The sequence below is a fragment of the Artibeus jamaicensis genome, unplaced genomic scaffold (genome assembly GCF_021234435.1).
Source record: "Artibeus jamaicensis isolate MK-2021 breed Jamaican fruit bat unplaced genomic scaffold, CSHL_Jam_final scaffold_1964, whole genome shotgun sequence".
Taxonomy (NCBI): domain Eukaryota; kingdom Metazoa; phylum Chordata; class Mammalia; order Chiroptera; family Phyllostomidae; genus Artibeus; species Artibeus jamaicensis.
The window spans coordinates 81,391-143,804 of record NW_026522030.1 but is presented as its reverse complement, the minus strand read 5'-3'; the positions used below and the strand labels follow the sequence as shown (position 1 = coordinate 143,804).

At 40.4% G+C, this 62,414-nt stretch overlaps 4 protein-coding genes and 3 pseudogenes across 5 annotated transcripts; all 7 read left to right on the top strand.

Moving 5' to 3' along the window:
* The first annotated feature begins 4,368 nt into the window (after positions 1-4,368).
* On the top strand, positions 4,369-16,295 carry LOC119037801 (olfactory receptor 1J4-like). Of its 2 annotated transcripts, XM_053656265.1 has the most exons (2): positions 4,378-4,874; positions 15,356-16,295. In XM_053656265.1, the coding sequence occupies exons 1-2, from the start codon at positions 4,378-4,380 to the stop codon at positions 16,293-16,295; spliced, it is 1,437 nt and encodes a 478-aa protein (XP_053512240.1). The 2 variants fall into 2 exon arrangements, with proteins under 2 accessions (XP_037012473.2, XP_053512240.1); XM_037156578.2 differs by lacking the exon at positions 15,356-16,295 and having other exon boundaries at positions 4,369-5,316.
* A 1,466-nt stretch (positions 16,296-17,761) lies between these two features.
* LOC128626015 (olfactory receptor 1J1-like) lies at positions 17,762-18,734 on the top strand (annotated as a pseudogene).
* Positions 18,735-35,583: 16,849 nt separating this feature from the next.
* Positions 35,584-36,533, top strand: LOC119052957 (olfactory receptor 1J4-like). The gene is given in 2 exon segments (XM_037150371.2): positions 35,584-35,935; positions 35,938-36,533. Coding segments are annotated over 2 exon segments (945 nt in total). The 5' UTR covers positions 35,584-35,586.
* A 7,614-nt stretch (positions 36,534-44,147) lies between these two features.
* LOC128626028 (olfactory receptor 1J4-like) lies at positions 44,148-45,098 on the top strand. The gene has a single exon (XM_053656267.1). The coding sequence runs from the start codon at positions 44,151-44,153 to the stop codon at positions 45,096-45,098; it is 948 nt and encodes a 315-aa protein (XP_053512242.1). The 5' UTR covers positions 44,148-44,150.
* A 1,463-nt stretch (positions 45,099-46,561) lies between these two features.
* LOC119051763 (olfactory receptor 1J4-like) lies at positions 46,562-47,538 on the top strand (annotated as a pseudogene).
* A 7,781-nt stretch (positions 47,539-55,319) lies between these two features.
* On the top strand, positions 55,320-56,270 carry LOC119034518 (olfactory receptor 1J4-like). Its single transcript, XM_037125604.2, has one exon. It carries the CDS (start codon positions 55,323-55,325, stop codon positions 56,268-56,270), a length of 948 nt encoding a protein of 315 aa, XP_036981499.2. The 5' UTR covers positions 55,320-55,322.
* Positions 56,271-57,728: 1,458 nt separating this feature from the next.
* On the top strand, positions 57,729-58,511 carry LOC119035012 (olfactory receptor 1J4-like; annotated as a pseudogene).
* Positions 58,512-62,414: the final 3,903 nt, after the last annotated feature.

The following is a 62,414-nucleotide window of genomic DNA, read 5'->3' as shown; positions in this document are numbered from 1 at the left end:
TCTGTATATTGGCCTATTGTATGACTATGTACATGGCATTGTGGTTTACCATGTGCACACCATGCTGTGGTGGTTTAATGAGTGCACCTGTGACTGAATAGGCTAACCTGCCCCAGGCTGAAGGCCTTCCTCCAGGAAGAGAATGGGTCAGAAGGGCAGAAGTATGCCCTCATTTTTTAAAATTTTATTTAGTTATTTTTCAAGTACAGTTTTTTGTATATTTCTCCCATCCCAGCCCCCCCGCCCTGTCTCCCCACCTCCCTCCCACCCCCCCACCCCCGTCCTCATCCCTGTGTCTTTCATACTTGTTCCTCAAAATACCTCCCCATTTTTCCCCTTAAATTCCCTTCCCTCTCCCCTCTGGTCGCTGCCCACTTGTTCTCTATTTCAGCGTCTTTGTTTTTATTCTGTTTGCTTGTTTGTTTTGTTGTTTAGCTTCCTGTTAAAGGTGAGATCATATGATATTTGTCTTTCAACCCCTGGCCTATTTCACTCAGCATAATGCTTTCCAGTTCCATCCATGTTGTTGCAAAGGGTAGGAGCTCCTTCTTTCTCTCTGCTGCACAGAATTCCATTGTGTATATGTACCACAATTTTTGGATCCATTCATTTACTGACGGGCACCTAGGTTGCTTCCAACTCTTGGCTATTGTAAATTGTGCTGCTATGAACATTGTGGTGCATAGGTACTTTGAAATTGATGTTTTAGGATTCTTGGGATATAATCCTAGCAGTGGAATTGCTGGGTCAAAAGGCAGGTCGATTTTTATTTTTCTGAGGAAATTCCATACTGTTTTCTATAATGGTTGTACCAGTCTGCAATCCTACCAACAGTGAACTAAGGACCCCTTTTCCCCACAACCTCTCCAACATTTGTTGCTTTGTTTATGACAGCCATCCTGACTGGTGTAAAGTGGTATCTCATTGTGGTTTTAATTTGCATCTCTCTGATAGCTAACGATATTGAGCATCTCTTCATGTGTCTCTGGATGCTCTGTATGTCCTCCTTGGAGAAGTGTCTGTTCAAGTCCTTTTCCCATTTTTTAATTGGGTTAGATGTCTTCCTAGAGTGGAGTCGTGTAAGTTCTTTGTATATTTTGGGGATTAAACCTTTGTCTGAGGTATCATTGGCAAATATGTTTTCCCATACAGTTGGTTGTCTTTTTAATTTAATACTGTTTTCTTTAGCCACTCAAAAGCTTTTAATTTTGATGAGATCCCATTTGTTTATTCTTTATATTCCTTGCTCTAGGGGACATATCGGTAAAAATATTGCTGCGTGGAATATCTGAGATTTTCTTGCCAATGTTCTCCTCTAGGACTTTAATGGTGTCATGGCTTATATTTGTCTTTTATCCGCCTTGAATTTATTTTGGTGTATGGTGTAAGTTGGTGCTCGAGTTTCATTCTTTATTTATTTATTTATTTATTTTTTTGCACATAGCTGTCCAGTTCTCCCAACACCATTTGTTGAAGAGGCTATCTTTACTCCATTTTAAGTTACTGCCCCCTTTGTTGAATATTAATTGACTGTAGAGAGTTGGGTTGATTTCTGGGCTCTCTGTTCTGTTCCATTGGTCTATGTGCCTGTTTTTATGCCAGTACCAGGCTGTTTTGATTACAGTGGCCTTGTAATACAGTTTGATATCAGGTATTGTGATCCCTCCTACTTTGTTCTTCTTTCTCAAACTAGCAGCTGCTATTCGGGCTCATTTATGATTCCATATAAATTTTTGAAGTGTCTGTTCTATGTCTTTGAAATATGCCATTGGTACTTTAATAGGTATTGCATTGAATCTGTATATTGCTTTGGGTAGTATGGACATTTGATGATGTTAATTCTTCCAATCCATGAACAAGGTATATGTTTCCATTTGTTTGTGTCTTCCCTGATTTCTTCCTTCAGTGCTGTGTAGTTTTCTGCACACAGGTCTTTTACCTCCTTGGTTAAGTTTATTCCCAGATATTTTATTTTTCTTTTTGCTATATCAAATGGGATTTTCTCCTTGATTTCTGCTTCTGCTGATTCATTGTTAGTATACAAAAATGCTTTTCATTTCTGGATATTGACTTTGTATCCTGCTGTTTTGCCAAATTCATTAATTAGTTTGAGCAGTTTTTTGTAGAGTCTATAGGATTTTCCATGTACACTATCATGTCATCTGCAAACAGCGACAGTTTTGTTTCCTCCTTTCCTATTTGGATGCCTTTTATTTCCTTTTCCTGCCTGTTCGCTGTGCATGCCCTCATTTTTAATAGGAGGGTGCCTGCTGCTTGTGTGGTGAGTGTGTTCCTAGGTGTGCATGTGAGCTGTTTGTGTGTGTTTCTTGTTAGATTTTTTCCTGTGGCCTTCTGTGTTTTATGTGATGTATGTGTAGTGTTAGTGTATATGTGGTGAGCTGTTTACTAGGTGTGTCATGAGTCAGGTGTGTTTATGTGCATTGTGAGTGTGTTTGCAGGTGATTTGTCCATCAGTGTGTTTTGTGTATGTCTCATTTGTGGGTTTTTGATGACCTCTATGTATATGCATGTATGTTTATGAGATCTTCTTCCCTTAGGGTGGCAACTTGGTAACAGGTAAGTAATATTCACAAATCAGCACTGTGTGTGTGTGATGTGCATCGACAACCTCAATTTTTCTTAAGTGTCCTAATTCTGGGGCACCATTAGCAGAGAGAACCCAACTCCAAACGTCCTGTGTCTGGAAACGGACCTGCTGTCATATTCATGTACCTGAGTATGACTGAATTGCAAATCAGAATTTGCAACTCTTTATTTTTACTAAATATCCCAGGCAAAAGAAAAGCCAGGCATCCAGCTGTGAGGAGTTATTGGGCAGAATGACCTTCAAATAGTGGTGACCATGGAAAGTTATTTAAATCCTTGGCCTCAGTTTACATCTATAAAATGGAAAGAATTACACTTCCTTCTGAATGTTACAGAGGCCTGCAGTAATTGCTTATTGTATAAAAATTTGTATGTACTGGAGAATTTTTCTCACTTGCAATGTATATAAATGTGAAGGAACAAAATTAGTAAGAAGACTGAGAAAATTTTGACCAATGTGAGTCCTTACAGCTCTAAAATAATATATCGTCCTGGGTTCCACAGCCAAAATGTGAAGTTTCCATGTGAAGTGGTTTAGAGCATGGATGCTGATTCCAAGGATGTATTACACTGAGCCCCATGAAGCAGCTAATACATGGTAATTGTCATGTATAGAAAATAATAACAAATATGTCATTTATATATTAAATATCTCATAAAATATAAACACAGATACACACGTCTGTGTACCATTCTGCTCCCCACAGTACTGCTCGGTGCCCAAAGAGTTATTATCACTTATGTTTCTATTTCTTTTATCGATTAATTAATTAATTAATTTTTCTTTAGAGGGGTAGGGAAGGAGAGAGGGAGAAAAATACTAATGCATGGTTGCTTCTCATATGTCCCCTTCTGCTGGGAGCTGGCCTGCAACCAAGGCATGTGCCCTGACTTGGAATTGAACTGAGATCCTCTGGTTCCAGGCCTGTGCTCAATCCACTGAGCTACACCAGCCAGGGCTTGTTTCTATTTCTTAAAAGCTGAAATAGTTGAAAGACCACAAATTCTTACTGCAGCTGTGAAGTTGTTGTATTATCTGGGAATGTAAGGCTGATGAGTAGATATAACTAGAGAACAGGGGTGAAGTCCTCAGTCCAGTACCAAAATATTCACCAAAATATTCAGCACTGTTATAAAAGGCAGTTTGTGGACTTTTCTGGTTTCAGAGCTATTGTGGCATCAAGTGGCTTTTAAAGGCCACCAGTTCCTACAGTGTCCCTGAGATTACAGCTGTAGGTCAATGGGACTTGGCAAGTTCATAGGCAGAGTGTCACATTGTTCCAATATCTCCTCAGCACTGGAGTCTCATATTTACTTAAGGCACACACAATTGATCCCAGTCTTTAGGACTCAGCTTCCAACTCTGCTGCAGTGAATTGTGTATTCACTGGACTGGGGTACAAATTATCCCTCCATGCTCCTTGAGCTATAAACTCCTAGAAAAGGGCACCTTGCTTTTCTTGTTCACTGTAGCATCTGAGTCCTTAGTAGAGGTCCCGACACAGACTCTCTGTTCAATAAGTAATGGCTAAATGAAATGGTAAACACCTCCTGCTTCTGTGCCATGAGATCCTGTTGGCTGCTTTTTGGGTTCAGTATTTTCCTGGAAACAGATGGGTTATAGCCAAGATGCATACATTTACTAGTACAAAAAATTAAAAAGGTTGTAAATAAAACTTCATGATTTTTCCAGAAAATTACAGTATGAGATGTGATGGTCCTGGTTGAGAGTCCCAAACCTTCCTCATGTCCAGCAGAGAGATGAGCAGCATGAGACCTGGGAACCAGAGCAGCATGTCCGAGTTTCTCCTCCTGGGGCTCCCCATCAATCCAGGGCACCAGGGCATGTTCTTTGCCCTGTTCCTGGGCATGTACCTGACCACAGTGCTGGGCAACCTGCTCATCATCCTACTCATAAAGCTGGACTACCGCCTGCACACGCCCATGTACTTCTTCCTCAGCCACTTGGCCTTCTCTGACATTTCTCTGTCATCTGTCACTGTCCCTAAGATGCTACTGAATATGCACACACAGCAACCATCCATTCCCTATGTGGGATGCATTTGCCAGTTGCATTTTTTCACACTTTTCGGTGGCCTTGACAATTTCCTTCTGGCAGTCATGGCATATGACAGGTACGTGGCCATCTGTCACCCTCTACACTACACCACCATCATGAGGGAGGGGCTGTGTGCACTGTTGGTGGCTGGATCCTGGATCATCTCCTCTGGCAGTGCCCTCTTGCACACCATCCTCTTGGTCCGACTGTCCTTCTGTGCCAACAATGTCATCACCCACTTCTTCTGTGACCTCACTGTGCTCCTGAAGCTCAGCTGCTCAGACATCTCCCTCAATGAGCTGGTCCTCTTTGCTGAGGGGGGAGTGTTTTCTGTCCTGCCTTTGGCTATTATTTTTGGGTCATATATTCGTATAGGAACCATCATCCTGAAGGCTCCCTCCACTAAGAAACTCTTGAAAGCCTTTTCTACCTGTGGCTCCCATTTTTTTGTGGTGTCTTTATTCTATGGGACACTTGTAGGTGTTTACTTATTGTCCTCATCATGGGATTCTAAACACATAATTGCTTCAGTCATGTATTCAATAGTTACCCCCATGCTGAACCCCTTCATCTACACCCTGAGAAACAGAGATATAAAGCAGGCCTTAGAATGTTTGTCAATTGGGTTAAAGAAGTTAATATGTCAGTGAGGTCACATTTGCTACTTGGATTGTTTATAGTTCTGTATTCCTAAATAATATTTTTCACTTGTTCTTCATCTTTTATAAGGTATCTAAAAATCTTCTGCAAACTGTTGTACAATTTTAACTTTGAATTTGTCTTTTTCTCCACTGAGATATGTCCGTTTTTCCTTATGTCTTTTTATACTGTTCTATAAAGACATACAGATTTAGCATCATGATCTGCTACTAATGAAGTAACTTTTTTTAAACTGAATTTATGCTGGCTTTTGTCACTTTCAGGTTCATTGTGCACATGTCTTCCCAACTCACATTCAATGACATCATGTTGGCTGAATGCAATACCCATGATCAGAATAATTTTACTATGAAAATTCACATGTGCTACAAAGCAAAACTTTTAGTCAAAGAGAGACAGACTTTTTAAAAATGCACTTAAAGCATACTACTTCATATAAAATTAGAAGATATTTTTAGCAATGCATCCTGTATTAATACCTCATCTATTTCTCTTATTAATATTGATACTTCATATCTGTAGACATAGAGGTATATAATATATAGATATAGATATAGATATAGGTATTATATAGTATATCTTATAAAGATGCACCTTTTCTCACGTGCAGTTGTACATAACATTTTTTCCATTACTTTAGACTTTTCTGTCACCAAATTGTCAGTGACGTGTTCTTTTGTCAATGGTGTAAGTAAACTTAGATTTTGTTCTTTTTATGTACAGCAACAATTGTTATTTCTGGAGCTATTTCTCTATTGACACCTAAAGTAATCATAATGTATTTGAATTTATATTTTCTCTACAACTTTCGCATACACCTGTTTCACATTCTCTCTTGTGTTGCTTCCTTTTGATTAATTACCTGTATTTTGATATTCTGTTACCAATCTACTAACTTATTAATCATACATTGTTATTATTTTATAATTGTTTTCTGTGCTGTATGCAGATATTACTTCTTACATCCCTTTTAATTTTTAAGTAAAGTTTAATACCCAAAACACGACATTGACCACTTTAGCCTTCTATTATACACAATTCAGCGGCATTCAGGAGACTCATCACCAATATCTCATTTTAGGACCCCTGAAGAAACCTCTAAAGAGCATCAATGCAACTGAGTAATTTGCAACTGTGAAAAAATAAAAACACAGATATCTAGGAATCAATATGGAGAAACATCTGGATATATTGTTAAATGGAAACAAGCAATGTGGTAAATGGCACTCAGAACAAAGAAATTTTTGTAAAAATTAATAAGAAATAAAATATACATTTGTCTGTGCACTTGAGCAAAAAAGTAACACAGGAAGTATAAATTAGAAACTAGTGAGGTGTTTCACCCAGAGAAAGTGGACAGAAGTGAATGAAGATGAGTATAATCATTAGCGTAGTTATGACTATGTTGTGTTTTGCCACTAGAAAACATATAGAAGAGGTGGTCCATAAAGCAAAATAGAATCAAGAAGACAAAAGAACCTAACTGTATCTTAAATTAATACCATAATTAGACTAAAGAGGAAAATAATATAAGTACCCTAGTATTTCTGGAATCCAGAATTTTGTCTAGACTCACACATTAAAAGGAAACCCTAGAAACAAGTCTTAAGTTGTAGTTAGTGTGTCATTAACAGTGTCATGTATGAGTTCAAGATTCTCAACTACTTCCCATGTGTCTAAACATTTAGGAAATAAGGGAACATGAGGAGAAGGGAGTGACTCCTCACTCTCATAGAAAAGGTACTTCACACATAGAAAAGGAGAAGCTGCAAAGGACTCTCGGGTGTTAAATTAAATTGAATGTCTGTTCAAGATGATGGGTTTTAACAATTAAAAATAGATGAAAAATCATGTTATATATATATACATATATATATACACATAAACATATACATATACACATACACTGTTCCCATCCCTCATTCTTTCTGCCCCACTCCTGACCCATCCCAATGGGTAAACAATGATTTAGGCTTTGCTTTCTAGTTTTTACTTTCTGTGTTACTTTTATATATATTCTCTCATTGACTTCCCTGATATTATTTAGAATCCTTGGAAACAATAAACACACCTAGAGATTCAAAATGAATAACAATAGTAATGGATTATAACTCAGAGAATAATAAGTTAAAATCCATGGGTCCATAGAGATATAAACAAATAGAAAACAAATGAGTGGGGAATAAGGGTAACTTCCTTCTCATCAGAGACCACAATTAATAAACATACAAGAAAAGATACTATTTGTAAAATTACCATCTGGACATCACATTTGTGATAATCTTGTCATATAATAATCACCAATGAGATCAAGATGGTGGCATAGGTAAACACAGCTCTCCTCCTTTCACAACCACATCAAAATTACAAATGAACTATAGAACAATGATCACTCAGATCTCTCAGAAATTGAGTTGAGTGGAAGTCTGAAAACTACGGAATTAAAGAAACCACATCCATCCAGACCAGTGTAAGGGGAGGAGATGTGGAACAGGCTGGTGCCACATCCACATGTGGTGGGATAAAAATTTGAGAGGAATGTCTCGGGACTGAGGAGTCCCAGACCTCCAACAACCCCCAGCCCAGAGTTCCAGTGCCAGGAAGATACCTCTCCATAAATTCTGTCTGCAAACATCAGTGCAGATTGAGTTGAGGGAAGAAACTTCTAGAATCTCAAAAACTTCTTCTTAAAGAAAACACATACAGATTTAGGCTCACTCCCTCTGGGCTCCAGCACTGGGTCGGCAGTTGGAGAGGCACCAGTGGCATATTGGGAGAAACTGAAGTGTCTGGCATCAAGGTGAGAGCTGGGGAACAGTTTTCTTCCAGACAAAAAGGCAGGCAGAGCCCACTGTCCCTTTTCTGAATCCTCTCTCCACAAAGCCACAGACCTCACACCTGGGTGCCATATCTGAGACTCCATCAACCTGCCTTACACTGTTTGCCTTGCCCTAGAGATTCACTGACATTCTGTCTCACTCAACTTATGGGCCCACCAAGCTGTTAACAGTGGCTTTTCCATATGAATGGCTGGTCTTGCCTCATGCTCCACAACTTTCTAATCATCTCAAACAAGCAACAGCCAGCCGCAGTCAGCCACCATCCCCCGTACCTCTTGCTGAGTGGCACTAGCAGCAGCCAGACTTGATTCAGAGATGAGCTTTGCATCGGAAGCTCCAAGCCCAGCAGAGGTAGTAGTCATCTCACATTGCATTATACGTCCTGCAGGGTTGCTTCAGGCAGAACACAGGAGGTGGCTAAGCTTGTCCTGCACCACATGAGAAACCTCAGAGCCTATGCATCCAGTGGACAGCTACAGACCATGTCAGAGCACCTTCTCCTTGCTCCTGCAAAGCTGATCCTCCACAAAGGGTGGCAGTTGGTGGTACGTGGTCACAGCCAATCTTTGAGGTGACTGGCCTGCATCAATCATTCCCATTAACCTGCCAGCAGCAACCAAGGCTCAACTATAAGAAGAGATTATACTTGGCCCACACGAATTGCACACCTCAAGTACCCAGCTTGAATGACAGGGAAAGCTGTGCTACTGTACCCTACAGGACACCTATAACATTAAGCCACTCTACTAACACAGGGAGTCATAGCAGCTCTATCTAATATGTAGAAACACAGGGAGGCTGCCAAAATGAGTAGACAAGAAACAAGGCCCAAATCAAAGAACAGAATTAAACTCCAGAAATAAAATTACACAAAATGAAGATAAGCACTCTGTCAGATGCAGAGTTCAAAATACTGGTTAAGGCTGCTCAAGGAACCCAGTAAAGACTTCAACAGAATAAAAAAGATCCGTTCAGAAACAAAGAGTACACTAACTGAAATCAAGAACAATTTCCAGGGAAACAAAGCAGAGTGGATGGAGCTGAGAATGAAATCAGTGACTTGAATCTTAAGGAAATAAAAAAAAAAACAAGAAGAAAAAGTAATCAAGAAATAAACAGAATACTTTAAGCAGCCTCTGCATCAACCTCAAATGTTCCACATTCACATGTAGGATGCCAGAAAGAGAAGAGAAAAAAGCAAAAAATTGAAAATTTATTTGGAAAAAATAATGACAAAGAACTTATGTTATTTGGTGAAGGAAATAGACATGCCAGTCCAAGAAGCACAGAGAGTCCCAAACTAGATGGACACAAAGAGGCCTAGTCAAAGACACATCATCATTAAAATGCCATAAGGGTTAAATATAAAGGGAGAATCTTAAAAGTAGCAAGAGAAAAGCAGGCAGTTGCCTCCAAAGGAGTTCCCATAAGACCATCAACTGATTTCTCAAAAAAAAAAAACTTTGCAGGCTTTCAGGGATTGGCAAGAATACTCAAAGTCAATAAAGGAGGGTCCTACAGCCAACATTGCTCTACCCAGCAAGGCTATAATTTAGAATCAAAAGGCCGATAAAGAGCTTCTAGACAGAAAAAACTAAAGGAGTTCTTCATCCCCGAGCCATTATTATATGAAATGTTGACAGGACTTATTTAATAAAAAGAAGAAGAGAAGAACTATGAACAATAAAATGGCAATAAGTACATATCCATCAACAATCAAATTTGAAAAACAAATTAGGCAAAGAAATAAAGGAGAGACAGAATAATGGATATGGAAAATGTGCTGATGATTGCCAGATGGGAGGGGAGTGTGGGGAAATGGGTGAAGAGGTGAGAGAATTGGGTATAAACAGGTAGTTACAGAATAGTCATGGGGATGTAAAGGAAAGGAAATGGAGCAGCCAAAGAATTTATATGCATGACCCATGGATGTGACAATGGAGTGGGGATTGCCTGAGGGAGTGGGAGGTGCTGGGTGGAGGGGGCAAAATAGGGAAAATTGGGACAACTGTAACTGCATAATCAAAGAATATAATAAAAAAAAAGGAAAGTAAGAAGAGAATCACCAATGGATGTTAAATGTAGTGGCTGAAAGGCTAATAAGAAAAAGTTATGGACTTCCGCCAAGATGGAGGTATAGGCAGATGTGCCGTGCCTTCTCACACAACCAAGTTTAGGGACAACTAAATATGAGCATCAGAAAACACAACCAGAACACGGAAAATTGAACTTTTCGGAAGTCCGGTAACAACAAATTCTTCAGCCCGACCGGTAAGGGGCGAAACCGGCGTCTCGTGAGGGGTTGCACAGGACTCCGGTCGGACGGACCCAGGCGCGGAATCCAGAGACACGAACCCAGACGCACGGGTCCCAAACCCAGGATTGGACCTAGTGAGCGACCGAGCAACCCACCGGGTGAGCGACTGCTGAGGAGACAGTGGGGAGGCGGTGCTGCGTGTTGACTGCGGTTGCCTATCTGTGGGCGAGCGGACAGGCGAGGGAGTGGGCGCTTGGACTGGCCCCGGCCGTCCCCGTGGCCTGCGGCATAGAGGGCGCCGCCATATCCCCGCTCTGACCACGCCCCCACATACAGCGTCACAACCCAGCGACCTGGGAGTCCAAGGCGCCGCTTCTCCCGCTTAAAGGGCCAGAACAGACCAAAAATGTCGCAGGAAGACCTCAAAGCCCCAGAGATAAATCTAAGCGACGAAGAAATAGCAAAACTCTCAGACGCACAGTTTAAAACACTGGTCATCAGGTTCCTAACAGATCTGGTTGATTATAGCCACAAATTAGAGAAACATATGAAGGCTAAACTAAGGGAAATGAGTGGAATTCCACAGGAAACCCATAGAGATGAAAAGGAAACTGGGACTCAAATCAAGGAAGTGGACCAGAAGAAACCAAATAATGGCCAAACAGAAAAGAGTCAAGAAGCAAGAATTCAAAGAAATGAGGAGAGTCTTAGGAACCTCCAGGACATCTTTAAACGCTCCAATATCCGAATTATAGGGGTACCAGAAGGGGGAAAGACACAACCACCAGTGGAAAAATTATTTGAACAAATAATAAAAGAAAATTTCCCCAATCTGGCAAAGGAAATAGACTTCCAAGAAATCCAAGAAGCTCAGAGAGTACCAAAAAAGTTGGACTCAAGAAGAAACACACCAAGGCATATCATAATTACATTAGCCAAAATTAAAATGAAGGAGAGAATCCTAGAAGCAGCAAGAGCTAAGGGGACAATCACCTACAAAGGAGTCCCCATCAGGCTGTCAGCAGATTTCTCAAAAGAGACCTTACAGGCAAGAAGGGGCTGGAAAGAAATATTCCAAGTCATGAAATCTAAAGACCTACAACCAAGATTGCTCTATCCAGCAAAACTTTCATTTAGAATGGAAGGACAGATAAGGTGCTTCTCAGATAAGATCAAATTCAAGGAGTTCATCATCACCAAGCCCTTATTATATGAAATGTTAAAGGGACTTATCTAAGAAAAAGAAGTTAAAGAAACATGAACAGTGAAAGGACAACAAGCTCACAGTTATTAACAACCACACCTAAAACGAAAGCAAACTAAAAGAACAGCTAGATCAGGAGTGGAAACATAGAAATGAAGATCTCAAGGAGGGTTAGCAACAGGGGGAGTGGGAGGAGGAGATGGGGGGAGAAGGTACAGAAAATAAGTAGCATAGACAGTAGATAGAAAATAGATGGGGGGCAAGAATAGCATGGGAAATATAGAACCTAAAGGACTTTATGAGACACATGGACGTAAACTAAAGGGGGTAATGGTGGGGGCGGGGGTGCAGGGTGGAGGGGGAAAATGAAGGGGGAATAGAACAACTGTAACAGCATAATCAATTTTAAAAAATAAATTAAAAAAAAAAAGAAAAAGTTATGTTTATGTATCATCAAGAAATCTACTCAAATGATACCTATTAACAACCTGGTTAAAATATTAACTATAAAACACTGATAACTTTATAAAAGAACCTGGTAGATACCACCACAATATATTGATCAAGGATTCAAACACTAGCAAATGGAAAAATTAATATCATATTTCTTCTTATAATATGCAGTGTGGTATACCTGGTGAAAATCTAAGCCTGAAACATACATACATTAATACATACATGCACATGGAAGGTAAATACAGTAAAACATTAAACACTGGGGAATAAGGTTAGGGACCTTTCCAGGAATTCTTGACATCATTTTTATAACATTTTTGTATCTTTAAAATCATTTCCAAATTAAAAGTTGAAAATTTTTTTGTCCCAGCTGGCACATGCCCAAGAAGTAAGGAGTCCAGCCATCACTGGAATCAGGGACACTGTCCCTTAGGACTCTAGTCCCTCTGCTCTTGGACACCCAGCTCCCCAAAGGGCAGGCAGAATTAGCCAGAAGCTTGGGGACTGGGTGTCAGTCTCTAATTAGTAGGGGTTATCTGTTGAGTCTTTTCTCTGGAGCTGCTTAAACAAAATGAAAGTGCTAAGAAGTGCCAAGCCCCAGATATTTCTTCTATCTGTGTCAATGTTAGGACTTCTGAGGAAAACCTGAGGAGCCTGGCAACAGTCTGGAGCAGAAGGTGTCTCAACTCACCAAAGATGAGCACAGGTCAGAGAGGCTGGATGTCTGCACAGATGGACAGATCTGCCTGTGTGATGGTTGATTCATGATGAGAGTCTTAAGTTCATGACTATGAGTCTGTCTCTGCGAGTCTTCAGGTACTGTATATGCTTGTGTACATTCTGATTGATAGTTGCATTTGTGTGCACACGTGTGTGCACAGGTATCTGACTCACAGCCTGATTCTCCCTGAGGCAGACCTAACTTGGCCACATTTTATCCTATGGACACCAAGTTATCAGCCTCTTGCTTGTGATTAGAAACTTGTGATTCATGGAAGTTCTTCCATGACAGCTGAGCATCTGTGGTGAAGTTGTAGGCTCTGGTGCTGGACAAGAAGATGCCTGACCTCAGAGGAGACAACATCGGGTCAGAGAAGGGTCATGTCTCTGCTCAGCAGCATGTGCTGGTGAATGTGTGAGCTGTGTCTGTGGGTGACACACTGGTGTGTGAGAAGAGGAGGGTGTCGTGTTTGGTTTTCTCTGTATATTGGCCTATTGTGTGACCATGTGCATGGCATTGTGGTTTACCATGTGCACACCATGTTGTGGTGGTTTAATGAGTGCACCTGTGACTGAATAGGCTAACCTGCCCCAGGCTGAAGGCCTTCCCCCAGGAAGGGGATGGGTCAGAAGGGCAGAAGCGTGCCCTCATGTTTAATAGGAGGGTGTGTGCTGCTTGTGTGGTGAGTGTGTGCCTGGGTGTGCATATGTGCTGTTCATGTGTGTTTCTTGTGAGATTTTTTCTGTGGCCTTCTGTGTTTTATGTGATGTATGTGTAGTGTTAGTGTGTATGAGCTGTTTACTGGGTGTGTCATGAGTCAGGTATGTTGATGTGCATTGTGAGTGTGTTTGCAGGTGACTGGTCCATCAAAGTGTGTTGTGTATGTCTCATTTGTGTGTTTCTGATGATCTCTCTGTATATCCATGTGTGTTTATAGCTCTCCTTCCCTTAGGGTGGCAACTTGGTAACAGGTAAGTAATATTCACAAATCAGCACTGTGTGTGTGATGTGCATCGACAACCTCAATTTTTCTTAAGTGTCCTAATTCTGGGGCACCATTAGCTGAGAGAACCCAACTCCAAATGTCCTGTGTGTAGAAACAGACCTGCTGTCATATTCATGTACCTGAGTGTGACTGAATTGCAAATCGAAATTTGTAACTCTTTATTTTTACTGAACATCCCAGGCAAAAGAAAAGCCAGACATCCTGCTGTGAGAATTTATTGGGCAGAATGACCTTCAAATCGTGGTGACCATGGAAAGTTATTTAAATCCTTGGCCTCAGTTTACATCTATAAAATGGAAAGAATTACACTTCCTTCTGAATGTTACAGAGGCCTGCAGTAATTGCTTATTGTATAAAAATTTGTATGTACTGGAGAATTTTTCTCACTTGCAATGTATATAAATGTGAAGGAACAAAATTAGTAAGAAGACTGAGAAAATTTTGACCAATGTGAGTCCTTACAGCTCTAAAATAATATATCGTCCTGGGTTCCACAGCCAAAATGCGTAGTTTCCATGTGAAGTGGGTTATAGCATTGGTGCTGATTAGATGGATGTATTATCCTGAACGCCATGAAGCAGCTAATACTTGGTAATTATAATGCATAGAAAATAACACACATATGTCATTTATATATTATATATCACATGTAATATAAACACAGATACACACAACTACGTACCAGTCTGCCCGTCACTGTACTGCTCGGTGCCCCCAGAGTTTGTATCAATATGTTTCTACTTCTTAAAAGCTGAAATAGGTGAAAGACCACAAATTCTTACTGCAGCTGTGAAGTGGTTGTATTATCTGGGAATGTAAGGCTGATGAGTGGATGTAAGTAGGGAACAGCAGTGAAGTCCTCAGTCCAGTACCCAAATATTCACCAAAATGTTCAGCACTTTTATGAAAGGCAGTTTGTGGACTTTTCTGGTTTCAGAGCTATTGTGGCATCAAGTGGCTTTAAAAGGTCACCAGTTCCTAGACTGTCGCTGAGGTTACAGCTGTAGGTGCACGGGACTTGGCCAGTTTACAGGCATTGTTCCAATATCTCTTCAGCACTGGAGTCTCATATTTACTTAAGGCAGACAGACTTGATCCCAGTTTTCAGGGCTTATCTTCCATCTCTGCTGCAGTGAATTCTGTATTCACTGGACTGGGGTACAAATTATCCCTCCATGTTCCCTGAGCTGTAAACTCTAAGAAATGAGTACCTTGCTTTTCTTGATGACTGTAGCATCTGAGTCCTGTTTAGAGGTACCAACACAGACTCTGTGTTCAGTAAGTAATGGCTAAATGAAATGGTAAACACTTCCTGCTTTTGTGCAATGTGGTCTTGTTGGCTTCTTTTGGGGTTCAGTGTTTTCATGGAACCAGATGGGTTATAGCAGAGATGCATACATTTACTAGTACAAAAATTAATAAGGTTATAGAGAAAATTTCATAATTTTTCCAGAAAATTACAGTATGAGATGTGATGGTCCCGGTTTTATTTCCAGGATTCTGAGAGTCCCAAACCTTCCTCATGTCCAGCAGAGAGATGAGCAGCATGAGGCCTGGGAACCAGAGCAGCCTGTCCGAGTTCCTCCTCCTGGGGATCCCCATCAGGCCAGAGTACCAGGGAGTGTTCTTTGCCCTGTTCCTGGGCATGTACCTGACCACAGTGCTGGGCAACCTGCTCATCATCCTGCTCATCAGGCTGGACTCCCGCCTGCACACACCCATGTACTTCTTCCTCAGGCACTTGGCCTTCTCTGACATTTCTCTGTCATCTGTCACTGTTCCTAAGATGCTAATGAATATGTACACACAGCAACTATCCATTCCCTATGTGGGATGCATTTTCCAGTTGTATTTTTTCATACTTTTTGGTGGTCTTGACAATTTACTTCTGGCAGTCATGGCATATGACAGGTACGTGGCCATCTGTCACCCTCTATACTATACCACCATCATGAGGGAGGGGCTGTGTGCACTGTTGGTGGCTGGATCCTGGATCATCTCCTCTGGCAGTGCCCTCCTGCACACCATACTCTTGGTCCGACTGTCCTTCTGTGCCAACAATGTCATCACCCACTTCTTCTGTGAACTCACTGTGCTCCTGAAGCTCAGCTGCTCAGACATTTCCCTCAATGAGCTGGTCCTCCTTCTCCAGGGGGGAGTGTTTTCTGTCCTGGCTTTAGCTATTATTTTAGGGTCATATATTCATATAGGAACCATCATCCTGAAGGCTCCCTCCACTAAGAAACTCTTGAAAGCCTTTTCTACCTGTGGCTCCCATTTTTTTGTGGTGTCTTTATTCTATGGGACACTTGTAGGTGTTTACTTATTGTCCTCATCATGGGATTCTAAACACATAATTGCTTCAGTCATGTATTCAATAGTTACCCCCATGCTGAACCCCTTCATCTATAGCCTGAGGAACAGAGATATAAAGCAGGCCTTAGAATGTTTGTCAATTGGGTTAAAGAAGATAATATGTCAGTGAGGTCACATTTGCTACTTGGATTGTTTATAGTTCTGTATTCCTAAATAATGTTTTTCACTTGTTCATCATCTTTTATAAGGTATCTAAAAATCTTCTGCAAACTGTTGTACAATTTTAACTTTGAATTTGTCTTTTTCTCCACTGAGATATGTCAGTTTTTGCTTATATCTTTTTACACTGTTCTATAAAGACATACAGATTTAGCATCATGATCTGCTACTAATGAAGTAACTTTTTTTTTAACTGAATTTATGCTGGCTTTTGTCACTTTCAGGTTCATTGTGCACATGTCTTCCCAACTCACATTCAATGACATCATGTTGGCTGAATGCAATACCCATGATCAGAATAATTTTACTATGAAAATTCACATGTGTTACAAAGCAAAACTTTTAGTCAAAGAGAGACAGACTTTTTAAAATACACTTAAAGCATACTACTTCATATAAAATTAGAAGATATTTTTAGCAATGCATCCTGTGTTAATACCTCATCTATTTCTCTTATTAATATTGATACTTTATATCTGTAGACATAGAGGTATATAATATGTAGATATAGATATAGGTATTATATAGTATATCTTATAAAGATGCACCTTTTCTCATGTGCAGTTGTACATAACATTTTTTCCATTACTTTAGACTTTTCTGTCACCAAATTGTCAGTGACGTGTTCTTTTGTCAATGGTGTAAGTAAACTTAGATTTTGTCCTTTTTATGTACAGCAACAATTGTTATTTCTGGAGCTATTTCTCTATTGACACCTAAAGTAATCATAATGTATTTGAATTTATATTTTCTCTACAACTTTCGGATACACCTGTTTCACATTTATTCTCTCTTGTGTTGCTCCCTTTTGATTAATTACCTGTATTTTGATATTCTGTTACCCATCTACTAACTTATTAATCATACATTGTTATTATCTTATAATTGTTTTCTGTGCTGTATGCAGAGATTACTTCTTACTTCCCTTTTAGTTTTTAGGTAAAGTTTAATGTACAAAACATGACATTGGCCACTTTAGCCTTCTATTATAAACAATTCAGTAGCATTTAGGAGACTCATCACCAATATCTCATTTTAGGACCCCTGAATAAACCTCTACAGAGCATCAATGAAACTGAGTAATTTGCAACTATAAAAAAATAAAAACACAGATCTCTATTAATCAGTATGGAAAAACATCTGGACATATTGTTACATGGAATCAAGCAATGTGGCAAATGGCACTCAGAACAAAGAAATTTTTGTAAAAATTAATAAGAAATAAAATATACATTTGTCTGTGCTCTTGGCAAAAAGTAACACAGGAAGTATAAATCAGAAACTAATGAGGTGGATTACCTGGAGAAAGTGGACAGAAGTGATGAGAAATTAGTATAATCATTAGTGTGGTTATGAGCATATTGTGTTTTGCAAGTAGAAAATAAATAGAAGAGGTGGTTCATGAAGCAAAATAGAATGAAGAAGACAAATGAACCTAACTGTATGTTAAATTATTACTATAATAGAGTACGATGAAAATAGTGTAATTACCTTAGTAATTTCTGAATCCAGAAATTTGTCTATATACTTTCACAATAAAACAAAAAACAAGAAAATGGAAATTAAATTTTAAGCTGTAGTGTGTCATTAATAGTTTCATGTATGAGTTCAAGATTCTGAACTACTTCCCATCTATCCAAACATTCAGCAAATAAGTCAATACTGAGGATACCTCTGACATCTGTTTCTCACCTGTGACTGTCCCTAAAATGCTCATGACCATGCAGACTAATCACTTCTTCATTTCCTACCCATGGTGTATTTCTCAGTTGTATTTTTATTTATTTTTTGGTTGCATTAATAATTCTCTTCTGGCAGTGATGGCATATGACAGGTATGTGGCCATCTGTCACCCTCTACACTACACCAGTATCATGAGCAAGAGGCTGTGTGCGCTGCTGGTGGCTGGTTCCTCAATTATTTCCTGTGGCAGTGCTGTGATGCACACCCCTCCTTGCCCAGGTGTCCTTCTGTGCTGACAACATTATTCCCCACTTTTTCTGTCGTCTCTCTATTCCACTCAAGCTGTCCTGTGAGCTGGTCATATTCACCCCAGGGGTTGTGATTGTCATTTTTCCATTGAGTGGCAACCTGGTTTGTTATGGCCACATTGGAGCCTTTATCTTCAGGGTACTTCTACCAAAGAGACTGCAAAGTCTTGTCCACATGTGGCTCCCACCTGGCTGTGGTGTCTCTCTTCTATGGGACAATTTTGGTTCTGTACTTTTCCTCCTCATGAAGCAACTCCACTGACTAGAACATGGTTGTACCTCTGATGTACACAGTAGTCACCCCCATGTTAAACCCCTTCATCTATAGCCTGAGAAACAGAGACATGAAGTTGGCTCTGCGACTATTTTCAGAAAAAGGATCCTTTTTGCCAAGTTAGAATCACATAATTGTGTTCTTATTTCATATAGTGAACCTTGTCAGTCATCCTGAAAAATGGCCTGTTGACCACCCGTGTCTCTAACATCCTCCCAACTGTCCTTACTGGATCTACGCCCTTTTACTTTACTCATATTTGTTGTCCTTTTATTCTTCCATGATCCAAAATATGGCATTTCCCACAACACACATGCAACTTGTAGTCTTCAAACTCTTTATTAGTCAGGCATGGCCTGATCACCCTAAATAGCTCACACTGTTGTGTTCTGTTGCTGAGAAGAGGAAGGACAGGCTGAGATCACAAAGCACAACAATCACCTTTCTCCAAAAGCAAATGGCACCTGCATCTTATGCTTCCTTTGAGAAGATATAACCACTCTAGCTTTAGGCTAAGATTACAAGTATGAAATGTGGCTGAGTTTCTGGCTGCTAGATGGCAGAGGGCAGCATTCCCAAGTGTGTCACAGTACCTCACTTTATAGTGAAGTGAACAATGGCCCTTCAAGCAAAGCCAGTTAAAATTTTGTTCAATATTGTTTTGATAGGTAAGAAAAAACCCTCCTCAGGAAAAGGTAATATAACTTTAATCATAACTCACTTTCCGTGTGTTGAAGAAAATGAGATATAAATCACTTATTTCCCCTTTCTTTTTTTATAAATATTTTAAATTATTTATTTATTTTTATTTATTTTTAATTTTATTTAGTTATTTTTTCAAGTACAGTTTTTTTGTCTATTTCTTCCATCCCAGCCTCCCCCACCCCTTGCTCCCCACCTCCCTCCCATTTCCACCCCCTTAGTCCTCGTCCCTCTGTCCTTCATATTTGTTCCTCAAAATCCCTCCCCCTTTTTCCCCTTAACTTCCCTTCCCTCTCCCCTCTGGTCGCTGCCCCCTTGTTCTCTATTTCAGCGTCTTTGTTTTTCTTTTTGTTCTGCTTGCTTGTTTTATTGTTTAGCTTCCTGTTAAAGGTGAGATCATATGGTATTTGTCTTTCAATGCCTGGCCTATTTCACTCAGCATAATGCTTTCCAGTTCCATCCATGTTGTTGCAAAGGGTAGTAGCTCCTTCTTTCTCTCTGCTGCATAGAATTCCATGGTGTATATGTACCACAATTTTTTGATCCATTCATTTACTGATGGGCACCTAGGTTGCTTCCAACTCTTGGCTATTGTAAATTGTGCTGCTATGAACATTGTGGTGCATAGGTTCTTTGATATTGATGCTTTAGGATTCTTAGGATATAATCCTAGCAGTGGAATTGTTGGATCAAAAGGCAGGTCGATTTTTATTTTTCTGAGAAAATTCCATACTGTTTTCCATAATGGTTGTACCAGTCTGCAATCCCACCAACGGTGAACTAGGGACCCCTTTTCCCCACAACCTCTCCAACATTCGTTGTTTGTTGCTTTGTTATGGTAGCCATCCTGACTGGTGTAAAGTGGTATCTCATTGTGGTTTTAATCTGCATCTCTCTGATAGCTAATGATTCCCCTTTCTTATCTATTGTTTTCCAAACTGCAAATATCCATCCAAGTTTCTAATGTTTAGTTTAATAAAGTTTAGTACATTTACCATTTTAATATAGTAGATAGTTAATAAAATGCTGGTTTTTGATGGTTTCCTAAAATCTAAAAAAATTTAATGTGATTGTGTTTACGACAAAAGCATAACAGGGGAGCACTCTGTAGGAAACTGCAATTTTTGCCTTTAAGTTGGATTTTTGTGGTGAGATCAGGCTATGTCTCTCTGATTAATGTTAGTCTGGGTTTTCCCAGACTAACATTCCCAGTTCCCAGTTCCCAGTGGGAACTGTGTTGTTCCCAAACTGGGAGGTCCCATTTCTGATTCCTTTTATAAGAAGAAATTTTATTTATTTATTTTTAGATAGAGGGGAAGCAAGGGGGAAAGAGAGAGGGAGAAACATTATTGTGAGAAATATCGACTAGTTGCCTCTCGTATGCATCCCGACCAGTGACCAAACCTGAAACCCAGGCATGTGCCCTGACCAGGAATTGAACTGGCAACCCCTCGTTTTTCAGGACAATGCCCAACCCCTGGACCCACACTGGCCATGGTGAGAGCTCCCACATCTAATAGGGAAAAGCTAAATGCATGAGCTCCTAATTCATGCATATAAAAATATTTGTTGCATAGCTACTCTTGTGCCAGAAGGTCTTAGTTCTGTGAATAAAGATTTTTAAAAAGACCCCAAAACTCATCCTCATGTAAGGACTTACACTCCGGCCCTCCTGCCTCCACTCATCAGGCTCCTTTGGCTTCATAGCAGCTTCTAATCTTCTACGACACCATGGAGTTTACTAATTTCCTTTATTTTCATTGTTTCTTCAGTGGAATGTAAGCACTACACAAGATGGTTTGATGTCAGAAATAAAGAAATAAACTGTAAGTTTCGTTTGTAGGTAAAAACTGCTATGAATAAAGGCAGTGTGAAAAGGGGTAGCAAGATGGCCATCAGAAAGGACAACATCTTACCCTTTTTGACATCATGGATGGACCCAGAGGGTATTAGGCTAAGTGAAACAAAACAGTCAGACAAGGAACATATAATTTCACTTACATGTGGAATCTACAAACCAAAATGAACTAACATCAAAGAAACAGAAGCATGCTCACAGATACAGAGAACAAAATGCCACATGGGAGGGGTGTTAGGACAATGGGTGGAAAACGGGAAGGGTTTAAAAAGTACTAACTGGCAATTACAAAATAGTCACAAGGATGTATAGTACAGCATAGGAAGTACAGTCAATAATACTGTAATGACTTTGATTGGTGTCAGTAGGTACCAGACTTATGAGGGGGATCACTTTGTAAGTTATATAATTGCCTAACCACTAAGCTGTATATATGAAACTACTATAACATCGAATGTCAAGTTTAATTGAAAAAAAGGAGGGAAGCAAGAGTGCTGGGGCTGTTGAACATTTACATGTGTGGCCCAGGTAGATCTCACTGGAAAGTCAACATCCAAACAAAGACGTTAGTGAGGACAGGGAAGCAAGCCTTAGAGATGTCTGGGGATGAGCATCCCAAACATGAAAATCAGCAACTAGATGCTCTGAGGTGAGATGGTGCCTGGTCCATTGTGGGAACACTGAGGGGGCCTCTGGAGCTGGACAGGGCAGGCTCAGGGAGGGACGGGAGGTGCTAAGTTTAGAGATATCAGCAGACCAGTTCTGTAGGGCACTTAATAGTCACAGTATCAACAGGTGTATTAGTTCAGGGTCTCCAGATAAATAGAACTGATAGTGTGTGTGTGTGTGTGTGTGTGTGTGTGTGTGTGTAGGAAGAGAGATTTAAGGAATTGGTTCATGCAGTTGTAGAGGCCTTTAGTCCAAACTCCACAGGGTAGAATGAATGGGAGACTGCAAAGGTGGGGAGAAGTTGCAATTTGAGACTAAAGGCATCTGCTGACAACTTTGTCTCTTCTTTGGGGGGAGTCAGTCTCTTTCCTATTGCCCCCAACTGACTGGATGAGGTCCTCCTACATTATGGAGGGATGTCTGCTTTACTCAGAGTCTGCTAATTGCAATGCTAATCCCATTCTAAATTGAAAAAACCTTCGTAGAAACATCCGGAATAATGTTTGACCCAATTAACCAAGTACCATAGTTGAGCCAAGTTAACACATAAAATTGAGGCATCATAATAGAGTTTTTGGTATTCAGTGTAAGTAATTTGGGAACCCACTGGAAAGTATTCAACAGAGGAATAACAAGAACACACTTAATTTTGTTACTGTTTCTTTAACAAACACCCAACTTTTGGGGCGTATACATGAATACAATAGATTTCATATACTTAAAGTATGCAGGTTGATCAGTTTGGGCGTAGGTACAGACCCATGAAACCATCACTACAAGCTGTCAGGATCATGTAGTCTCCTCATGCCTAGGCCTGTTCCCTCTTTGCTGCTCCCAGCTGCCACCCAGGGGAGTTAATGATCTGCTTTGTTCACATCAACTAGTTTGCATCTTCTAGAAGTTTCTCTAATTGGAAACATACAGAATATATTCTCTTACTGTTGTCTTCTTTCACTGGGCATAAGCATTTGAGATTCACCTATGTTGTAATATGTATCAACATACATTACATTCTGATGCTCATTAGTTCCTTCTTTTTATTGTCAAGTACCACTCCACTGCATAGATATACCACCGCTATGGTGCACATTCACCTGTTGATGGACATTTGGGATTCTCCCTAGCTGAAAACCTGATTTTTATTATATCCCAGCAACTTTGGCCATTTACCCACCATTTATTTTGCCAAATTTTTTGTGACTCCCCTATACATTCACATACGTTCTTCAAGAGGAATTTCTATGTTATTCACTGCTATGTGTCCAGAGTATATATCTGTTGTGGACTACCCTGCCTGGTTTCAGGAATTTTAACTCTACCTCCTGTGACTAAGGATGAGCGGTGAGCTACAACTTCTGAAATGCAAGCCCCAGGAGGCATAGCTTGTCTCTGGTAGTAAATGCTCCCTCAGTTTCCTCCCTGCCCCCAGCATAGCCAGAAGTCTTTGATGGGTAAGACCCTTTAGAGGAGGGGCAACCTAGGCCAGACACAATCACTTGGGAGGCCATCACTGGGGGGGCTGCAACAAAGAGCAATGGACTCTAGCCCCCTGGCTTTGACAAAGCCTGAGTCCCCATGTCCTCTGGGAGAAGCACTTTCTGGTTCTAATCCCCTTAAGCCTGAATACCTGATGGGGAGGGGTGCAGCTCCTTGCCTTGCTAGAGAGTGTTCTGGGGAAAAATCTGGCCTCACAAAGACTTCCTGAAAAACCTGTGAAATCTGCTCTGCTAAGAGTGCTTTCATTCTATGTTAAGGGTTCGAACAGGAAACCCTAAAGCTCTCTTTTTCATAGACTCTGACTCAGACTAAGCCCTCAGATTTCTATGAAGTATTATCTATTGTTTGACCCTTTCAGCCCTGTATTTCTGTGTGTTACAACCCAATAAAAGCCCCTGGACAAGGGGGGGGGTCAACGCCTTTTTCCACTGTGAAACTGGCCACTGCTCATGGCCTTTTTCCTCTGGGAAACTGGCCACCTCTCCTCCCCAAACAGATCACGTCATATCTCTGTCATGTTTACTTTCATCCATGGCACATGGGGGGACTTGCAAGGTAAGTCACCCCCACATATATCACTCTCTTACTTTTGTGAGAACTTTACTAATTATTTAAGGGAATGAGTGAATGAATGAACAAATAAATTCATTCTACATTACGAATGCCTATTCAAGCTATAGCTGATCCCTAGGGATACACAGACATTGACTATGACCCTCAGCATTTAGTAGTCTTTCATTACATGTTCATTTATCACCCCTCAAACTCACATGGAGACCACTATTATTATTTCCACTTAGAAGAACCTGAGTCTCAGAGACCTCTGAGCAATTACTCGGGTATTCACTCTTGGTAAATGGTGGGGGCATCCCTGTGTCTTTTCTCCAGAGTGCATAGACTCAATCACCTTACCCCAAGACACGGGACATACCCTACACTCCAGGACCCTATAGAGGAATTGGAAGAGCAGCCCCTTTGAGGGCACTTCGTGTTCTAGGAAAGATCTAGGTCATGTTGTGGGAGTCTGTGGTAGCCCATACACCACCTGGGCCATGTGCTGCTGTGCAGAGAAGCTCAATCAGGATGAGATGCCACAGGCACCTGGGCCCCTCCTGTTTCCCATCTGGAGACCTGACCAGAAGTCTGAGGCATCATTGACATTAAGGACACTCTCTCCTGTGACTCCAGTTGCAGCTCAGCCCCTGTGGACCCCAAACAGTCTCCTTTCCAAGAGCCCAGGAGTAGTTGGGCAATTATCCCAAGTGGACTGCTGCTCTAGTCAGGGACCTGGGGATGTTTCCCTCTGGGGTCTCTTTGAGTAAAAGGAGATCTTCTGCCTGATGTTTTGAAGCTGACAAACAGACATGAAAGTCAGCAGCAGTCCTTGGGCCACTGTGGTCTGCTCTCTCTCCTTTAATCCCAAGTCTGCTGCACAGAAAGTGAGGATCCAGGTAACAATACGAAGCACAAGGTATCAGAATCATAGCACTGGTATACATCAGAAGAGGCCCAGAAATAGGCACAGTTGTGTGTGTGTGCATTGTATGACTTTGTGTGTGTGTGTTGCTGACTCACACACTGAATGCCACCACCCAGGACCTATGTAGATCAGGGGAGGCTGGAAACTTCTCAGTCATGTGAGCCTTCATTTTACTTGTGTTTTGTTGTTCATGTGCTCTCTGTGAGACCTTGTGCGTCACTTGTGGTTTGAATATGTGTGTCTGCTGGTGATTACAATGTGTGTGGTGGAGGATGCTTGATAGTTCTCTGTGCACTGTGTTACACGTGTGAGAATGTCGGGAGTGTGAGTTTTGCACAGGTTTCTGTGATGTTGACTCACACTGTGAATGTATTTAACTAACCTGAGTATAAGCTAGTGAGAGAGAAGTCTGTATGTCTTCTTTGGAAAGTGTGTGGCTCTGAAAGTGTGTGAGTGCTTTTGTGTGTAACAAACTCACACCTTGACTACCTCCAAATAGAAGATGTGTAGGACAGAGACTTAAAACCTAGGTACAAAAAAAATAAGCCAAAAACATTGTTTTGATACATTTGGACTCTGTACTTGCTACACACCAGAATCCACAAGGCAGCTCCAAAAAAATCCCATGTTGAAAATCTTTTGGGGGCCATTTTTCAGTGATTTGAATAACACAGGAGGGCCCTGGAAGCCCTCTTTTGATACTCTTCTGCAATTTTGTTACATAGTTTAGATACTAAATGCTCACTTCTGAGGTTGCAGGTGTCTACATAAACTCTTGGCATTTTTTCCCACTTAATAGCTTTGTGGCCTTGGCTTTGGCCTGTGTTGCCCATCAGCCTCCACTGTCAAATGGGAATAATTTTAATCGCTATAGAATTCTTATAAGTAGGTGCTTCAGTTCAGGGTACATTGCCAACAATTAGGAAATTGTAGCCTTCTAGAGGTCCAGCCAGCTGACTGTCCATTTCATGACCTCTCAGGAGATGGGACTTGGTACAAAGACAGGAAAATCAGGCCCATCCAAAGACTCTCTCCCCAACCTCCTGGTAGCAGGTTCTCTTCTTCATGACACATTGTGTCCCTAGTCTCCTCTTTCACCTCGTGGCACTGAAGGAATCTGGCAGCACCTCTGCACTGTTCCCTTCCCTTCAAATTGGGTTTGTCCAGAAGATGCTGGAGATCTCAGTTACTGCCTAGGGTACTTACCTGTTAGCTACTCACACAACTATATCCATATAAAGTTCCTCTCACAAGCATGTGAAAACTTAACATTTAACTTTCACTTAATGTTTTTCTACCCATGGAATAAAATTTGTGGATTCTCTTTCTAATGAACAGAGGATCAGAAAATCTACCTTTGAGTCCAAGCTCCACTATGTGATGTATATGTGGAATTCTGTAAGCTATTTCACTACTCCTGGTAGTAAATTGAAAAAAAAAAAAGAATCATTGTCTTCTCTGTTTTTCAGACATGAAATAAACTGTCAGTTGACTGAAATCGAAGGTACATGCAACCACTTACAAACAAAGGGCTGCAGGAACATGAGTGGCAACCATTATTGGAGCAGAAGGACTCACTTAAATCCTGAAATGATATTTCTTAAGGCCCTGGATCTTCTGTATAATTAAAGAGAGGGAGAAACTGTAGGATCAAAGGAGCAAAGATTCCAAAAATTTGAGACACAGGAAAGAATTGTGACCTTAGCAGTTACTAGTAGGTCCTTGCTTCATGACATATATAATGAAGTTTTAATAACAGCTCCTAGGACTACTGAAAATTTAATTGGGCAATAATGTGAAAATACTGTATTTGCTTGACATACTATTCACTGAATGCCAATTATTATGAATGAGAAGATGAGTACTGGGAAAGAGTGATGGTCAAGCAGGTAACTGAATTCTCATAGGCACTTCCCATGCTTCAGTGTCCCCAATGCTCAGTTGCAGATCTCAGGTGTCTTGCCATCTAGGATTACTCATTTCTGAGTCTACTTGAGGCACCAGATTCAGTTAGAGATGAAGGAACTGAAGTAATGTTTACATTTTGGCAAAACAGATGAATATAGACTTGACGTGTTATCACCAGGGAAGGGGATTTACCCCAATGACAGCTGTGAGCTTAGAAACTCCCCCTGAGATGGTGAAAGCTCACTTAATGTTAAGACACCACCAGCTTACCCTTCATGCTGACCTCTCATACATCTCATGTTGATTAAATTCCTGCATTGGATCTTGGCTTTATTTGGATAGTTATCCCATCATATAAACAATGGCTAAAATTTTGTGTTTATTTTATATAGGGCACTGTTCAGACATTGATGTGTCTTGAATTAGAATCCTGTAATAAATTCTACGAATGTGTGACACAGGAATCTTCACATTACAGTCCTACGAGGTGAGCTCATGAGAGATTTGGCTGCTCAAGTCATCCACCTAGAAAGCAGTGGGGCCAGACTAGTAGCACAGGAAATCTGGCTGCCTTGCTTACCTTCAGTCAGTCCTGCCAGTGTTTCCAATGAATTCAAGATGCTGACCTACTTCCCATGTGTCCAAACATACAGCAAATAAGTAAACACTGAGGAGAAGGGAGGGACTCCTCACTCTCACAGGAAAGGTACTATGCACGTAGAAAAGGAGAAACTGCAAAGGACTCTGAGGTGTTAAACTAAAATTGGGTATCTGTTTAAGATCATGGGTTGTAACAATTATAAATAGATGGAAACTTATATTAAACACACACACACACTGTTCCCATCCCTCATTCTTTCTGCCCCACTCCTGACCCATCCCAGCGGGTAAACACTGCTTTAGGATTTGCTTTCTAGTTTTTGCTTTCTGTGTTCCTTTTATATATATTCTCTCATTGACTTCTCTGATATAATTTAGAATCCTTGGAAACAGTAAACACACCTAGAGATTCAAAATGAATATCAATAGTCATGGATTATAACTCAGAGAATGATAAGTTAAAATCCATGAGTCCATAATGATATAAACACATATGAAACAAATGAGTGGGGAATAAGTGTAACTTTCTTCTTATCAGAGACCAAAATAAATAAACACAGAAGGAAGGACACTATTTGTAAAACTACCATCTGGCCATCACATTTGTGATAGTATTGTTATATAAGAATCACCAGGGAGATCAAGATAGTGGCATAGGTATACACAGTTCTCCTCCTTGCAGAACAACATAAAAATTACAACTACAGCATAGAACAACCATCCCTCAGAATTGTCAGGAATTGAGTTGAGTGGAAGTCCGACAACTACAGAATTAAAGAAACCACATCCATCCAGACCAGTGTAAGGGGAGGAGATGTGGAACAGGCTGGTGCCACATCCACATGTGGTGGATAAAAATTTGAGAGGAATGTCTCAGGAGTGAGGAGTCCCAGACCCCCAACAACCCCCAGCCCAGAGTTCCAGTGCCAGGAAGACACCTCTCCATAACTTCTGTCTGCAAACATCAGTGGAGATTGAGTTGAGGGAAGAAACTTCTAGAGTCCCAAGCACTTCCTCTTCAATAAAACACATACAGATTTAGGCTCACTCCCTCTGGGCTCCAGCACTGGGTTAGCAGTTGGAGAGGCACCAGTGGCATATTGGGAGAAACTGAAGTGTCTGGCATCAAGGCGAGAGCTGGGGAACAGTTTTCTTCCAGACAAAAAGGCAGGCAGAGCCTACTGTCCCTTTTCTGAATCCTCCCTCCACAAAGCCACAGACCTCACACGTGGGTGTCATATCTGAGACTCCATCACCTGCCTTATGCTGTTTGGCCTGCCTTAGAGATCCCCTGACACTCTGTCTCACCCAACTTATGGGCCCACCCAAGCTTTTAACACTGGCTTTTCCATATGAATGGCTGGTCTTGCCTCATGCTTCACAACTTCCTAATCATCTCAAACAAGCAACAGCCAGCCTCAGTTCAGAGATCAGCTTTGCCTGTGAAGCTCCAAGCCCAGCACAGGTAGGAGTCATCTCAAATTGCACTATACGTCCTGCAGGGTAGCTTCAGGCAGAACACAGGAGGTGGCTAAGCTTGTCCTGCACCTCATGAGAAACCTCAGAGCCTATGCATCCAGTGGACAGCTACAGACCATGTCAGAGCACCATATTGCTCCTGCACAGCTGATCCTCCCCAGAGGTTGGAGGTTGGTGCTAAGTGGTCACAGCCAATCCTTGCAGGTGACTGGCCTGCATACATCATCCCCATTAAACTGCCTTCAGCAACCAAGGCTCACCCTACAAGAAGAGAGAACACTCGACCAACTTGAAGGGCACACCTCAAGTACCCAGCTTGGGTGACAGGGAAAGCTGTGCTAATGGACCATACAGGACACCTACAACATTAAGCCACTCTTCTAATACAGGGAGTCATAACAGCTCTACCTAATATGCAGAAACAAACACAGGGAGGCTGCCAAAATGAGTAGAGAAAGAAACAAGGCCCAAACCAAAGAACAGAATAAAACTCCAGAAAAAAAAACTAACAGAATCAAGATAAGCACTCTGTCAGATGCAGAGTTCAAAATACTGAACTTGAGCAGGTTATAAGGCTGCTCAAGGAACACAGTAAAGACTTCAACAGAATAAAAAAGATCCATTAAGACACAAAGGATACACTAACTGAAATAAATGACAATTTCCAGGGAAACAACAGCAGAGTGGATGAAGCTGAGAATCAAATTGGTGATTTGGGACTTAAGGAAATAAAAAACAGCAAGAAGGAAAAAAAGTCAAAAAATAAAATGAGGATACTTTAAGGAGCTTCTGCAGCAGCCTCAAATGTTGGACATTCACATATGGGGTGCCAGAAGGAGAAGAGAAAAACAAGAAATTGAAAGTCTATTTGGAAAAAATAATGAAAAAGAACTTCCAGTATTTGGTGAAGGAAATAGACATGCCTGTCCAAAAACCACAGAGAGTCCCAAACAAGATGGACGCAAAGAGGCCCACTTGAAGGCACATCTCATTAAAATGCCAAAGGTTAAATATAAAGGGAGAATCTTAAAAGCAGGCAGTTACCTACAAAGGAGTTCCCATAAGACTATGAACTGATTTCTCAAAAGAAACTTTGCAGGCTAGCAAGGATTGGAAGAAATACTCAAAGTCAATAAAAGCAAGGTCCTATAGCCAACATTGCTCTACCCAGCAAGGCTATCATTTAGAATTAAAAGGCAGATAAAGAGCTTCCCAGACAGTAAAAACTAAAGGAGTTCTTCATCACCAAGCCATTATTATATGAAATGTTGACAGGACTTATTTAAGAAAAAGAAGAAGAGAAAAACTGTGGAGAATAAAATGGCAATAAATATATATCTATCAACAATTGAATATGAAAAACAAACTAGGCAAACAAAAACAGAAGAGACAGAATAATGGATATGGATAGTGTGCTGATGATTGCCATATGGGAGGGGAATGTGGGGAAAATGAGTGAAGAGGTAAGAGAATTAAGTACAAACAGGTAGTTAAGGAATAGCCATGGAGGTGTAAAGTAAAGGAAAGGGAGCAGCCAAAGAATTTACATGCATGACCCATGGATGTGAAAAAAGGAGTGGGGATTTCCTGAGGGAGTGGGAGGTGCTGGGTGGAGGAGGCAAAATCTGGAAAAATGGAAACAATTGTAACAGTGTAATCCAAGAATATAATTTACCAAAAAAAGAAAGTAAAAAAAGAATCACCCAGACTTCCGCCAAGATGGAGGCATAAGTGGAAGCACTGTACCTTCTCACACAACCAGGTTTAAAAACAATAAAGTTTTAGCAACAAAAACGCAGCCAAACCACAGAAAATTGAACTATATGGAAGTCTGACAACAATGACCCGTCAGCCATACCGATAAGAGGGGCAGAGCCAGCAGTGCAGCATGGTTGGGCAGGAAAGATCCACCGGACCAACCTGGGGACACAACCCAGGCGCACAGGCAGCCGATGGCGGATCCCAGGTGTGGAGTAGTGGGCGGACCCACTAAGGGATGACCATGGTCACATAATCGTGCGCAGATAAACTGGTGAAGGAGCGAGCGATGAGACAGACCCCAGTGGCGAGAAGCGGCAGAGGGGACTTCTATTGTCCCTCTCTGACCCACCCCCACATACAGCATCACAAACCAGCGACCTGGGTGGCCCCACCCTGGTGAACATCTAAGGCTCCCCTCCTCATAAATAACAGGCACGAATAGATCAAAACATAGCTCAAGAACAACTCAGAGCCCCAGAGCCGATAAATCTAAGTGATGAAGAAACAGCCAAACTTTCAGATGCACAGTTCAAAACACTGGTGATCAGGATCCACACAGAACTGGTTGATTATAGTCACAAATTAGAGGAACATGTGAAGGCTAAACTAATTGAAATGAATGGAAATGCATAGGAAACCAATAGTAATGGAAAGGAAACTGGGAATCAAAGCAAAGGAGTGGACCTGAGAGAGGAAAAAAAGGACCAAACAGAGAAGGATGAAGTAACAAGAATTCAAAAAAATGAGGAGAGGCTTAGGGACCTCCACAACATCTTTAAATGCTCCAACATCCGAATGATAGGGGTACCAGAAGAGGAAGAGGAACAGCAACAAGTGGGAACCTTATTTGAACAAATAATAAAGGAGAACTTCCCCATTCTGGCAAAGGTAATAGACTTCCAGGAAATCCAGGAAGCTCAGAGAGTCCCAAAGAAGGTGGAACCAAGGAAAAACACACCAAGGCACATCATAATTACATTACCCAAGATTAAAATGAAAAAGAGAATCCTAGAAGCAGCAAAAGATAAGGGGACAGTCACCTACAAAGGAGTTCCCATCAGACTGTCAGCGGATTTCTCAAAAGAGACCTTGCAGGCAAGAAGGGGCTGGAAAGAAATATTCCAAGTCATGAAATCCAAAGACCTACATCCAAGATTGCTCTATCCAGCAAAGCTTTCATTTACAATGGAAGGGCAGAAAAAGTGTTTCTCAGATAAGATCAAATTCAAGGAGTTCATCATCACCAAGCCCTTACTATATAAAATGTTAAAGGGACTTACCTAAGAAAAAGAAGATAAAAAAGATGAACAGTGAAAGGATGGCAAATTCACAGTTATTAAGAACCACACCTAAAACAAAAGCAAACTAAGAGGACAGCTAAATCAGGGGCAGAACCATAGAAATGAAGATCATATGGAGGGTTAGCAAAAGGGGAGTGGGAGAAGGAGAAGGCGGGAGAAGGTACAGAAAATAAGTAGCATAGACATTAGGTAGAAAATAGATAGGAGGAAGGGCAAGAATTGTAGGGGAAATATAGAATCTAAAGAATTTGAGACACATGGTCATAAACTAAAAGGGGGAAATGGTGGGGGAGGGGTGTGCAGGGTAGAGGAGAATGAAGGGGGGAATAGAACAACTTTAATGGCATAATCAATAAAATATATTTAAAAAAAGAAAGAATCGCCAATGGATGTTAAATATAGTAGCTGAATGCTAATAAGGAAAAAGTTATGTTTATTTATCATAAAAATATCTACTCAAATGATACCTACTAATAACCAGGTTAAAATATTAACTTCAAAACAATAGTAACTTTATAAGAGGACCTGGCAGATTCCACCATATTCCATTGATCTATGACTCAAACACTAATGAAGGGAGAAATTAATATTATATGTCTTCTAATAACATGCATTGTGGTATACCAGGTGAAAATCTAAGCCTGAAACATACATACATTAATACCTGCATGCACATAGAAGGTAAACACAGAAAAACATTAACCATTGGAGAATCAGGGTAGGGCCTTTCCAGGAATCCTTGACATCAGTTTTATAACATTTCTGTATCTTTAAAATCATTTCCTAATTAAAAGTTGAAAAGTCCTTTGTCCCAGCTGGCACATGCCCAGGAAGAAAAAAATCCAGGCATCACTGGAATCAGGGACACTGTCCCCTAGGACTCTAGTCCTTCTGGTTCTTGGATACCCAGCTCCCCAAAGGGCAGGCAGAATTAGCCAGAAGCTTGGGGACTGGGTGTCAGTCTCTCATTAGTAGGGTTATCTGTTGAGTCATTTCTCTGGGTCTGATTAAACAAAATGAAAGTCTGCTGAAGTGCCAAGCCCCAGATGTTTCTTCTATTTGTGTCAATGTTAGGACTCCTGAGGAAAACCTGAGGAGCTGGGCAACAGTCTGGAGCAGAAGGTGTCCCAACTCACCAAAGATGAGCACAGGTCAGAGGAGCTGGATGTCTGTACAGATGGACAGATCTGCCTGTGTGATGGTTGATTCATGGATGAGATTTTAAGTTCATGACTGTGCATGTGTCTCTGTGTGTCTTCAGGTATTGTATATGCTTGTGTACATTCTGATTGATAGTTGCATTTGTTTGCACACGTGTGTGCACAGGTATCTGAGTCACAGCCTGACTCTTCCTGGGGTACACCTAACCTGGCCCCATTCTGACCCTTGTATACCAAGTTATCAGCCTCTTGCCTATGATTAGGGACTCCTGATTCATGCCTGTGATTGAAAGTATTTGCATGACAGCTGAGCATCAGAGGTGACATTGTTGGCTCTGGTGCTAGACAAAAAGATGCCTGACCTCAGAGGAGCCAAGGTCAGGTCAGAGAAGGGTCATGTCTCTGCTCAGCAGCATGTGCTGGTGCATGTGGAGCTGTGTCTGAGGGTGACACACTGCTGTGTGAGAGCAGAAAGCTATATTATTTAGTTTTCTCTGTATATTGGCCTGTGTGACCGTGTGCATGGAATTGTGGTTTACCATGTGCACACCATGTGGTGGTGGTTTAATGAGTGCACCTGTGACTGAATAGGCTAACCTGCCCCAGGCTGATGGCCTTCCCTCAGGAAGGGGATGGGTCAGAAGGGCAGAGCGTGCCCTCATGTTGAATAGGAGGCTGTGTGCTGCTTGTGTGGTGAGTGTGTGTCTGGGTGTGCATATGAGCTGTTCATGTGTGTTTCTTGTGAGATTTTTTTCTGTGGCCTTCTGTGTTTTAGGTGATGTATGTGTAGTGTTAGTGTGTATGTGGTGAGCTGTTTACTGGGTGTGTCATGAGTCAGTTATGTTGATGTGCATTGTGAGTGTGTTTGCAGGTGACTGGTCCATCAATGTGTGTTGTGTGTGTCTCATTTGTAGGTTTCAGATGACTTGTATGTGTGTGCATGTATATTTATGAGATCTCCTCTTAGGGTGGCAACTTGGTAACAGGTAAGTAATATTCACAAATCAGCACTGTTTGTGTGTGATCTCCATCAATGACCTCAATTTTTCTTTAAGTGTGCTCATTCTGGGGCACCATTAATTGAGAGAACCCAACTCCAAAACACGTCCTGTGTCTGGAAACAGACCCAATGTCATATTCATGTTCCTGAGTGTAGTCACTCAGAATTTGCAACTCTTTATTTTTACTAAACATCCCAGGCAAAAGAAAATCCAGGCATCCAGCTGTGAGAAGTTATTGGTCAGAATGACCTTCAAATAGTGGTGACCTTGGAATGTTATTTAAATCCTTGGTCTCAGTTTACATCTACAAAATGGAAAGAACTGCACATCCTTGTGAATCTTAGAGAGGCCTTCAGTAATTGTTTATTGTATAAAAATTTGTATGTATTGGAGAATTTTTCTCACTTGGAATGTATATAAATGTGAAGGAACAAAACCAGTAAGGAGACTGAGAAAATTTTGACGTATTTGGATCCTTACAGCTCTAAAATAATATATCGTGCTTGACTCCCCAGCCAACAAATAGGAAGTTTCCATGTGAAGAAGTTTAGAGCATGGGTGCTGATTACACGGATGTATTACACTGAGCCCCATGAAGCAGCTAATACATGGTAATTGTCATGTATAGAAAATGATAACACATGTATGTCATTTATATACTATATATCGCATAAAATATAAACACAGATACACACATCTGTGTACCATTCTGCCCGCCACTGTACTGCTCGGTGCCCACAGAGTTTGTATCAATATGTTTCTATTTCTTAAAAGCTGAAATAGGTGAAAGACCACAAATTCTTACTGCAGCTGTGAAGTGGTTGTATTATCAGGGAATGTAAGGCTGATGACTGGATATAACTAGGGAACAGCAGTGAAGTCCTCAGTCCAGTACTCAGATGTTCACCAAAATGTTCAGCGCTGTTATGAAAGGCAGTTTGTGAACTTTTCTGGTTTCAGAGCTACTGCAACATCAAGTGCCTTTAAATGACCAGCAATTTCTAGAGTGTCCCTGGGTTAACAGCTGTGGATTAATAGGTTCATAGGCAGAGTGTCACACTGTTCCAATATCTCCTCAGCACTGGAGTCTCATGTTTACTTATGGTAGACACAATTGATCCCAGTTTTCAGGGCTCATCTTCCAATTCTGCTGCCGAGAATTGTGTATTCACTGGACCAGTGTACAAATTATCCCTCCACGCTCATTGAGATCTAAACTCCCAGAAGTGGGGACGTTGCTTTTCCTGTTCACTGGTGCATCTGAGTCCTTAGTAGAGACCCCAACAAACTCTGTGTTCAATAAGTGACAGGTGAATGAAATTGTAAACACCTCCTGCTTCTGTGCAATGAGGTCTTGTTGGCTGCTTTTTGGGTTCAGTGTTTTCCTGGAAGCAGACTGGGTTATAGCAGAGAAGTATACATTTACTAGTACAAAATATTAATAAGGGTAAAGTTAAAATTTCATGGTTTTCCCAGAAAATTACAGTATGAGATGTGATGATCTTGGTTTTATTTCCAGAATTCTGAGAGGCCCAAACCTTCCTAATGTCCAGCAGAGAGATGAGCAGCATGAGGCCTGGGAACCAGAGCAGCCTGTCCGAGTTCATCCTCCTGGGGATCCCCATCCCTCCAGGGCAGCAGGGCCTGTTCTTTGCCCTGTTCCTGGGCATGTACCTGACCACAGTGCTGGGCAACCTGCTCATCATTCTGCTCATCAGGCTTGACTCCCGCCTGCACACACCCATGTACTTCTTCCTTAGCCACTTGGCCTTCTCTGACATTTGTCTGTCATGTGTCACTGTTCCTAAGATGCTAATGAATATGTACACACAGCAACAATCCATTCCCTATGTGGGATGCATTTCTCAGTTGTATTTTTTCATAATTTTTGCTACTCTTGACAATTTCCTCCCGCGATGATGGCATATGACAGGTACATGGCCATCTGTCACCCTCTACACTATAACACCATCATGAGGGAGGAGTTGTGTGTGCTGCTGGTGGCTGCCTCATGGGTTACTGCATGTGCTCATGCACTGTTGCACACTGTCCTCTTGGTCCGACTGTCCTTCTGTGCTGACACTGTCATTACCCACTTCTTCTGTGACCTCACTGTGCTCCTGAAGGTCAGCTGCTCAGACATCTACCTCAATGAGCTAGTCGTCTTAACTGAGGGAGGAATGTTTATATTCTTGCCTCTAGCTATTATTCTGGGTTCATATATCCATATAGGGACTATTATCATGAAGGCTCCCTCCACTAAGAGACTGTTGAAAGCTTTTTCTACCTGTGGCTCCCATCTCTTTGTGGTGTCTTTATTCTATGGGACACTTGCTGTTGTTTACCTTTTCTCCTCCTCATGGGATTCCAAAGACATCATTGCTTCAGTCATGTATACGGTAGTCATCCCAATGCTGAACCCGTTCATCTATAGCCTGAGGAACAGAGATGTAAAGCAGGCCTTAGAATATTTGTCAACCAGGTTAAAGAAGTTAATATGTCAATGAGATCACATTTCCCACTTGGAGTGTTTACAATTCTTTATTCCTAAATAATTATTTTTCACTTGTTCATCATCTCTTATAAGGTATATGCAAAATGTTTTGCAACACCTGTTGCACAATTTTAACTATGAATTTTTCTTTTTCTCTGCTGAGATATGTCAGTTTTTCCTTATGTATATTTATACTGTATTATGAAGACACACTGATTAGTGTCATGATCTGCTACTGGCGTGTTCCTCCCTTTGGTTAATTGTATGTATTTTAATATTGCATTACTCCTCTACTAACTTATTAATCATACATTATTATTATTCTAATTATTTTCTGTGCTGTATGTAGAGATTACTTCTTACTTTCTGTAAAATGTTTAATATAGAAAACATGACATTGACCACTTTAGCCTTCTGTTGTACACAATTCAGTGGCATTTAGGAGACTCATCACCGATATCTCATTTTAGGACCCCTGAAGAAAACTCTACAGAGCATCAGTGAAACTAAGTAATTTGCAACTGTGAAAAAATAAAAACACATATATCTATGAATCAATATGGAGAAACATCTGGATATATTGTTAAATGGGAACAAGCATTGTGGAAATGGGTACTTAGTACTGAAGTTTTTGTAAAAATTAAGGGGAAATAAAATATACATATGTCTGCCTATTTGAACAAAAGGAAACACAGGAAGTATAAATCAGAAACTAATGATGCGGTTTACCCAGAGAAGGTGAATTAAATGGGGAGATGAGTATAATTTTTAGTGTAGTTATGAACATGTTGTCTTTTGCAACTAGAAAATAAATAGATGAGGTGGTGCATAAAGCAATATAGAATCAAGAAGACATATGAACCTAACTATATCTTAAATTAATATCATAATTAGACTAAAGAGGGAAATAATCTAAGTACCCTAGTAATTCTTGAACTCAGAATTTTGTTTATATACTTTCACAATAAAAAATAATTGAACACAAAATCTTGAGCTGTAGTTAATGTGTCATTAATAGTGGAATGAGTTCAAGATTCTGAACTACTTCCCATGTATCCAAAGATTTAGCAAACAGGTAAAAATGGAGGAGAAAGAAGTGACTCCTTACTCTGATAGGAAAGGTACTATGCACATAGAAAAGGAGAAGCTGCAAAGGATTCCCAGGTGTTAAACTAGCATTGGAAAAATCAGTTGGACCTCATAGGTTTTAAAAATGAGAAATAAATGGAAACTTATATGTTATATATATATCTATACTGTTCCCAGCCCTCATTCTTTCTGCCCAACTCCTGACCCATCTACCTGGGTAAACATAACTTTAGTCTTTGATTTCTACTTTTTACTTTTTGTGTTCCTTTTATATATATACTCCAGTTGACTTCTCTGATATTATTTAAAATCCCTGGAGACAATAAACACACCTAGAGATTATTAATTCAAAATTAATTCAATATTAATTCAAAATTAGTAACAATAGTAATGGATTATAACTCAGAATAATAAGTTAAAATCCATAGGTCCATAGTGATATAATCAAATAGAAAACAAATGAGTGGGGAATAAGTGTAACTTCCTTCTTACCAGAGACCACAATTAATAAACATACAAGAAAAGATACTATTTGTAAAATTACCATCTGGACATCACATTTGTGATAATCTTGTCATATAAGAATCATCAATGAGATCAAGATGGTGGCATAGGTAAACACAGCTCTCCTCCCTGCACATCCACGTCAAAGTTACAACTCAACTATAGAACAACCATCACTCAGAACTGTCAGGAATTGAACTGAGTGGAAGTCTGACAACTACGGAATTAAAGAAACCACATCCATTCAGACCAGTGTAAGGGAGGAGATGTGGAACAGGCTGGTGTCCCATCCACATGTGGTGGATACAAATTTGAGAGAAGTGTCTCAGGAGTGAGGAGTCCCAGTCCCACAACAGCCCCCCAACAGACCCCAGTCCAGAGTTCCAGTAACAGGAAGATGAGTCTCCATAACTTCTGTCTGCAAACATCAGTGGAAATTGAGTTGAGGGAAGAAACTTCTAGAGTCCCAAGCACTTCCTCTTCAAGAAAACACATACAGATTTAGGCTCACTCCCTCTGGGCTCCAGCACTGGGTTAGCAGTTGGAGAGGCACCAGTGGCATACTGGGAGAAACTGAAGTGTCTGGCATCAAGGTGAGAGCTGGGGAACAGTTTTCTTCGAGACAAAAAGGCAGGCAGAGCCCACTGTCCCTTTTCTGAATCCTCCCTCCACAAAGCCACAGACCTCACACCTGGGTGCCATATCTGAGACTCCATCACCTGCCTTACACTGTTTGCCTTGCCCTAGTGATCCCCTGACACTCTGTCTCACCCAACTTATGGGCCCACCCAAGCTGTTAACAGTGGCTTTTCCATATGAATGGCTGGTCTTGCCTCATGCTTCACAACTACCTAATCATCTCAAACAAGCAACAGCCAGCCCCAGTGAGCCACCATCCCCCATACCTCTTGCTAAGTGGCCCAATGCTTGGCACTAGCAGCAGCCAGACTTGATTCAGAGATCAGCTTTGCCTGAGAAGCTCCAAGCCCAGCACAGGTAGGAGTCATCTCAAATTGCATTATACCTCATGCAAGGTAGCTTCAGGCAGAACACAGGAGGTGGCTAAGCTTGTCCTGCACCACATGAGAAACCTCAGAGCCTATGCATCCAGTGGACAGCTACAGACCATGTCAGAGCACCTTCTCCTTGCTCCTGCACAGCTGATTCTCCCCAGAGGTTGGAGGTTGGTGCTAGGTGGTCACAGCCAATCCTTGCAGGTGACTGGCCTGCAGAAATCATTCCCATTAATCTGCCAGGAGCAACCAAGGCTCAACTACGAGAGAGTATACTTGGCCCACATAAATTGGACACCTCAAGTACCCAGCTTGGGTGACAGGGAAAGCTGTGCTACTGGACCCTACAGGACACTTATACCACTAAGCTACTCTGCTAATACAGGGAGTCATAGCAGCTCTACCTAATACACAGAAAGAAACCCAGGAAGGCTTCCAAAATGAGTAGACAAAGAAACAAGGCCCAAATCAAAGAACAGAATAAAACTCCAGAGAAAAAAAACTAAACAAAATGGAGATAATCACTCTGTCAGATGCAGAGTACAAAATACTGGTTATAAGGCTGCTCAAGGAACTTAGTAAAGACTTCAGAGAATAAAAAAGATCCAGTCAGAAAGATAAGATACACTAAATGAAATCAAGAAGAATTTCGAGGGAAACAACAGCAGAGTGGATGAAGCTGAGAATCAAATCAGTGACTGGGAACTTATGAGAATAAAAAACAACAAGATGAAAAAGGAATAAAAAAATAAACCAAGGATACTTTAAAGAGCCTTTGCATCAAACTCAAATGTTTCACATTCACATGTGGGGGCCCAGCAAGCAAAGAGAAAAAATAAGAAATTAAAATTTTATTTGGAAAAAATAATGAAAAAGAACTTTCATTATTTGGTGAAGGAAATAGACATGCCAGTCCAAAAACCACAGAGTCCCAAACATGATGGACACAAAGAGGCCTACTCGAAGACACATCATCATTAAAATGCTAAAGGTTAAACATAAAGGGAGCATCTTAAAAGTAGCAAGAGAAAAGCAGGCAGTTACCTCCAAAGGAGTTCCCATAAGATTGTCAACTGATTTCTCTAAAGAAACTTTACAGGCTAGCAGGAATTGGTAAGAAATACTCAAAGTCAATAAAAGCAGGGTCCTACAGTCAACATTGCCCTACCCAGCAAGGCTATCATGTAGAATCAGAAGGCAGATAAACAGCTTCCCAGACAGAAAAAACTGAAGGAGTTCATCACTGAGCCATTAGTATATGAAATGTTGAAAAGACTTATTTATAAAAAGAAGAAGAGAAAAACTATGAATAAATTAAATGGCAATAAATAAATATCTATCAACAATTGAATATGAAAAACAAACTAGGCAAAGAAAAAGAGGAGAGACAGAATAATGGATATGGAGACTGTGTTCATGATTGCCAGATGGGAGGGAAGTGTGGGGGAAATGGGTCAAGAGGTGAGAAAATTAAGAAGTACAACCAGGTAGTTACAGAATAGCCATGGGGATGTAAAGTACAGTAAAAGACATGGAGCAGCCAAATAATTTATATGCATGACCCATGGATGTGAACAACATTGTGGGGATTGCCCGAGGGAGTGAGGTGTGCTGGGTGGAGGGGGTAAAATTGGCACAACTTTAACAGCATAATCAAAAATATAATTTAGAAAGAAGAAAAGTAAAAAAGAGAATCACCAATAGATGTTAAACATTGTGGCTGAAGTGCTAATAAGAAATAAGTTATGTTTATATATCATCAAACTATCTACTCAAATGATACCTATTGACAACTGGGTTAAAGTATTAAGTATAAAACACTAGTAACTTTATAAAAGAACCTGGCACATACCACCACGGTATATTGATCAAGGATTCAAACACTAGCAAATGGGAAAATTAATGCCATATATCTTCTTATAATATGCATTGTGGAATACCTGGTGAAAATCTAAGCCTGAAACATACATACATTAATACCTGCATGCACATAGAAGGTAAACACAGAAAAACATTAAACATTGGGGAGTCAGGGTATGGCCTTTCCAGGAATCCTTGAAATCAGTTTTATAACATTTCTGTATCTTTAAAATCATTTCCTAATTAAAAGTTGAAAAGTCCTTTGTCCCAGCTGGCACATGCCCAAGAAGAAAGGAGTCCAGGCATCACTGAAATCAGGGACATTGTCCCCTAGGACTCTAGTCTCTCTGGCTCTTGGATACCCAGCTCCCCAAAGGGCAGGCAGAATTAGCCAGAAGCCTGGGGACTGGGTGTCAGTCTCTCATTAGTAGGGGTTGTCTGTTGAGTCTTTTCTCTGGAGCTGCTTAAAGAAAATGAAAGTGCTTAGAAGTGCCAAGCCCCAGATATTTCTTCTATCTGTGTCGATGTTAGGACTTCTGAGGAAAACCTGAGGAGCCTGGCAACAGTCTGGAGCAGAAGGTGTCTCAACTCACCAAAGATGAGCACAGGTCAGAGAGGCTGGATGTCTGCACAGATGGACAGATCTGCCTGTGTGATGGTTGATTCATGATGAGAGTCTTAAGTTCATGACTATGAGTCTGTCTCTGCGAGTCTTCAGGTACTGTATATGCTTATGTACATTCTGATTGATAGTTGCATTTGTGTGCACACGTGTGTGCACAGGTATCTGACTCACAGCCTGATTCTCCCTGAGGCAGACCTAACTTGGCCACATTTTATCCTATGGACACCAAGTTATCAGCCTCTTGCTTGTGATTAGAAACTTGTGATTCATGGAAGTTCTTCCATGACAGCTGAGCATCTGAGGTGAAGTTGTAGGCTCTGGTGCTGGACAAGAAGATGCCTGACCTCAGAGGAGACAACATCAGGTCAGAGAAGGGTCATGTCTCTGCTCAGCAGCATGTGCTGGTGAATGTGTGAGCTGTGTCTGTAGGTGACACGCTGGTGTGTGAGAACAGGAGGGTGTCGTGTTTGGTTTTCTCTGTATATTGGCCTATTGTGTGACCATGTGCATGGCATTGTGGTTTACCATGTGCACACCATGTGGTGGTGGTTTAATGTGTGCACCTGTGACTGAATAGGCTAACCTGCCCCAGGCTGAAGGCCTTCCCCCAGGAAGGGGATGGGTCAGAAGGGCAGAAGCATGCCCTCATGTTTAATAGGAGGGTGTGTGCTGCTTGTGTGGTGAGTGTGTGCCTGGGTGTGCAAATGTGCTGTTCATACGTGTTTCCTGCGAGATTTTTTGTTTGTAGCCTTCTGTGGTTTTGGTGATTTATGTGTAGTGTTAGTGTGTATGTGGTGAGCTGTTTACTGGGTGTGTCATGAGTCAGATATGTTGATGTGCATTGTGAGTGTGTTTGCAGGTGATTGGTCCATCAATGTGTGTTGTGTATGTCTCATTTGTATGTTTCTGATGATCTCTCTGTATGTTTATAGCTCTCCTTCCCTTAGGGTGGCAACTTGGTAACAGGTAAGTAATATTCACAAATCAGCACTGTATGTGTGATGTGCATCGACAACCTCAATTTTTCGTAAGTGTCCTAATTCTGGGGCACCATTAGCTGAGAGAACCCAACTCCAAATGTCCTGTGTGTAGAAACAGACCTGCTGTCATATTCATGTACCTGAGTGTGACTGAATTGCAAATCAAAATTTGTAACTCTTTATTTTTACTGAACATCCCAGGCAAAAGAAAAGCCAGACATCCTGCTGTGAGAATTTATTGGGCAGAATGACCTTCAAATCGCAGTGACCATGGAAAGTTATTTAAATCCTTGGCCTCAGTTTACATCTATAAAATGGAAAGAATTACACTTCCTTCTGAATGTTACAGAGGCCTGCAGTAATTGCTTATTGTATAAAAATTTGTATGTACTGGAGAATTTTTTCTCACTTGCAATGTATATAAATGTGAAGGAACAAAATTAGTAAGAAGACTGAGAAAATTTTGACCAATGTGAATCCTTACAGCTCTAAAATAATATATCGTCCTGGGTTCCACAGCCAAAATGCGTAGTTTCCATGTGAAGTGAGTTATAGCATTGGTGCTGATTAGATGGATGTATTATCCTGAACGCCATGAAGCAGCTAATACTTGGTAATTATAATGCATAGAAAATAACACACATATGTCATTTATATATTATATATCACATGTAATATAAACACAGATACACACAACTACGTACCAGTCTGCCCGTCACTGTACTGCTCGGTGCCCCCAGAGTTTGTATCAATATGTTTCTATTTCTTAAAAGCTGAAATAGGTGAAAGACCACAAATTCTTACTGCAGCTGTGAAGTGGTTGTATTATCTGGGAATGTATGTTTGATGAGTGGATATAAGTAGGGAACAGCAGTGAAGTCCTCAGTCCAGTACTCAAATATTCACCAAAATGTTCAGCACTTTTATGAAAGGCAGTTTGTGGACTTTTCTGGTTTCAGAGCTATTGTGGCATCAAGTGGCTTTAAAAGGTCACCAGTTCCAAGACTGTCCCTGAGGTTACAGCTGTAGGTGCACGGGACTTGGCCAGTTCACAGGCATTGTTCCTACATCTCCTCAGCACTGGAGTCTCATATTTACTTAAGGCAGACAGACTTGATCCCAGTTTTCAGGGCTTATCTTCCATCTCTGCTGCAGTGAATTCTGTATTCACTGGACTAGTGTACAAATTGTCCCTCCATGTTCCTTGAGCTGTAAACTCTAAGAAATGAGGACCTTGCTTTTCTTGATGACTGTAGCATCTGAGTCCTGTTTAGAGGTACCAATACAGACTCTGTGTTCACTAAGTAATGGCTAAATGAAATGGTAAACACCTCCTGCTTCTGTGCAATGTGGTCTTGTTGGCTTCTTTTTGGGTTCAGTGTTTTCATGGAACCAGATGGGTTATAGCAGAGATGCATACATTTACTAGTACAAAAATTAATAAGGTTATAGAGAAAATTTCATCATTTTTCCAGAAAATTACAATATGAGATGTGATGGTCCTGTTTTTATTTCCAGGATTCTGAGAGTCCCAAACCTTCCTCATGTCCAGCAGAGAGATGAGCAGCATGAGACCTGGGAACCAAAGCAGTGTGTCCGAGTTCCTCCTCCTGGGGTTGCCCATCAGGCCAGAGTACCAGGGAGTGTTCTTTGCTCTGTTCCTGGGCATGTACCTGACCACAGTGCTGGGCAACCTGCTCATCATCCTTCTCATAAGGCTGGACTACCGTCTGCACACACCTATGTACTTCTTCCTCAGGCACTTGGCCTTCTCTGACATTTCTCTGTCATCTGTCACTGTTCCTAAGATGCTAATGAATATGTACACACAGCAACCATCCATTCCCTATGTGGGATGCATTTGCCAGTTGTATTTTTTCATACTTTTTGGTGGTCTTGACAATTTACTTCTGGCAGTCATGGCATATGACAGGTACGTGGCCATCCGTCACCCACTATACTACACCACCATCATGAGGGAGGGGCTGTGTGCACTGTTGGTGGCTGGATCCTGGATCATCTCCTCTGGCAGTGCCCTCTTGCACACCATGCTCTTGGTCCAACTGTCCTTCTGTGCCAACAATGTCATCACCCACTTCTTCTGTGACCTCACTGTGCTCCTGAAGCTCAGCTGCTCAGACATCTCCCTCAATGAGCTGGTCCTCCTTCTCCAGGGGGGAGTGTTTTCTGTCCTGCCTTTGGCTATTATTTTTGGGTCATATATTCATATAGGAACCATCATCCTGAAGGCTCCCTCCACTAAGAAACTCTTGAAAGCCTTTTCTACCTGTGGCTCCCATTTTTTTGTGGTGTCTTTATTCTATGGGACACTTGTAGGTGTTTACTTATTGTCCTCATCATGGGATTCTAAACACATAATTGCTTCAGTCATGTATTCAATAGTTACCCCCATGCTGAACCCCTTCATCTACACCCTGAGGAACAGAGATATAAAGCAGGCCTTAGAATGTTTGTCAATTGGGTTAAAGAAGTTAATATGTCAGTGAGGTCACATTTGCTACTTGGATTGTTTATAGTTCTGTATTCCTAAATAATATTTTTCACTTGTTCTTCATCTTTTATAAGGTATCTAAAAATCTTCTGCAAACTGTTGTACAATTTTAACTTTGAATTTGTCTTTTTCTCCACTGAGATATGTCAGTTTTTCCTTATGTCTTTTTACACTGTTCTATAAAGACATACCGATTTAGTGTCATGATCTGCTACTAATGAAGTAACTTTTTTTAAACTGAATTTATGCTGGCTTTTGTCACTTTCAGGTTCATTGTGTACATGTCTTCCCAACTCACATTCAATGACATCATGTTGGCTGACTGCAATACCCATGATCAGAATAATTTTACTATGAAAATTCACATGTGCTACAAAGCAAAACTTTTAGTCAAAGAGAGACAGACTTTTTAAAAATGCACTTAAAGCATACTACTTCATATAAAATTAGAAGATATTTTTAGCAATGCATCCTGTATTAATACCTCATCTATTTCTCTTATTAATATTGATACTTTATATCTGTAGACATAGAGGTATATAATATATAGATATAGATATAGGTATTATATAGTATATCTTATAAAGATGCACCTTTTCTCATGTGCAGTTGTACATAATATTTTTTCCATTACTTTAGACTTTTCTGTCACCAAATTGTCAGTGAGGTGTTCTTTTGTCAATGGTGTAAGTAAACTTAGATTTTGTTCTTTTTATGTACAGCAACAATTGTTATTTCTGGAGCTATTTCTCTATTGACACCTAAAGTAATCATAATGTATTTGAATTTATATTTTCTCTACAACTTTCGCATACACCTGTTTCACATTCTCTCTTGTGTTGCTCCCTTTTGATTAATTACCTGTATTTTGATATTCTGTTACCAATCTACTAACTTATTAATCATACATTGTTATTATTTTATAATTGTTTTCTGTGCTGTATGCAGATATTACTTCTTACATCCCTTTTAATTTTTAAGTAAAGTTTAATACACAAAACACGACATTGACCACTTTAGCCTTCTATTATACACAATTCAGTGGCATTCAGGAGACTCATCACCAATATCTCATTTTAGGACCCCTGAAGAAACCTCTAAAGAGCATCAATGCAACTGAGTAATTTGCAACTGTGAAAAAATAAAAACACAGATATCTAGGAATCAATATGGAGAAACATCTGGATATATTGTTAAATGGAAACAAGCAATGTGGCAAATGGCACTCAGAACAAAGAAATTTTTGTAAAAATTAAGAAGAAATAAAATATACATTTGTTTGTGCACTTGAGCAAAAAGTAACACAGGAAGTATAAATCAGAAACTAATGATGTGTTTGACCCAGAGAAAGTGGACAGAAGTGATGAGAAATGAGTATAATCATTAGTGTGGTTATGAGCATATTGTGTTTTGCAAGTAGAAAATAAATAGAAGAGGTGGTTCATGAAGCAAAATAGAATGAAGAAGACAAATGAACCTAACTGTATGTTAAATTATTACTATAATAGAGTACAATGAAAATAGTGTAATTACCTTAATAATTTCTGAATCCAGAAATTTGTCTCTATACTTTCACAATAAAACAAAAACCAAGAAAATGGAAATTAAATTTTAAGCTGTAGTTAGTGTGTCATTAATAGTTTCATGTATGAGTTCAAGATTTTGAACTACTTCCCATCTATCGAAACATTCAGCAAATAAGTCAATACTGAGGATACCTCTGACATCTGTTTCTCACCTGTGACTGTCCCTAAAATGGTCATGACCATGCAGACTAATCACTTCTTCATTTCCTACCCAATGTTTATTTCTTAGTTGTACTTTTATTTATTTTTTGGTTGCCTTGATAATTATCTTTTGGCAGTGATGGCATATGACAGGTATGTGGCCATCTGTCACCCTCTACACTATACCAGTATCATGAGCAAGAGGCTGTGTGCACTGTTGGTGGCTGGTTCCTGGATTACCTCCTGTGGCAGTGCCGTGTGGCACACCCCTCCTTGCCCAGGTGTCCTTCTGTGCTGACAACATCATTCCCCACTTTTTCTGTCATCTCTCTATTCCACTCAAGCTGTCCTGTGAGCTGGTCATATTCACTCTAGGGGCTATAACTGTCATTTTTCCATTGAGTGGCAACCTGGTTTGTTATGGCCACATTGGAGCCTTTATCTTCAGGGTACTTCTACCAAAGAGACTGCAAAGTCTTGTCCACATGTGGCACCCACCTGGCTGTGGTGTCTCTCTTCTATGGGACAATTTCGGTTCTGTACTTTTCCTCCTCATGAAGCAACTCCACTGACAAGGAGATGGTTGTACCTCTGATGTACACAGTAGTCACCCCCATGTTAAACCCCTTCATCTACAACCTGAGAAACAGAGACATGAAGTTGGCTCTGCGACTATTTTTAGAAAAAGGATCCTTTTTGCCAAGTTAGAATCACCTAATTGTGTTCTTATTTCACACCGTGAACCTTGTAATTCATCCTGAAAAATGGCCTGTTGACCACCCGTGTCTCTAACATCCTCCCAACTGTCCTTATTGGATCTGCTCCCTTTTACTTTACTCATATTTGTTGTCCTTTTATTCTTCCATGATCCAAAATATGGCATTTCCCACAACACACATGCAACTTGTAGTCTTCAAACTCTTTATTAGTCAGGCATGGCCTGATCACCCTAAATAGCTCACACTGTTGTGTTCTGTTGCTGAGAAGAGGAAGGACGGGCTGAGGTCACAAAGCACAGCAACCACCTTTCTCCAAAAGCAAATGGCACCTGCATCTTATGCTTCCTTTGAGAAGATAAAACCACTCTAGCTTTAGGCTAAGATTACAAGTATGAAATGTGGCTGAGTTTCTGACTGCTAGGTGGCAGAGGGCAGCATTCCCAAGTGTGTCACAGTACCTCACTTTGTCTATAGTGAAGTGAACAATGGCCCTTCAAGCAAAGCCAGTTAAAATTTTGTTCAATATTGTTTTGATAGGTAAGAAAAAACCCTCCTCAGGAAAAGGTAATATAACTTTAATCATAACTCACTTTCTGTGTGTTGAAGAAAATGAGATATAAATCACTTATTTCCCCTTTTAGGACCCCTGAAGGAAATAGAGCATCAATGAACTGAGTAATTTGCAACTGTGAAAAACTAAAAACATAGATATTTATGAATCAATATGGAAAACCATCTGGATATATTGTTAAATGGGTACAAGCAATGTGGCAAATGGAACTCAGAGCAAGGAATTTTTGTAAAAATTAAGAAAAAATAAAATATACATATTTCTGCTCACTTGAGCAAAAAATTACAGATGAAGTATAAATTAGAAACTAGTGAGGTGGTTCACCCAGAGAAAGTGGACAATGGTGATGCAGAGGAATAAATCATTAGTGTGGTTATGACCCTTGGAAAATAAATAGAAGAGGTGGTGCATGAAGCAAAATAGAAAGAAGAAGACAAAAGAACCTAACTACATCTTTAATTATTACTATAATTAGACTAAAGAGGGAAATAATCTAAGTACCCTAGTAATTCTTGAACCCAGAATTTTGTTTATATACTTTCACAATAAAAAATAACTGAACACTAAATCTTAAGCTGTAGTTAATTGTCATTAACAGTGGAATGAGTTCAAGATTCTGAACTACTTCTCATGTATCCAAAGATTTAGCAAACAGGTAAACACGGAGGAGAAAGAAGTGACTCCTTACTCTGATAGGAAAGGTACTATGCACATAGAAAAGGAGAAGCTGCAAAGGACTCCCAGGTGTTAAACTAGAATTGGAAAAATCAGTTGTATGTCATAGGTTTTTTTTAAATTTTTTAATTTTCCCCCCCGGGATAAATAAATGGAAACATATGTTATATATATATCTATACTGTTCCCAGCCCTCATTCTTTCTGCCCAACTCCTGACACATATAAATGGGTAAACATAACTTTAGTCTTTTATTTCTACTTTTTACTTCTTGTGTTCCTTTTATATATATACTCCAGTTGACTTCTCTGATATTATTTAGAATCCTTGGAGACAATAAACACACCTAGAGATTCAAAATGAATAACAATAGTAATGGATTATAACTCAGAGAATAATAGGTTAAAATCCATGGGGTCCATAGTGATATAATCAAATAGAAAACAAATGAGTGGGGAATAAGTGTAACTTCCTTCTTATCAGAGACCACAATTAATAAACATACAAGAAAAGATACTATTTGTAAAATTACCATCTGGCCATCACATTTGTGATAATCTTCTCATTTAAGAATCATCAATGAGATCAAGATGGTGGCATAGGTAAACACAGCTCTCCTCCTTGCACAGACACGTCAAAGTTACAACTAAACTATAGAACAACCATCACTCAGAACTGTAAGGAATTGAGTTGAGTGAAAGTCCCACAACTACAGAATTAAAGAAACCACACTGATTCAGACCAGTGTAAGGAGAGAAGATATGGAACAGGCTGGTACCACATCCACATGTGGTGGATAAAAATTTGAGAGGAATGTCTCAGGAGCGAGGAGTCCCAGACCCCCAACAACCCCCAGCCCAGAGTTCCAGTGCTAGGAAGACATCTCTCCATAACTTCTGTTTGCAAACATCAGTGGAGAACGAGTTGAGGGAAGAAACTTCTAGAGTCCCAAGCACTTCCTCTTCAAGAAAACACATACAGATTTAGGCTCACTCCCTCTGGGCTCCAGCACCATAAGGTTAGCAGTTGGAGAGGCACCAGTGGCATACTGAGAGAAACTGAAGTGTCTGGCATCAAGGTGAGAGCTGGGGAACAGTTTTCTTCCAGACAAAAAGGCAGGCAGAGCCCACTGTCCCTTTTCTGAATCCTCCCTCCACAAAGCCACAGACTTCACACCTGGGTGCCATATCTGAGACTCCATCACCTGCCCTACACTGTTTGCCCTGTCCTAGAGATCCCCTGATACTGTCTCACCCAACTTATGGGCCACCCAAGCTGTTAACAGTGGCTTTTCCATATGAATGGCTGGTCTTGCCTCATGCTTCACAACTACCTAATCATCTCAATCAAGCAACAGCCAGCCTCAGTGAGTGACCATCCCCCATACCTCTTGCTAAGTGGCACTAGCAGCAGCCAGCCTTGATTCAGAAATCTGCTTTGCCTGGGAACCTCCAAGCCCAGCAGAGGTAGGAGTCATCTCACATTGCATTATACCTCATGCAGGGTTGCTTCAGGCAAAACACAGGAGGTGGCTAAGCTTGTCCTGCACCACATGAGAAACCTCAGAGCCTATGCATCCAGTGGACAGACACAGACCATGTCAGAGCACCATCTCCTTGCTCCTGCAAAGCTGATCTTCCACACAGGGTGACGGTTGGTGGTAAGTGGTCACAGCCAATCCTTGTAGGTGACTGGCCTGCAGAAATCATTCCCATTAATCTGCCAGGAGCAACCAAGGCTCAACTACAAGAAGAGATTATACTTGGCCCACACGAATTGAACACCTCAAATGCCCAGCTTGGGTGACAGGAGAAGCTGTGCTAAGGGACTGTACAGGACACCTATAACATTAAGCCACTCTGCTAATACAGGGAGTCATAATAGCTCTACCTAATACACAGAAACAAACAAAGGTGAGCTTCCAAAATGAGTAGACAAAAAAACAAGGCCCAAATCAAAGAACAGAATAAAACTCCAGAAATAAAACTAAACAAAATGGAGATAGGCACTCTGTCAGATGCAGAGTTCAAAATACTGGTTATAAGGCTGCTCAAGGAACTTAGTAAAGACTTCAACAGAATAAAAAAGATCCAGTCAGAAACAAAGGATACACTAACTGAAATCAAGAACAATTTCCAGGGAAACAACAGCAGAGTGGATGAAGCTGAGAATCAAATCAGTGACTTGGAACTTAAGAAAATAAAAAACAACAGGAAGAAAAAGGAATAAAAAAATAAACTGAGGATACTTTAAGGAGCTTCTGCATCAATCTCAAATGTTCCACATTCACATGTGGGGTCCCAGCAAGATAAGAGAAAAAAGCAAAATATTGAAAATCTATTTGGGAAAAATAATAAAAAAGAACTTTTGTTATTTGGTGAAGGAAATAGACATGCCAGTCCAAGAATCACAGAGAGTCCCAAACATGACGGACACAAAGAGGCCTACTCAAAGACACATCATCATTAAAATGCTAAAGGTTAAATAAAGGGAGCATCTTAAAAGTAGCAAGAGAAAAGCAGGCAGTTACCTCCAAAAAAGTTCCCATAAGACCATCAACTGATTTCTCAAAAGAAACTTTGCAGGCTTTCAGGGATTGGCAAGAATACTCAAAGTCAATAAAAGCAGGGTCCTACAGTCAACATTGCTCTACCCAGCAAGGCTATCATTTAGAATCAAAAGGTAGACAAACAGCTTCCCAGACAGAAAAAACTAAAGGAGTTCTTCATCACCGAGCCATTATTATATGAAATGTTGACAGGACTTATTTAAGAAAAAGAAGAAGAGAAAAACTATGAACAATAAAATGGCAATAAATAAATAGCTATCAACAATTGAATATGAAAAACAGACTAGGCAAACAAGTACAGGATAGATACGAAAATGGATATGGAGAGTGTGCTGATGATTGCCAGATGGAGGGGAGTGTGGAGAAATGGGTGAAGAGGTGAGAGAATTGGGTATAAACAGGTAGTTACAGAATAGTCATGGGGATGTAAAGGAAAGGAAATGGAGCAGCCAAAGAATTTATATGCATGACCCATGGATGTGACAATGGAGTGGGGATTGCCTGAGGGAGTGGGAGGTGCTGGGTGGAGGGGGCAAAATTGGGAAAAATTGGGACAACTGTAACTGCATAATCAAAGAATATAATTTTAAAAAAAGAAAAAAAGAATCACCAATGGATGTTAAAATAGTGGTTGAAATTCTAATAAGGAGACAGTTACATTTATATATCATCAAAATATATACTCAAATGATATCTACTAATAACCAGGTTAAAATATTAACTTTAAAACACTGATAACTATGTAAAAGAACCTGGCAGATACCACCACAGTATATTGATCATGGATTCGAGCACTAGTAAATGAAAAAATTAATATCAAATGTCTTCTTATAAGATGTACTGTGGTATACCTGGGGAAAATCTAAGCTGAAACACACATACACTAATACATACATGCACACAGAAGGTAAACACAGTAAAACATTAAACATTGGGGAATCAGGGCAGGGCCTTTCCAGGAATTCTTGACATCAGTTTTATAACATTTCTGTATCTTTAAAATCTTTTCCAAATTAAAACTTGAAAAGTCCTTTGTCCCACATGGCACATGCCCAAGAAGAAAAAAGTCCAGGCTTCACTGGAATCAGGGACATGGTCCCCAAGGACTCTAGTCCCTCTGGCTCTTGGACACCCAGCTCCCCAAAGGGCAGGCAGAATTAGCCAGAAGCTTGGGAACTGGGTGTCAGTCTCTCATTAATAGGGGTTATCTGTTGAGTCATTATTCTGGAGCTGCTTAAACAAAATGAAAGTCTGCAGAAGTGCCAAGCACCAGATGTTTCTTCTATTTGTGTCCATGTTAGGACTCCTGAAGAGAACTTGAGGAGCGGGGCAACAGTCTAGGGTAGAAGGTGTCTAATCTCACCAAAGATGAGCACAGGTCAGAGAGGCTGGATTTCCACACTGATGGACACAGATCTGCCTGTGTGATGGTTGATTCATGGATGAGACTCTAAGTTCATGACTATGCGTCTGTCTCTGCGAGTCTTCAGGTACTGTATATGCTTGTGTACATTCTGATTGATAGTTGCATTTGTGTGCACACGTGTGTACACAGGTATCTGACTCAGCCTGATTCTCCCTGAGGCAGACCTAACCTGGCCACATTTTATCACATGGATACCAAGTTATCAGCCTCTTGCTTGTGATTAGGGACTCATGATTCATGGAATTTCTTGCATGACAGCTGAGCATCAGAGGTGAACTTGTAGGCTCTGGTGCTGGACAAGAAGATGCCTGACCTCAGAGAAGCCAAGTTCAGGTCAGAGAAGGGTCACACCTCTGCTCAGCAGCATGTGCTGGTGCACGTGTGAGCTGTGTTGTGGGTGACACACTGGTGTGTGAGAGCAGGAAGCTATACTGTTTGGTTTTCTCTGTATATTGGCCTATTGTGTGACCATGTACATGGCATTGTTGTTTACCATGTGTGCACCATGTTGTGGTGGTTTAATGAGTGCACCTGTGACTGAATAGGCTAACCTGCCCCAGGCTGAAGGCCTTCCCCCAGGAAGGGGATGTGTGAGAAGGGCAGAAGCATGCCTTCATTTTTAATAGGAGGGTGTGTGCTGCTTGTGTGGTGAGTGTATGCCTGGGTGTGCATATATGCTGTTCATGTGTGTTTCTTGTGAGATTTTTTCCGGTGGCCTTCTGTGTTTTTGGTGACATATGTGTAGTGTTAGTGTGTATGTGGTGAGCTGTTTACTGGGTGTGTCATGAGTCAGGTGTGTTGATGTGCATTGTGAGTGTGTTTGCAGGTGACTGGTCCATCAATGTGTGTTGTGTATGTCTCATTTGTGTGTTTCTGATCATCTCTCTGTATATGCATGTATGTTTATGAGCTCTCCTTCCCTTAGGGTGGCAACTTGGTAACAGGTAAGTAATATTCACAAATCAGCACTGTGTGTGTGTGATGTGCATCAACGACCTCAATTTTTCTTAAGTGTCCTCATTCTGGGGCACCATTAGCTGAGAGAACCCAACTCCAAAACACGTCCTGTGTCTGGAAACAGACCCAGTGTCATATTCATGTACCTGAGTGTAGTCACTGAGTCACTCAGAATTTGCAACTCTTTATTTTTACTAAACATCCCAGGGAAAATAAAATCCAGGCATCCAGCTGTGAGAAGTTATTTGGCAGAATGACCTTCAAATAGTGGTGACCGTGGAATGTTATGTAAATCCTTGGCCTCAGTTTACATCTATAAAATGGAAAGAATTACACATCACTGTGTATCTTAGAGAGGCCTGCAGTAATTGCTTATTGTATAAAAATTTGTATGTATTGGAGAATTTTTCTCACTTGGAACAAATGTGAAGGAACAAAATAGTAAGAAGATTGAAAAAATTTTGTACAAATTTGACTCCTGACAGCTGTAAAATAATATATCATGCTTTGCTCCACAGCCAACTAATCGGAAGTTTCCATGTGAAATGGTTTAGACCATGGGTGCTGATTAAACGGTTGTATTACACTGAACTCCTTGAAGCAGCTAATACCTGTTAACTGTGATATATAGAACACATTAACACATGTATATCATTTCTGTGTTATATATCACATGTAATATAAACACAAATACACACGACTATGTAACATTCTGGCCGCCACTGTACTGCTCATTGCCCACAGAGGTTGTATCACTTATGTTTCTATTTCTTAAAAGCTGAAATAGGTGAAAGACCACAAATTTTTACTGCAGCTGTGAAGTGGTTGTATTATCTGGGAATGTAAAGCTGATGAGTGGATATAACTAGGGAACAGTGGTAAAGTCCTAAGTCCAGTACTTGGATGTTCACCGAGACGTTCAGCACTGTTATAAAAGGCAGTTTGTGGACTTTTCTGGTTTCAGAGCTATTGTGGCATCAAGTGGCTTTAAAAGGCCACCAGTTCCTAGAGTGTCCCTGCTTTACAGCTGCAGGGCAATGGGACTTGGCAAGTTCATAGGCAGAGTGTCATATTGTTCCAGTATCTTCTCAGCACTGGAGTCTCATATTTACTTAAGGCAGACACAATTGATCCCAGTTTTCAGGGCTCATCTTCCAATTCTGCTGCAGTGAATTGTGTATTCACTGGACTAGTGTACAAATTGTCCCTCCTTGCTCATTGAGCTGTAAACTCCTAGAAATGGGCACCTTGCTTTTCTTGTTCACTGTAGCATCTGACTCCTTAGTAGAGGTCCTGACACAGATGGTGTTCAATAAGTAATGACTGAATGAAATGGTAAACACCTCCTGCTTCTGTGTAATGAGGTCTTTTTGGCTGCTTTTTGGGTTCAGTGTTTTCCTGGAACCAGATGGGTTACAGCAGAGATGTATACATTTACTAGTACAAAAATTCATAAGGTTATAGATAGATAAAATTTCATGGTTTTCCCAGAAAATTACAGTATGAGATGTGATGATCTTGGTTTTATTTCCAGAATTCTGAGAGGCCCAAACCTTCCTAATGTCCAGTAGAGAGATGAGCAGCATGAGGCCTGGGAACCAGAGCAGCCTGTCCGAGTTCCTCCTTCTGGGGATCCCCATCCCTTCAGGGCAGCAGGAAGTGTTCTTTGCCCTATTCCTGTGTATGTACCTGATCACAGTGCTGGGCAACCTGCTCATTATCCTGCTCATCAGGCTGGACTCTCACCTGCACACTCCCATGTACTTCTTCCTCAGCCACTTGGCCTTCTCTGATATTTCTCTGTCATCTGTCACTGTTCCTAAGATGCTCATGAATATGCACACACAACAGCAATCCATTCCCTATGTGGGATGCATTTCTCAGTTGTATTTTTTCTTAGTTTTTGGTGGTCTTGACAATTTCCTTCTGGCCGTCATGGCATATGACAGATACATGGCCATCTGTCACCCACTACACCATAGCATCATTATGAGGGAGGAGTTGTGTGTGCTGATGGTGGCTGGATCCTGGATTATCTCCTGTGGCAATGCCCTCTTACACACCATCCTCTTGGTCCAACTATCCTTCTGTGCCAATAATGTCATCACCCACTTCTTCTGTGAACTCAGTGTGCTCTTGAAGCTCAGCTGCTCAGACGTCTCCCTCAATGAGCTGGTCATCTTGACAGAGGGAGGAATGCTTTCTTTCCTGCCTTTGGCTATTGTTTTGGGCTCATATATCCATATTGGAACCATCATCCTGAAGGCTCCCTCTACTAAGAGACTCTTGAAAGTTTTTTCTACCTGTGGCTCCCATCTCCTTGTGGTGTCTTTATTCTATGGGACACTTGTAGGTGTTTACTTATTGTCCTCATCATGGGATTCCAAAGATATAATTGCTTCAGTCATGTATACAATAGTTACCCCCATGCTGAACCCCTTCATCTACAGCCTGAGGAACAGAGATATAAAGCAGGCCTTAGAATGTTTGTCATTAGGGTTAAAGAAGTTAATATGTCAGTGAGGTCAGATTCACTACTTGGATTGTTTATAATTCTTTATTCCTAAATAATATTTTCACTTGTTCATCATCTTTTATAAGGTATCTGCAAAATCTTTTGCAAACTCTGTTGCACAATTTTAACTATGAATTTGTCGTTTTCTACACTGAGATATGTAAGTTTTTGCATATGTCTTTTTGTACTGTTTTATAAAGACATACTGATTTAGCAACATCATCTGCTACTAATAAACTTACCTTTTTTTTTAACTGAATTTATGCTGACTTTTGTCAGTTTCAGGTTCATTGTGCACATGTCTTCCCAACTCACATTCAATGACACCATGCTGGCTGACTGCAATACCCATGATCAGAATAATTTTACTATGAAAATTCACATGTGCTACAAAGCAAAACTTTAAGTCAAAGAGAGACAGACTTTTTAAAAATGCACTTAAAGCACACTACTTCATATAAAATTAGAAGATATTTTTAGCAATGCATCCTGTATTAATACCTCATGTATTTCTCATATTAATATTGATACTGTATATCTATAGACATAGAGGCATATATAGATATAGATATAGTTATTACTATAGTTTTGCTCCCTTTTGATTAATTATCTATATTTTGATATTCTGTTACCCCTGTACTAACTTATTAATCATACATTGTTATTGTTTTAAAATTGTCTCTGTGCTGTATGCAGAGATTACTTCTTACTTCCCTTTTAGTTTTTAAGTAAAGTTTAACATACAAAACATGACATTGACCACTTTAGTCTTCTATTATACACAATTCAGTGGCATTTAAAAGACTCATCACCGATACCTCATTTTAGGACCCCTGAAGAAAAGAGAGCATCAATGAACTGAGTAATTTGTAACTGTGAAAAACTAAAAACATAGATATTTATGAATCAATATGGAAAACCATCTGGATATATTGTTAAATGGGTACAAGCAATGTGGCAAATGGAACTCAGAGCAAAGAAATTTTTGTAAAAATTAAGAAAAAATAAAATATACATATTTCTGCTCACTTGAGCAAAAAATTACAGACGAAGTATAAATTAGAAACTAGTGAGGTGGTTCACCCAGAGAAAGTGGACAATGGTGATGTCAGAGGAATATAATCATTAGTGTGGTTATGACCCTTGGAAAATAAATAGAAGAGGTGGTGCATGAAGCAAAATAGAATGAAGAAGACAAAAGAACCTAACTATATCTTTAATTATTACTATAATTAGACTAAAGAGGGAAATAATCTAAGTACCCTAGTAATTCTTGAACCCAGAATTTTGTCTATATACTCTCACAATAAAAAAAGAAAACAAGAAACTAGAAACTAAATCTTAAGCTTTAGCTAGTGTGTGATTAACAGTGTCATGTAGGAGTTAAAGATTCTGAACTACTTCCCATGTGTCCAAACACTCAGCAAATAAATAAACACTGAGGATACCTCTGACATCTTTTCTCCTCTGTCAATGTCCCTAAAATGCTGATGACCATGCATACTCATCACTTCTTCATTTTCTATCCATGCTTTATTTCTCAGCTGTATTTTTATTTATTTTTTGGTTGTCTTGATAATTCTCTTCTGGCAATCATGGCATATGACAGGTACGTGGCCATCTGTCACCCTCTACACTACACCAGTATCATGAGCAAGAGGCTATGTGCACTGCTGGTGGCTGGTTCCTGGATTACCTCCTGTGGCAGTGCCCTGTTGCACACCCCCTCCTTGCCCAGGTGTAATTCTGTGCTGACAACATCATTCCCCACTTTTTCTGTCATCTCTCTATTCCACTTAAGCTGTCCTGTGAGCTGGTCATATTCACTCTAGAGGCTATGATTTTCATTTTTCCATTGAGTGGCAACCTGGTTTGTTGTGGCCACATTGGAGCCTTTATCTTCAGGGTCCTTCTACCAAACAGACTGAAAAGTCTTGTCCACATGTGGCTCCCACCTGGCTGTGGTGTCTCTCTTCTATGGGACAATTTCGGTTCTGTACTTTTCCTCCTCATGAAGCAACTCCACTGACTAGGACATGGTTGTACCTCTGATGTACACAGTAGTCACCCCCATGTTAAACCCCTTCATCTACAGCCTGAGAAACAGTGACATGAAGTTGGTTCTGCGACTATTTTCAGAAAAAGGATCATTTTTGCCAAGTTCAAATCACCTAATTGTGTTCTTATTTCACACTGTGAACCTTGTCAGACATCCTGAAAAATGGCCTGTTGACCACCCGTGTCTCTAACATCCTCCCAACTGTCCTTACTGGATGTACGCCCTTTTACTTTACTCATATTTGTTTCCTTTTATTCTTCCATAATCCAAAATATGGCATTTCCCACAACACACATGCAACTTGTAGACTTCAAACTCTTTATTAGTCAGGCATGGCTTGATCACCCTAAATAGCTCACACTGTTGTGTTCTGTTGCTGAAAAGAGATGAAGGATGGGCTGAGATCACAAAGTACAGAAACCACTTTTCTCCAAAGGCAAGTGGCACCTGCATCTTATGCTTCCTTCAGGAAGATAAAACCACTCTAGCTTTAGGCTAAGATTCCAGGTATGAAAACTGGCTGAGTTTCTGACTGCTAGGTGGCAGAGGGAAGAATTCCCAAGTGTGTCACAATATCTCACTTTGTCTATAATGAAGTGAATTTAAACTGCCCTTGAAGCAAAGCCAGTTTAAGTTTTGTGCAATATTGTTTTGATAGGTAAGAAAAAACCCTCCTCAGGAAAAAAAATATAACTTTAATCATAACTCACTTTCTGTGTGTTGAAGAAAATGAGATATATATCACTTGTTTCCCCTTTCTTATCTATTGTTTCCCAGAACTGCAAATATCCATCCAAGTTTCTAATGTTTAGTTTAATAAAGTCTAGTCCATTTACCATTTTAATGTAGTAGATAGTTAATAACATGCTTTTGATGGTTTCCTAAAATCTAAATAAATTTAATGTGATTGTGTCTATGACAAAAGCATAACAGGGGAGCACTCTGTAGGAAACTGTAATTTTTGCCTTTAAGTTGGATTTTTGTGGTGAGATCAGGCTATGTCTCTCTGATTAATATTAGTCTGAAACAATGATTACTGTCTTGTTTCCAAACTGAGAGCTCCCATTTCTGATTCCTTTTATAAAGGGTAATTTTATTTATTTAATTTTAGAGAGAGAGGAAGGGAGGGAGAAAGAGATGGAGAAACATCGGTGTGAGAAACACTGACTGGTTGCCTCTCCTATGCATCCTGACCAGTGACCAAACCTTTAACCCAGGCATGTGCCCTGACCAGGAATTGAACTGGCAACCCCTCGTTTTTCAGGACAATGCCCAACCCACTTAGCCATACTGGCCAGGGTGAGGGCTCCCACATCTAATAGGGAAAACTAAATGCATGAGTTCCTAATCCATGCATATAAAAATATGTGTTGCATGGCTACCCTTGTGCCAAGAGATCTTAGTTCTATGAATACAGATTTTTAAAAAGACCCTGAAACCCAACCTCATGTAGGACTTACACCCCAGCCCTCCTGCCTCCACTCATCAGGCTCCTTTGTCTTCATAGCAGTATCTAATCTTCTAACACGCCATGGACTTTACTAATTTCCTTCACTGTCATTGTTTCTTTAGTGGAATGTAAGCACTACACAAGATGGGTTTGGGGTCAGAAATAAACTGTAAGTTTCACTTGTAGGTAAAAACTGCTATGAATAGAGGCAATGTAAAAAGGGGGAGCAAGATGGCCATCACAAAGCACAACATCTTACCCTTTGTGACATCATGGATGGACCCAGAGGGTATTAGGCTAAGTGAAGTAAGACAGTCAGACAAGGAACATATAACTTCACTTACACGTGGAATCTACAAACCAAAATGAACTAACAACAACAAAAAAAACAGAAGCATACTCACAGATACAGAGAACAAAATGATGACTACCACATGAGAGGGGTGTTAGGAGAATGGGTGGAAAAGGGGAAGAGCTTAAAAAGTACTAATTGTCAATTACAAAATAGTCACGAAGATGTAAAGTACAGCATAGGAAGTACAGTCAATAATATTGTAATGGCTGTGAATGGTGTCAATAGGTACCAGACTTATGAGGGGGATCACTTTGTAAGTTATATAATTGCCCAACCACTAAGCTGTATATCTGAAACTACTATAACATCGAATGTCAAGTGTAATTGAGAAAAAGGAGGGAAGCAAGAGTGCTGGGGCTGTTGATCATTTACATGTGTGGCCCAGGTAGATCTCACTGGAAAGGTAACATCCAAACAAAGACCTTAATGAGGACAGGACAGAAAGCCTTAGAGATGTCTGGAGATGAGCATACCAAACATGAAAATCAGCAATTAGATGCTCTGAGGTGAGATGGTGCCTGGTCCATTGTGGGAACACTGAGGGGGCCTCTGGAGATGGACAGGGCAGGCTCAGGGAGGGACGGGAGGTGCTAAGTTTAGAGATATCAGCAGACCAGTTCTGTAGGGAACTTAACAGTCACAGTATCAACAGGTGTATTAGTCCAGGGTCTCCAGAGAAATAGAACTGATAGTGTGTGTGTGTGTGTGTGTGTGTGTGTGTGTGTGTGTGTGTGTGAGAGAGAGAGAGAGAGAGAGAGAGAGAGAGAGAGAGAGAGAGTAGGAAGAGAGATTTAATTTAAGGAATTGGTTCATGCAGTTGTAGAGGCCTTTAGTCCAAACTCCACCGGTAGAACGGAGTAAAATTCAAAGGTGGGGAAAAGTTGCAATTTGAGACTAAAGGCATCTGCTGACAACTTTGTCTCTTCATTGGGGGGAGTCAGTCTCTTTCCTATTGCCCTCACTGAGTGGATGAGGTCCTCCTACATTATGGAGGGATGTCTGCTTTACTTGGAGTCTGCTCATTGCAATGTTAATCCCATCCAAAATGAAAAAAACCATCGAAGAAACATCTGAAATAATGTTTGACCCAATTAACCAAGTACCATAGTTGAGCCAAGTTAACACATAAAACTGACCATCATAATAGATTTTTTGGTATTCAGTGTAATTTGGGAACCCACTGGAAAGTATTTGACAGAGGAATAACACGAGTATACTTAATTTTGTTACAGTTTCTTTAACAAACACCCAGCTTTTTTGAGGTATACATGGCATGCAATGGATTTCATATATATATATATATTCTTTTTTTAAAATTTTTTTATTTATCTATTTTTCAAGTACAGTTTTCTGTCTATTTCTCCCATCCCAGCCCACCCCGCCCAGTGCTCCCCACATCCTTCCCATTTCCACCCCCTTTACTTATTGTCCCTGTGTCCTTTATACTTGTTCCTCTTAAATTCCCTCCCCTCTCCCCTCTAGTAGCTATTCCCCTGTTCTCTATTTCAGTGTCTTTGTTTTTATTTTGCTGGATTTCATATACTTGAAGTATACAAGTTGATCAGTTTGGGCGTAGGTACAGACCCATGAAACCATCACTACAAGCTGTTGGGATCATGTAGTTTCCTCATGCCTATGCCTGCTTCCTCTTTGCTGCTCCCAGCTGCCACCCAGGGGAGTTAATGATCTGCTCTGTTTACATTGAATAGGTTGCATCTTCCTGAATTTTCTCTAACTGGAATCATACATAATATATTCTCTTACTGTTGTCTTCTTTCACTGGGCATAAGCATTTGAGATTCACCTATGTTGTAATATGTATCAATATACATTACATTCTGGTGCTCATTAGTTCCTTCTTTTTATTGTCAAGTACCACTCCACTGCATAGATATACCACCATTATGGTGCCCATTCATCTGTTGATGGACATTTAGGATTTTCCCTAGCTCAAAATCTGATTTTTATTATATCCCAACAACTTTGGCCATTTTACCCATCAATTGTTTTGCCTAAATTCTCTGTGACTCCCCTATATACTCACATGTGTTCTTTAAGAAGAATTTCTATGTTATTCCACGCTATGTGTTCAGAGTATATATTACTGTTTTACTTTTGTGACAACTTTACTAATTATTTAAGGGAATGAGTGAATGAATGAACAAATGAATTCCTTCTACATTACAAATGCCTATTCAAGCAATAGCTGATCCCTAGGGATACACAGACATTGACAAGGACCCTCAACACTTAGTATTCTTTCACTACATGCTCATTTACCATTCCTC

Bases quoted from the DNA above. Each gene is read 5' to 3' on its own strand.
- LOC128626028 (XM_053656267.1), top strand. From the start codon at position 44,151: ATGAGCAGCATGAGACCTGGGAACCAAAGCAGTGTGTCCGAGTTCCTC.
- LOC119037801 (XM_053656265.1), top strand. From the start codon at position 4,378: ATGAGACCTGGGAACCAGAGCAGCATGTCCGAGTTTCTCCTCCTGGGG. The intron at 4,875-15,355 runs GTCCTTCTGTGC...AGAGATGAGCAG, and splicing joins ACCATCCTCTTGGTCCGACT to CATGAGGCCTGGGAACCAGA.
- LOC119034518 (XM_037125604.2), top strand. From the start codon at position 55,323: ATGAGCAGCATGAGGCCTGGGAACCAGAGCAGCCTGTCCGAGTTCCTC.